This window comes from Spinacia oleracea, chromosome 6 (assembly GCF_020520425.1).
Source record: "Spinacia oleracea cultivar Varoflay chromosome 6, BTI_SOV_V1, whole genome shotgun sequence".
Classification (NCBI taxonomy): Eukaryota; Viridiplantae; Streptophyta; class Magnoliopsida; order Caryophyllales; family Amaranthaceae; genus Spinacia; species Spinacia oleracea.
The window spans coordinates 138,456,235-138,526,858 of NC_079492.1; the positions used below are offsets into that span (position 1 = coordinate 138,456,235).

The 70,624-nt window shown below is 35.3% G+C and overlaps 6 protein-coding genes across 10 annotated transcripts in view; 2 read left to right on the plus strand and 4 right to left on the minus strand.

The window, feature by feature from the left end:
- Window positions 1–1,804: 1,804 nt before the first annotated feature.
- Window positions 1,805–5,870, minus strand: LOC110784955 (serine/arginine-rich splicing factor SR45a). 2 transcript variants are annotated; one of them, XM_021989395.2, is made up of 7 exons: window positions 5,721–5,870; window positions 5,172–5,194; window positions 4,943–5,047; window positions 4,716–4,821; window positions 3,621–3,770; window positions 2,903–2,984; window positions 1,805–2,338 (listed from the first exon to the last, which is right to left on the minus strand). In XM_021989395.2, the coding sequence occupies exons 2-7, from the start codon at window positions 5,192–5,194 to the stop codon at window positions 2,136–2,138; spliced, it is 669 nt and encodes a 222-aa protein (XP_021845087.1). In that variant the 5' UTR covers window positions 5,721–5,870; the 3' UTR covers window positions 1,805–2,135. The 2 variants fall into 2 exon arrangements, with proteins under 2 accessions (XP_021845087.1, XP_021845088.1); XM_021989396.2 differs by having other exon boundaries at window positions 4,943–5,044; window positions 5,721–5,865.
- Window positions 5,871–8,662: 2,792 nt separating this feature from the next.
- On the minus strand, window positions 8,663–14,913 carry LOC110784899 (uncharacterized). Of its 2 annotated transcripts, none has more exons than XM_056831389.1 (13): window positions 14,681–14,913; window positions 12,265–12,323; window positions 12,015–12,123; window positions 11,778–11,884; window positions 11,636–11,704; window positions 10,987–11,553; window positions 10,317–10,813; window positions 10,156–10,211; window positions 9,978–10,057; window positions 9,782–9,886; window positions 9,560–9,699; window positions 9,240–9,482; window positions 8,663–9,150 (listed from the first exon to the last, which is right to left on the minus strand). In XM_056831389.1, exons 1-13 carry the CDS (start codon window positions 14,823–14,825, stop codon window positions 9,006–9,008), a joined length of 2,322 nt encoding a protein of 773 aa, XP_056687367.1. In that variant the 5' UTR covers window positions 14,826–14,913; the 3' UTR covers window positions 8,663–9,005. The 2 variants fall into 2 exon arrangements, with proteins under 2 accessions (XP_056687367.1, XP_021845039.2); XM_021989347.2 differs by having other exon boundaries at window positions 10,156–10,220; window positions 14,681–14,911.
- Window positions 14,914–18,294: 3,381 nt separating this feature from the next.
- LOC110784954 (60S ribosomal protein L30) lies at window positions 18,295–20,209 on the plus strand. The gene is made up of 4 exons (XM_021989394.2): window positions 18,295–18,453; window positions 18,566–18,671; window positions 19,397–19,498; window positions 19,881–20,209. Exons 1-4 carry the CDS (start codon window positions 18,433–18,435, stop codon window positions 19,985–19,987), a joined length of 336 nt encoding a protein of 111 aa, XP_021845086.1. The 5' UTR covers window positions 18,295–18,432; the 3' UTR covers window positions 19,988–20,209.
- A 715-nt stretch (window positions 20,210–20,924) lies between these two features.
- LOC110784953 (beta-adaptin-like protein C) lies at window positions 20,925–31,599 on the minus strand. The gene is made up of 15 exons (XM_021989393.2): window positions 31,361–31,599; window positions 29,425–29,622; window positions 27,807–27,920; window positions 27,444–27,694; window positions 26,290–26,425; window positions 26,019–26,198; window positions 25,805–25,897; window positions 25,512–25,723; window positions 25,364–25,427; window positions 25,112–25,291; window positions 24,241–24,333; window positions 23,401–23,795; window positions 22,592–22,781; window positions 22,299–22,502; window positions 20,925–21,597 (listed from the first exon to the last, which is right to left on the minus strand). The coding sequence occupies exons 1-15, from the start codon at window positions 31,445–31,447 to the stop codon at window positions 21,298–21,300; spliced, it is 2,697 nt and encodes an 898-aa protein (XP_021845085.1). The 5' UTR covers window positions 31,448–31,599; the 3' UTR covers window positions 20,925–21,297.
- Window positions 31,600–41,304: 9,705 nt separating this feature from the next.
- LOC110784952 (uncharacterized) lies at window positions 41,305–52,452 on the plus strand. 2 transcript variants are annotated; one of them, XM_021989392.2, is made up of 13 exons: window positions 41,305–41,580; window positions 43,301–43,477; window positions 43,554–43,677; window positions 43,851–43,926; window positions 46,245–46,341; window positions 47,001–47,103; window positions 47,197–47,330; window positions 48,112–48,289; window positions 48,938–49,092; window positions 50,119–50,328; window positions 51,080–51,427; window positions 51,706–51,832; window positions 51,966–52,452. In XM_021989392.2, exons 2-13 carry the CDS (start codon window positions 43,370–43,372, stop codon window positions 52,115–52,117), a joined length of 1,812 nt encoding a protein of 603 aa, XP_021845084.1. In that variant the 5' UTR covers window positions 41,305–41,580; window positions 43,301–43,369; the 3' UTR covers window positions 52,118–52,452. The 2 variants fall into 2 exon arrangements, with proteins under 2 accessions (XP_021845084.1, XP_021845083.1); XM_021989391.2 differs by having other exon boundaries at window positions 41,306–41,580; window positions 43,845–43,926.
- Window positions 52,453–67,754: 15,302 nt separating this feature from the next.
- The window catches only part of LOC110784951 (uncharacterized), a 4,029-nt gene continuing 1,159 nt past the window's right edge, over window positions 67,755–70,624 (minus strand). For both annotated transcript variants that reach the window (XM_056833323.1, XM_021989390.2), the window contains exons 2-4: window positions 70,490–70,624; window positions 69,891–70,019; window positions 67,755–68,447 (exon numbers count right to left, since the gene is read on the minus strand). The exon at window positions 70,490–70,624 is cut by the window's right edge and continues 30 nt beyond it. In XM_056833323.1, the coding sequence (XP_056689301.1) occupies window positions 68,331–68,447; window positions 69,891–70,019; window positions 70,490–70,624 (381 nt within the window). In that variant the 3' untranslated portion in view covers window positions 67,755–68,330. The remainder of the gene's footprint in view (window positions 68,448–69,890; window positions 70,020–70,489) is intronic.

A 70,624-nucleotide genomic window follows, 5' to 3' on the forward strand; every position in this document is an offset into this window, starting at 1 on the left:
ATGTAGCAACCGGAACATCGCCCAGGCTCAATACACTAGTTTACCTCTATTGTCTGTACGAAGAATTGATGGAGAATTTAATTCAATGCTTTATTTAGAAAGAAATTCTCATGTTATTACAGTAAGCCCGTGATATGTGCACCATCGGCTCACCTACTGAAGATGAGCCAATTATCTTCCATTTTGGTTTTGTGGAAGTATTTGGCCAAGCAATTACTAGCCCCTTAATTAGAGAAATGAACAATGGAACTAATTACTAATTAGGGATTACTCCGTACTATTTAGTGATGATTATGTCGTAAAAGGACATTCTAGTCAATATCAGTCCCAGAAAATCAAATGCTAATATGTAATCAATCACCTCATCTGCAGACAATGTACTACCAAGTCTGCCAGTCTACAATGATCGGTTCTTTTAACATAGATTTTCGAATATATTCTACGGAGTGTCTATTTTCATAAACGGGTTCCACACAAATTGTTTTTTTTGTTTTACTAACAGTTCACCTTTACTCCCTTAGGACTATTCAGATTCGGGACGAGTGTTGAGTGAATAGGTTCATGTCCCCTCTACACAAATTGTTAATATCATTGAAAAATCTGTAGTGCATAATTGTAGAAATTACGATCCCTCTCATTTCTTGAAACAAAAAAAAAAAGTAAAAACAAAATCTATGATTCATCTATTTGAGATTTTTTTTTTTTTTTTTTACTAACTTAAGGACCACCATCTTAAGATAGAAAATTGATACTCCGTATTAAGAGATGCAAATAAGTACGAAATACTCCATAAATGCTTTGAGCTTTTGAGGTATAAACTCCCCAAGAGAAGAGAGATGGAGGAGAAAGGGAGGAAAAGTTTACTTAGGCTGCGTTTTATTCACCTGATTTCCACTTATTTTTCCTGAACTTATCTTATCTGAACTTATCTGAACTTAATTGAACTTATCTGAACTTATTAGAACTTATCAAAATTTATTTTAGTTATAAATTGTACTTGGCCAACCCTTATTTTTCCTGAACTTAACTGAACTTATCTGAACTTATTTTTCCTGAAATAAGTGGAAATAAGGTGAATAGAACAAGGCCTTAAAATAAAAGTGAAATATATTTTTTGGAATGCAATACTTATGAGTTATGATGATAAAATCAATAACCCAGAAAATTAACAAATTCCTTAACCGAAAACATCTACTACTACGTAGTAATTTCTGTTGTGGATGCAAAAAGACTAGACCCTTTTCCTAGCCCTTATGGGTAGATTATGGACTCAAGCAACACGTAACCTAGGGACCTTAGAAATGGAGAGAAATAGTGAAGATTATGAACAATACAAATAATATCAGAAATCAACATTTGAATCTCCACTTTCGCTCGTTACAGTTCCACCTAGTCAGCTCTCACATCGATACGATCCTTGAACACTTTCATGTCCTGTAGCGCAAGCCAAAGGGCAAATGGTTTCAGCTTTCGGGATTAGATAGAGAGACATAACATTCGACGCCATGACCACAATATTACTGTTGATCAACAAAAGTTTCAATTTCTTACGGAGTAGTTGGTAAAGTCTTGAAGGGTTGATATCCAAGACATGAATTCAAATTCCGTCTACATCATTTGTTGGCTGGCCCGTTCTGGCACTACTCTTACACCACCCCAAAAAAAACACCAATTTCAAGTCTCAACAACTACCTGTCTTAAAATGTTTTGTTTGGGGAAGCAAAATGAGGTCGTCAGTTGAGGCCTGATTTTGTGTGTATAAAACTCAAGCCAACATCAAATAGCGTAAAGATCAACTGAAATCTTCAACAGAAATATTTTCGCAGTTATTGATAAAGTCGCTAGCTAATACTGGAGTACTGGAGTTTCAAACCTAATACAAGTCACGGCGAACATACACGAGTTCTGTCAAAAGGTCAATCTTATAAGCTCTAACACAACACAAACACAAACACAAACACAAACACAAACACAAACACAAACACAAACGCAACATTATAAAGTCCCCGGCAACACATTGCGGTGTGGTAGACCTAAGGAGTATGTACCTCAAAGCATCAAGTACAACAACAACAGTGAAAGTAAATCACATGTGAAACTAGGTAATCCCGTTTGATAGTGGGGCTTATTTCTTCTCAAGGGTAGCCACCACGACCAGCTGACACGGACCGCTCCCTACGCCTCCGGTATGAGTCTGGATAATCATCAGGTCTCCTACCATAAGGAGAGCGTGATCTCCCTCGCCTATCACGTGGATAAGGATCTCTCTCATAATGACCTCTATCATACCGTCGTCGCGGTGGTGAAAAGCTGCGAGACCGTCTACGAGGACCTCGACCTGAGGAAGTTTCAGATACCAGCATACATCAGTGACTAAGTGGATGCTTGCTTAGTTGCTTCTCTTTTCTCTACATCACTTGCCAAAACTTAATTTATATACAATGCTAATTGGATTGTCAACGAATTATTTTCCATCATTTTTTACAGACCTTGATGTTTTTAGAAGGTGCTCTGTTTTAAGTAAATTTCTAGAATCATGGATTCATGGAACAAATCAACAAGGGATGGAAACTTCATTGCCATCACTTGCTAGGTTCATGTCATTTGGGTATTTGGTATTGAGCAATATGGAAGGAACCACTTCCGTAAAGAGACCTCATATGTACTAATGGACATTCAGTTTTTTTGATAAATGCACTAATCTTTCAATAGCATTTCACAGTACTGATCACAAAACAAAGACCAAGACTCCTAATCACAGAACTAATCATGCATGTCCGTTGAGGTGTCAAGTGTGTCGGTCTCAAGTATTGTTTGCCAGGTTGATAACAGGTTTACTAAGGCTATGACTTTTTTTCTTTATGAAAGACATAATATAACTTGAATAATCACAGGTCCATACCTCCTCCTCTTGGTCCTCCCCGTTCTTTCCTCAGACCCTGGTATCGACCAGGAGTTGGTGTCCTCCCACGAGACCGTTTTGCCTACAAATTCAGATGAAATTTTGTCACATCAAATAGGATTCAAAAGTTGCATCATGTTGTATTACCTTCCTTTTTCTGCTGTTTCACATTCATGAGAAGGTAAGCTACAGAGCATGCAAGTCCTAGAATATAATTATTCACAGTACTAGACTGAGTAACCAAACCCTGCATCACCCACTCATTCACCTACACCTCCCACAATTCTGGCAATGTATATTTAAACAGGAAAAAAGGAATTCAATTAAGAGGTCTCTGTTTTTAATAGACACAGAACATCTACCTACAGCCAAAAGTAAGATACCATAAAATGAGACTACTGGATTGTTTACCATTTTACGGTTTTTGAAAATAAAAGGTCTAAAACATCGGTGATGTGTCTGCTATCTGATGAAGAAATGGTATTGAGGGCATAGACCCCTTGCAATTAGTCGGTTCAAATCGATTAGCAATGTCGATGAAGAGCTCATGTCGTGAAGGGACAAGTCAACTGTTAAGAGCATAGATTGAATTCGATGGAGCTACAATGACACAGCCTGCTGCCAAAACTAATAGAGAAACAATTTATGCGTGGGGAAAACTGCAAAGCACCAAATTCAAACAGCCTTCATCGACAAAGACACACTAATGAAGACACACCTTTTCTACGGAGACCAATCGGCCCTCAAGCACAGAGCGATGCAAATATTTGATACATCTTTCAGCTTGTTCTCTAGTTTCCATAGTAACAAATGCAAAGCCACGAGATTCTTTGGTACGAGGATCAGTAACCAAACAGCATTCGAGGACCTACAAAAGAGATACATTAAGTTTTTCAAGGATACCAAGGTACTCAAAGATTAAGGCAAAATGTTATACGGAACTTTAAAAGATGATAGTATTTCAATACACACTATTGCCTTGAGCTTAAAAAGAAAACCTGGAACTTAATAGATACTATAAGTACATTTCATGGCTGTTCACTCACCTGCTACAGGTTAGATCTCTAGAGGTTCTAAGCACGTGAAAACATGTGTACACCCTCTCTTGTTTTACAGAGGAAAAAAAACATGGACATCTGCATATCTTCTGGTAGTCAATACTTACTCATAGCTAGTTGACACTTATCAAATGAAATTCTAGCTCACTCGTATTCAAATGTTTAAAGCAATTAGCCAATTATACAGAAAATGTACTGGATAACTCAAGAGGTCGGAAAATAGGGGATCCTGATTTACAACTAATTATAGACTAATAGAGGATATGCACCAAAAAGTTCCAAATAATCAGTATGTTACTAGACTCTTTAGAAGAGTTGGAACTTATTAGAAGTACCTGACACAAACTTAGACCCATATAACCAAGCCCTTATTTTAATCTTTATTTCAATTTGGCAAGAGAAAGCACATTCTCAACAGTTCTGAAGCACCTAATAATTTAATATCACATCCTCTCAGTTGCTCTCAGAGCTCATCTAAACAAAAACTGCAGGGAGAATGGTGGAAAAAGGAGAAGGGAAGGAAGAAAATATGGATCAAATAATGCATAGTTGCCTCCTTCCTTACAAATGACATACAATGACATAAGGTCGCACATTCAACAACATAACACCAGTTGTTATTTGGCAAGCTCAAAAAGACAAAAAGCAAACTTGTTACAAGTAGGATAGCCATCTCATGGACAAGTAAAAGCTATTCAGCAATTATCATAATCTTCTCGAAAACTGCACACTTCAATATCCAAAGAGGTACATACCTTCCCTTCTTTGCTAAAGAACTTCTCCAGATCAGTGTTAGTCACCCTTGTGGATAAGCCAGTCACATACAGATTGTTTCCAGGATTGGATGTATCTACAGGACTCCTAATACAACATAATCCAAAAGACCAGAACATTCAGAAAATACAACAAGCTATAAAACAAAAGTCCTATATTTTAGTTATGTTAGGATGATAAAAAGAATAGGCAAGTAATACGAATATACCCAGATCGACTACGTGCAGGAGGTGGTGACCTTGACCTCGACCTCGATCGTTGATGCCTGGGATTAATCCCAGGCGAGGCAGAACCATCTGGTGAAGGAGACCTACTAACACACATCATCCACCAAAAAATTAACAAAGAAATGAATTCAACATTAAGTATAACATTCAAAAGAATAGCTGCTAAAAGATGTACAACCACCAAATTGTTCATAACAATCAACAACTAACCTTTCTTCCCTCGAAAGTGACATCTATGAGATCACACCAAAAACAAACAAAAAACACAATTATCATTATAATTCCTATGCCATCACTAAATAGAACAAAATAAATGTTGCAAATTGAGCATCAAAATTATGGAAAATTCCCACTTGATATTTTTTCCTTCTTCTTTTATAGCTAAAGATTTGGGTGTTAAGTGAAAATTTGACAACGAAGAAGCAAAAGCTTAACCCCCCTTTCTCATTTCCTTAATTTTCTATCCAAAATAATTTTCTATCCAAAATAATCAAACAAAACATTATAAATCAAGGGTTATGAAAGTGTGAGGGGAAAAAAGCTTAAGAATTTAGAATACCCCAAAAGCAGGCAAGTATTTAATTTTTGTTTTGGGGGGAAAGGGGAGCTCTGGATTTACTAAATTTCTAGGGTTCTTGGTGAATTGTGACATACAATTTCAGATCAGGCCGAATAAATGGGTAAAAGATTAAAAAAATCTGAACTAGTTTACAGCAGAAACTTAACGATAGAGAAAGAGATGGAGAGAGAAGGATTTACCTTGGGTCGAGGAGCAGAAATTGAAATGAATTGATGAAGATTGAAGATAATGAACGTGAACTTCAACTTTGGTTTTTACATAAAGTAAAAGAAAAAGGAAAAAAAAAAAAAGGAAGGACAGCTTCTACAGTTCTACCCCTTTTTCAAAACCACGTTGTTTTGATTTTTCCTTTTGTTGGCGTTGGATAAATGCTAAGGAGTTTGCTATTTTAATTTTTTTTTTTTTTTTTTTTTGTAAAGGAAAGGTACACAAAAGTTAGGATAGTCTTCTCTCAAAACTATATCCTAACTTATCTAAGGTAAGAAAATAAGAAAATATATTGTCTACAAAATGATCAATATCTAATTGACTATTAATGTGATGACCAATGGTTGCTACGTAATCAGCTGTGCGGTTAGCTTCTCGATACACATGTCTCGAATTATGGGTATCGAAATTAAAGAGCAGATGTTTTATGTCATCCATAAGCAGCTGTATTTTCCATGGACACAGAGCTCTTTGTTGCAAAATCTGAATTATAAGTAAATTATCTCCCTCAATGAGAATATGTCGAATATTGTTTTCTATTGCCAGTAGTAATCCATTGCGAAGTGCAATAGCTTCTGCAAGAAAAGGGGGAGTAGCCCCCAGATTGAAAGACCGACTAGCAATATTGTTTCCAAGATGGTCTCTAATTACAACACCTGCTGCACCTGAGTTATGGCGAACAGAGCCGTCAAAGTTAAGTTTGAATGTTCCTGGGGCAGGTGGCGTCCAAGAAACTTGGATACAACGATAAGAACTTTTAGGAGCATTGTTTATTGAGCGTGAATCGAAAGAGTCGAAACAAGTGCGAGTTTTCCATTCGTTAAAAATCTTAAAAGCTCTAGTATAGAGTCCTATAGCTGAGAATGAGGCGTTTTTAAAAATAACTGCATTTCGCATTTTCCAAATGCTCCAGAAAGAAGTAATTATTTTCGTAATTAGGAGACTGACATTATTGCGTATATTTCGGAAAAAAGAAAAAATAGAAGTTTCTTGAATGTGCGTACCTAGCCAACGGATTGTTGTAGCGGAATCCCAAAATTCTTTAGTAGAAAGGCAACGGAGAAAGAGGTGATCTTGAGTTTCATTTTGAGAGCCGCAGAAAGGGCAACTAATAGGAATGTCAATACTTCTATATACTAGGTTATCTCTTGTAGGTAGACCATTGTGCAAAAGTTGCCATAAAAAAGTTTTTAACTTAGGGGAAATATCTAGCTTCCAAATCCAGTGGTATTCCCATTTAACATGAGGAATAACATTATGAGCTAACCAAGTGGCCGATTTAACTGTAAAGTTTCCGTTACTAGAAAGACCCCAACATGGTTGATCTAATAAGTTCGTGACAGGTAATGGAATACCTTTGATGACTTGAACTACTGAAGGAGGAACCACTAAAGCAAGAGCATGTTCATGGAATGCTATTTTAAATTTTTAAGTAGTGGTCTGGGTGTCATGATCAAAATTTTGATTCTACCGTTTGTTGGTGTCGGGTTAACTGTTACAGAGTGTGTTGTTTTTAGTAGTAGTGTAGTTGCGACGAACAAATTTTCATTGCAAAACCACGAATTTTTAAAGGGAAGTAAAACCACGTTGTTCTGATTATACCTTTTGTTGGCGTCGGATTAACTGCTACGGAGTTTGTTGTTTTAAAAAGTGGTGTGGTCTTCATGATCAAATTTTCATTATAAAACCACGTTTTAATCCTACCATTTGTTGCGGGTTCACTGCTACGGAGGGTGTTGTTTTTAGTAGCTAGTGGTGTAGTCGTGACGAACAAATTTTCATTGCAAAACTACGTCGACCATTTGTTGCTATAGGAGTAATTGCTACAGAGTGTGTTGTTTTTAGAAGTGGTGTAGTCGTGATGAGATAATTTTCATTGCAAAACCATGTTGTTTTACTTCTATCATTTATTGGTGTCTTGGCCTAGTGGTTAAGACGGAGGGCCTGTGTACAATAGGTCTCAGGTTCGAATCCCCCTGCCCCCATTTGTAATTTATATTGCCCTTGTGACTCATTCGCACCAAAAATAAATTAAAAAAAATAAAAAAATATCATTTATTGGTGTCGGATTAACTGCGACGGAGTGTGCTATTTTTAGTAGTGGTGTAGTCTTGATAAGCAATGATATAGACGAGATTTGATTTGTTGATGCTTTTCCTATTTCGCACCAAAAAGCGAAAAAAAATCGTATATATGTGAACAAGCTCGATCCAAACTTATTTAAACTTATTTAATAAGTTTGAACAAAAAGATTCAAACTCGTAGAGTAAAGAGTCAAACTCGAACAATTTCATGTTTGACTCGTTAATATTCGTAAGTAACTCGTTTAAGTTACTTCATAAGCGTGTTCATGTTCGAGTATAACTCATTTAAAACACGTACAATCTCAAAATAATATTTGACATTTTAGAAGTATTTCAGTATTATCTTTCTATTGCGTATACTTTTTAAATTAAATCAAAGTTTTCGCCACTTATAAAATTAACCCATAGATTTTTATTATAGAAAGATTGAAAAAGCTGGAATTAAATTAAATATATATAAATTTCTTTTTGTTTTAAAGATTATATAAGTCCATTTATTTATCAAGTCAATTTAAAGTCGTTTAAGCTCGAGCTCAAACACGAAATGCAAATGAGCATGTTCATGAACAAAACTCGAACAAACCAAACTCTTAACAAGCCAAACTTGAACAAGAATTTCCAAAACTCGTTCAAACTCGAACATTAATAATCCTCATCAAACTTAGCTCGAAGATATTGAAACTCAGCTCAAACATACCAAAATTTGATTCAACTCGACTCGTTTCCACCTTGAGTCCCCGGTCTCCCAAGTCCCATCACAGCCTCTCCGATTAATAAAATGTGAACACACATAAAATATAAATAAAAAGCTTTCAACTATAAACCGGCAAAAAGATCAGTTTTTTTCATATAAGGAAAGAAAATCAGGTTGGACAGATGTAAACCAAATCGACATAGAAATACAAGAGTTTCTCCCTCCGCTTGGCCAAGGACGAGTCAAAATGGTTATCCATGGAAAATATTTGGTAGCATTTTCTATACATTTACTTTGCATAAGTTGCAACACTAAATTCATGTGGCCTGGTGGCCGGTCTTTTGGAGTACTAGTCTATCATCTATACAACAAAATATATCGCCTTAATCAAGATTTTGTTGATTTTGTTTAGTACCTATTCTAACTTGTTTTTATTTTGTACAATGACAAGTTGAAACTTGAAAACAACATTATAAACATCAGTTGATTATGCCATCAGCAGCTGATGTTGTTGGTATGACTGCCATATCGTTATTCAAATTAGGCTTCGAACCCTCATTTTGTACGTTAACCTTTGAGCAAAGGAAGAAGAATGCTGCTGTGTACATTGCAATGTGCCAACTACTGTAATCACCAAGCCACAACAAATTAGTACAAAATTAAACCAGCTTATTATCCCAGAAATTTCTGTTTCAGGAGAAAAGTTCTGTTACCTGTGTGAAAACCAGTAATTTTCACTGTTTTCTAAATTCCAGCTTGTTGTTGCCAAGGCTAATGCAACAAAACCAGCAACCAAAAACCCCCACCTATACCGTCTGCATATCTTCTTCAGATTTTCAAGGAACCAGGAAGTGGTTATCAATGAGAATGCCGTGCACTTGGTTGATGATTCTACTAGCCACGCAATGAGCAGACACGCCGCCCCAATGACTATAACAAAATTAATGTTTCTTGAACTGCAAAAAAATATTGATACATTCAAGTTTGCCCCTGAGGAGTAGCTTAGAATCACATATACAGTAGTAAATCTGACCTGGTGGCATCATGTAATGCCATGAGTGCTGTGAGAATCCACACAACTGAAAGAATGGCTCTCTTCATTGCTTCACTTATAGAAGCCATGTATATGAATGTGCTTATCACCGCCACAAAAGAAAGCCAGAAATCCATGAACTGAATAACAGAATGTAAGCTAACACAAGTACAATAACAATAGATAGGAATATGATCAATTGTAAGAAGTAAGAATATTTACCTGTAGTGTATCATATTTGGTAACACATTTCCACTGTACATCACAAGCATGATAGATAGCACTCGCGACTCCACTAGAGAGATAGATCACCCACTCAGCATAAGACTGCATTCGAGTATAAGTCCAAATTGAAAATGAGAAAGAATCTAAACCAGGCAATATATTTAAGTATTGTTTTGAGCTAAGAAAGCCTTACTTTCTTCCAAAGGGCACAAATTGCAGGAAATATAGCTGCTGCATTTGATCCTACTAGAAATGATATCTGGATCTTCTGTTCTGCAGTAAATTCCAGTTCTTTTTTTTATCAGGAAAAGGTGACAAAAGGTAAAACAAAAACAAAATTAAAGGGGAAAATTTATGTATTTGGTCTCTACCGGATTTTGGTACTATTTCTATGCTGCAATCAAATCCACCATGGAACTCATCACATCTGCAGAAGCTGAAAGAACAGTTAAGGAATTCAGGAAAAGAAATGCAGAATAACTTTGTGTAACAAAAATGTATAAAAGATAAACAAATGTATATATAAGCTAACCTGTAAGATGTCAAGGCACTAATATCACTGCATTTCCCATAACCGGAACAGTCATCAGGACAAGACTCGCGAGAGATGGATAAGTTGGTTTGAGACACCGAATTTATCATGGAATTCTGTCTCCTTATTAATCCAAAACTCCAATTCCCTTCTTGAGCGTTAATTATGTCAAATTTCACTCTTTGATTGCTTGATACATACACCTTAAACAAGGATAATCCATTATTGCTGTTGCTTGATTGGTTTGCATAGTAATAATCATACACTTCAACTGATGGTAGACCACCTAATCTAGCATATAGTTCATACTCTATGCTTGTGTTTGACACGATTTCGATTCTAATGTTTCTGCTTGAAACATCTTCTGGAACTTCCGTAAAAAAGTATGTCCATGGATAGCCAAAGTTCTCTTCTTGGAATGTTTTTCTTAGAGGCAAATGAATAGACGAGAATTTGGTTCCGTCCACCTTAGTAATGGAGCTTCCCTGATCATTCTCCTGTCAAACATCAAAAGCATCAGGGTTATGTTTTACATCTGATTTTTACTGATTTCATTAAGCTAAGGTCAGTTTAGGCAGTTCTTTTTGGTTGAATTTCAGGGAAATTCAGTTCAGTTCAGTTCAGTTCAGCTCAAAAGAACAGGGCCTAAAATTGAAAGGTTAAGACTAACCTTTATGGGATTTCCCAGGACTTTCCACCTCAAGGAATAGCAAAGCTGTTTCACCAGTGTTTTTTTACCAGCATTTGCAACATGTATATCAGGCACAATGTAGAAATACCAAGTACCGACCTTTGGTGATTTAACCATGAGTTTATTTCTGCTGATATCAGTAGAGTAATCAAACGAATCATTGGTTGGGATGGCACCATTTCTTGCATATACGATCAAAGATATTAAACCATCATTTTCTGTGTTATTATTACTACTACTAATTGACTGATATTCCAGTTTAATATCATGAACTGATAACATCAGCTCTTCTGACATAGTTTTGACATTCAGAAAGAAGGCCTTTGGACTCATATCAGGTGAGTGACATGAACGGAGGTGGTTTCTGCAAGCAACTTCCCTCCCTCCAATGGTTTGATTTCTTTGTGGTCTATCATTGCGGCTTTTGAGTGGAATACAATGAAGCCGGTGAAGTATCTTGTCACAGAATTGTCCCCAGAAGTTGGTTCTGTTACATGCTTCTACAGATGTAAAGGCGCTGAATTTGTAGTATTTGCCTCTGTTGATCTGATTAGTTCTCATGAGTTAATTATTTAGTAGAAATCAAAATTGTAATTCTGTGATCATTCATTATAGTGGAAAGACATACCATTCTAGACTGTGTTCGAGCTGGTCCAATTCCATAGAAAAAACCTATGAACAGAACACCTTCTGTAATCTGCATAATTCAAGAACAAGCCTTAGCTTACTAATTAAGTTCACCTAAGAAAAAGTTTAAGATTTTGTAATACCTGTTCATTTGACAGTGAAAGCGTGAAATTCCCTTGCATAGCATAGCATTTCCCGATATTTAAAGTCTGAAGCATCTGACTTGGTTGATCATAAACATTATGTAGCACTGCAACAGGAAGCAAGTTATACATAAATGTCGAAAGTTCAGCTAAGGGTATGTAACGTAAATCTCCTAGCTTAGAAATGAATATAGTCATTTGAACCTTTGAATACAGATGAACACAAGTTTTACATACCAAATTCTTCTAGGGATTTCTGTGAGAAATCTGGAAGAGGAGGACCCCCTTGTCGAAAGCACATTGTAGGCAGTCGATATGTTCCCCTCTTGGTTGTGGATTTTGGATCCTGTAAATGATGATCAAACATCTTAATACATGCGTGTAACATAGTCGAGGCAACTAAAAAATTTGAGGTTAATATGTGTATCAGTGTGTATGTAGAGTTGACAGAATATTACATTAAATATATAAGGTAATTCGAGCTTACTACTTCGATATCTGTGGACAAGGAAATGGTCACAGAAGAGAACCTTGGTGGCAGCTCCACTATAAAAAAACAAAACTAACAAGTCAGAATCACTAAATAAAACTGTACTGTGTCCCTCATATAAGCCCTTTTTTTTTGACGGGTCCCTCAGATAAGCCTTATCGTTCTATTCTACCAGGGGCGGATCTTTGTTGTGGCTGGGGTAGGCCTGGCCCCCGGCCGAAAAATTTTGTAGTATATTTTTAGTTACGCCCCCCTAAAATTTGTGTATAATTGTACAATTATATAGTATATTGCTTAATTTGTTCTACCGGCCTCCCTCCTAAAACCATTCAAGGTCCGCCACTGTATTCTAATACGTCGACAATAGTTTTAATCACTAGGCTGAGACCTCATTAATCCTAGTCTGCTACAATGTACTACTATGTAAGTATGTATATGTACAACCAACCATATGAGGGCTGCAAAACTTATAACCGTTATCTTTGGTGCAATGTCAAATATCATATTCGTGAATACTAGGCAAAGACCTCATTAGTGCCTACTCTGACTACTGCTGTAATATGGAGAGACAACCATCCTAGGGCTGCAAAACGTATAAATTATAAGTTAGGATTTTTTGCTAAAAAGGACCTTTTATAAGCATTTCTTTGCGAGAAAGGACCTTTTATGTCAAAATTGGTGAGATGGGACCAAAAACACAACTTTTTTTGTCAAGTGGGACCTTTTGCCGGATTCTTGTAGTCAACTCTCTTTTCTGGCATTGACTTCGACACGTGGCAACCGGTAACCGCCACGTGTCAAACTATTTAAAAAAAAAAAATTAAAATTTAATTTTTTTACCATTTATTTTCCCTCCAAAACAACTGAATTTTTTTGCCTTCCTTCTGCCTTCTTCCTCATCTTCTCGTACTTCACCTTCATCTTCTCATGCTCCTCATTCAACCTCTTCATTTCATGTTCCATGAATTCAGCTCTTCCCTTAATTATTTTCATCTCCATTGCAAGCCTCTGCTTTTCTGAAAGAAGATGATTAGTGACGTCTTTTTGCCACTCAAGAATGTCTTCATCAACCCAATCAAATGCATCACATCCCCTTTGCCCAGTTTCGAAGTTGTAGAATCTGCAACCTTTAAATTTCCTCCCCGGATTCTCATGTGTCCACGATGTTCTTTGAACAACGGGATACCCACAACCACATATTTTCGCTTTTTGATGGGACATTGTCAATCTAAAACACAAATACACAACAAATTACAAAATCCCCAATTTTCGTAAGAACCCTAATTTTTTCGACCTAAAATTACAACAATTGAAGAAGATTTTGAGGGGGGAAAATAGCATACCTGAATCGTGTAGGCCTGAGTAACAATTCGTGGCAATCAATTTGAGATATCAAACACTTTCCTTCAACCTTGAATCTTCACCAACAATGGCGTTTGAAGGAGCAGAGGAGAGAGAAGAGAACGCGATTTTATTTTATTTTGTCAAAAAATTTCAGTTTTTTTGGAGGGAAAATAAATGGTAAAAAAATTAAATTTTAATTTTTTTTTTTTTAAAAATAGTTTGACACGTGGCGGTTACCGGTTGCCACGTGTCGAAGTCAATGCCAGAAAAGAGAGTTGACTCCAAGAATCCGGCAAAAGGTCCCACTTGACAAAAAAAGTTGTGTTTTTGGTCCCATCTCACCAATTTTGACATAAAAGGTCATTTCTCGCAAAGAAATGCTTATAAAAGGTCCTTTTTAGCAAAAAATCCTATAAGTTATAACCGTTATTTTTGGTGTAATGCCAAATATCATAATCGTGACACGCTAAAAATGAATCTCATGGCGGAATAAAACGGTGTAGTTTTGGGTTTATTGGCTCGCAGAATTAGCATTTGGCTATTATAAATTTGGAAATTATCTACCCGTCAATATCATTCATGTTCATTGTTTACGTGGTCTGCAAATCACAAGGATCATATGAGTTGCTACAAATAGAGCATTGGACGTTAACTAAATCATTACATTCACACTACAAATCCATACATTTTTAATTTTCAAAGCGGTGCTTAAAACTTCTCAAGAACAAGAGTCATAATACATTAAATAACGCGTAAAAACATGTGCATAAACAAATCATGACTACTAAAGTTGGTAAAACCCTTTGATTAATCATCAATTTTGTTAAACACTTAAATGCTAATCATATTAGACTCTTAATACTAGTGAGTCTTTTTTTTATACTGGTATTTCTCGTAAAACTGTTCAAGATCCGTCACTAATTAAATATTAACTATATTGGACTCTTAACACTAGTGATTCTTCCTCCTTAATTCCACTAGCATAAGAAAATGAACTATGATAATTAAGAATTTTAAGATTAACAAATTGTAATAACTCAACATAATTAGAAAAAAGCAAGTCCCTAACCTCTTAGGTAAGACCAATCATATGGTTTGAGAATAGTTGAAGGATAACTCTTACTCCAAATCGTGTAAAGATCGCTAGTTCTACCATTAACATTGCAAGCTAATGCTAACAAAGATAAACACAACATCGCGTAAACCCGGGCCATAGTTGATGATCGATGCTCGCTTGCTGCCCAATGTAATGCACAAAACAAGAAGATTTGAAGAAAATATGGTGTGTTTAATTTAAAAGAGGTAGAAGAAAGACTCTAGTGAGGATTGAGGAATCTTATAGGAGAGTACGTAACTCTTGAAACACCAATTATGTGCATGATTTTCTACCTTGAATGGAAAAGGACGCTATTTTGTTGTTGTTTGTCACTTTTCAATGTACCTTTGTGGTTTTTGTAACCCATGATTTAGTTCCTTAAATGGCTTTTGACCCATTCGGATCCTCTATCCCACTTCTTATTCATGTCCATATCCATGTTATGTTGATATTTCCGCATTATCGATATTTCATTTACATAAATTGCTCCACTTATAATTTATTGTGGATTATGCCTAAAAAAGAAAGTAAATAACTTGTTTCTAATTTATTTTAGCATGTTCACTAGGGTTATTATTAAAAAGTAATAAATATCAAATTGGTGTTGTTAATATAAGTTGTGTTTGAATAATAATATTTTAAGTCAAGATTCACTTAAAAAAAGAGAGGTTATTTTGATTCGAAAAATGGTTAATATGTCTAAGAAAATTGGTATTTACTTTATTATATAAGAGAACTCCCAAGGTTATTTTCACAAATGACCTTTTGGTATCCTTCTATACAATAGACTAAAATACACTACATAACTTCACAATTTAAAGCTGATTATTTTAGTAATTATAAAAAATTATTATTTAATACAAATTAGCAAAACCAAATAATTTGCTTCTCCCCTCTCACCCTCTTTTCTCTCTCTTTTTAGGGTTTACAAAAATTAGGATTTTTAGGGCGGAAATAGCCAATTTTCTTCCGAAATTTGGTTATTCCCGTCCCTTCTCTTTCAATTATGTTGTGTTTTTGCGTTAGATCTCAATAAAACTACATAGTTTCAGTGTAGTAAGTACCCCTATGGTGGGTTTGTTTGTTTCAGTTTAGTAAGTACCCCTATGGTGGGTTTGTTTGTTTCAGTTTAGTAAGTACCCCTATGGTGGGTTTGATCCTAGTTAAGTTTTGTGTGTTTAGTTTTGTTCAGGTTGTTTCTTTGGTAAAGATTTATGCGAGATCGAAAAGCATGTCAATCTTTCGACTACAATCAGACGAATCAGACGGAATCATATTTATCACGGCTACAACAGATCTATAGACCCCCTCGATAATGAAGGCTGTAAATCTCAGCGATATAAAAGAGGGTGTACAGAATGTTTGATATACTACGATCGTAGCTATGGTGAAAGGAAGTTTTTATTTGATTCGATTGTTATGTATTTGTTAGATTTAAATATTTATGTAGATGTCGTATGACTTTTTATCAGTGAATTAATTTGTTTATAACAAAAAAAATAGCAAAACCAAATAATTTCATGCATAAAATCTTCCTTATTGGCAATGTGATAACAAAAAGTCAACAAACATAAAAGCAAGTACTGAAGTAAAATTTATGGAAATCAACCATGTAATATCTTATTTTCTTTAATGGAAACAATAAAACTTGTTAATGAAAGTCAAAGAGAACAAAAAAATCACAAAATATTACAAAATTATTATAATTGCCAAAAAATTTATTGTATACTACGTATATGGAAAACTAAAATACTCAAATCACCTTTTTCCATTTGATTTACTGTAAAAGTGATATGAGTCTAAACAATTTTAATAAAAAAAGAATAAATCAAACAAATGAGTTCTCCACAGTGGGTTGAAGTTGTTGGAAAATTGTGAAATTTGTTCTCTTCCAACGAGTCTAACGAATGGATGGAAAGAGAGCTTTCCATTTAAGAGTGATATGGTTTTGTGAAGAAGTGTATTTTGGAAGCCCAAACTTTAGCTTGGTAATTTCATACTTCCAGGCATACGCACTCCTCCACTTCACTCTCCTTTGGTTTGGTTCCATGATGGTCTCCCCCTTCTTTGAATACCTTTAAGCTTAATTGTGATATGTCTTTTTTGGAATGTTTGGGAAGTTGGTAGCATTGCAGGATTCGCAGGTGTGTTTAGGGATTATTTGGGGCAATTGGATTCTTGGTTTTCAGCAACAATGCAGAATACAACCAACATTAATGGGTGAACTTCTAGCCATTTGTATTGGTTTGCACTATTCGAGGTAGGAGCTGGCCAAAGGTGGTCATCAATTCGGACTCCCAACAAGCCTTGGATCGCTTTGGTGATACACAGTTTGTGGATGCTAATTTTCATGTTACTAACCATTGCAAGGACCTCTTGCGTGACCTTCCGGGAGTTGAGTTGGAATTTGCTTCAAGATGCACTAACAAAATGGCGTATAGGATGGCTAAGATGTGTCGAACAAATGAAATAAATAGGCCTAAATTAATGTACTTTGAACTCCATCTGGGATATGTTGTGAATGTAATTTTGGAGGATAAGCGTCCTTGAACTATCTTGTATCCTCTTAACTATTTTTATTTAACGTTCCGCGCTTTAGATAAAAAAAATAACAAAAAAACAAATGAGTTCATCCCAAAACTCCAGCATCGTTTCTCTTAAAGTCGTGTCGGTACATATGAGTATATATTTTCGTCTACCGAATCCATACACAAAATAAAAAAATATATAAATAGAAATTGTGTTATAGAGATACATCATTTTCGACGAAGAAAATCACACATGGATTGCTATAAATCTTTTTACTGACATTTCTTTTCAATCATTCATTTGTTATGAAATTTTTGGTTCGGTATTAAGTTAAGATGCTTCCCCAAAAATAAAAAAGTTAGTTATTCCACGTTAATAAACTTTGATTTCTTAATGTCAACATACGTGCATTCTATACTCCACGAACACATTGCGTGCATAAAATACTAGTAGTTACTATATTTTTTTTGGGTGTTAGCACCCGGTTCACCCTTAGGGCTAATCCAGATTCGGGGCTAGTTTTGGGTGGTTAGGTTCCAGTCCCCTCCCAATTGTTGTTGCGGGGGATCAAACACAGGTTCTCCCTATCAAGTTCAGCTTCAATCACCACCGAACCAATAAGCAATTGGTACTAGTAGTTACTATGTGAACAATAGAGCTGTTTATATATGCAAAAAATGTTGCTAGAGGAAATTGTTGGTTTTGGGTCCAAATTAAATTATTGTGGACCACACAAGAATAAGCCTATCTTTACCCTAATGTATACATCTTTTGCATTTATTTCAACTTAAATTTTCTAAATATCGATTTTTTATAATTTTTACTAACGTAAAAATCATTAATGGTCATACCAGTACATTAAAATTAGACATAATATAAAACTGAGAAACATTATAGAATAGAGAGAATAATGAAGTAAGCCAATATTTATTCAATATGGTTTTGTTTCCGTTAATTCTTTTAATCCCCTATAAAACAATTGCATAATTTCCAACTTTGGTTATTGGGCCAAAAAGGCCCAAAATAGTAAAGGCCCAACATAAACTCATTTCAGGCAGGTTTATTTTACGGGCTTTTACAATTCCATATTTATAAATAACCGTAAGTTCATCTCAAAAACCCTAATTGCTCAAGCCATCTCTAGTGTTGTTCATCTCTTTCTTGAAGCTCTCTCATCAACCTTCGCCGACGCCGCAATGGCCCCTTCCAAGAAGACGGTACTAATTTTTCCTCTCCAATTCATTATCATCAGTTCCTGTTAATTGAAATGTCTAATTGATTGATGATTTAAACAAAAATTAAAAATTGAATGTTTGGTTGAATTTGCAGAAGAAGACTCATGAGAGCATTAACAACAGATTGGCTCTTGTCATGAAGAGTGGAAAGTTCACTCTTGGGTACAAAACCGTCCTTAAGACCCTCAGATCTTCCAAGGGTAAACCCTAATTTTTTATTTAACATTTCTCAGTTTTGATTTTTTATTTTAAAGTTAGTATATTCTGTTCCCTGTTGTTGTAGCTGATTAATTTGCGAAGTTTTAGATCATTTTGAAGTCATTGTAAAAATAATAAAAATTGATTTATGAACTTGTGTTTGTTTATCTAATTTCTTCGGTGAAAATCCTGATGAATATGGTTTGCAAGAATATATTTTAGCTCCATCTGTATCTATTTAATCAGAACAAAGCCAAAAACCTGTTAATCCATTGAAAATCAGAACAAATTATATGCCTAATACAAATTCACTTTCTCTTATTCCTACTGCATTTGCACGTAAATTCAATCATTACTTACTCTTCACTCGACTTTTAATAAATTGCTAACTTTTTTGGCTGAATCAAAACGGCTTTATAATTGTTTACTTGTTTTCTTTTTATATGAAGTTGTATTTCTGTACTAATTAAAGCTTAATTTTGGGATCATAAATGTTTTGTTGATTGTGCTCTGGGTCGTGATGGCCTAATTGTGGTTGTTGAATATGTGGTTTAGTGGACATTCTAGTATTCTAAATTCATTTGCCCGTTTGTCTCTTTTGCCATCAATTAGTCTTTGAATGTACTCAAACTACTTTGGGTTTACTGTTTTTAAAATTGAACTTGCTGCTTTATTATAAACTTGTTCAAGATGTAATGCTTAGATATGTACTTGCTATTTCTTTCAGCCAAGTTGATTATCATTTCTAACAATTGCCCACCCCTGAGGAAGTCTGAGATTGAGTACTACGCTATGTTGGCTAAGGTTGGAGTTCACCATTACAATGGAAGTAAGTGTTTCTTGGAATCCAATCCGCATTGTTTTAGTGTCTATTGTTATTTGTTCTAAGGTATTGATGAAATATTTGCTCTGATAGTACTAGTAGGCAACTTGTTGATTTAGTACACAAGGTCTAAAGTTTGCAAGCATGCTTAAAGCATATAGCCAATTAGCCATATCCTAATACCAATTTTGCAACCCTACCCGTTTCATTTCACTTTGCTTTTAGTATGAGAATACATGCCACTACATGATTGGTGATTCATATGTGGCTGAGAATGTCTTGACTGCATACATTTGTTTCATGTAAATATATTCCAAGCTCTATTTTTCTCGAATAGTCATATTTCTTGATATTTATTTGTCGAGGTCTGTTTTCTGTTGGTTTACAGACAATGTCGATCTTGGAACTGCTTGCGGGAAGTACTACAGGGTGTGCTGCCTCAGCATTATTGATGCAGGTGACTCAGATATCATCAAGAGCATGCCCGACCACTAAATTTGCTGTACCTTTAGGGTGAATTTATTTGGTTTTCTTGCAGAAAGAAGTTTTGAAGAGCCATTATTCATAGGAACGTTTTTTAAATTTATATTCAGTGTTTTGGACATCCTTGCTTGTAGACATATATTTGGTGTTTTAATCAGTTGAATGAGGTGCAACTTCAATGGATTCATGTATCTTGTTTACACTTATATGCGAGTGAACACCAGTTCTCTTGTGCGCTTTTGATGCGAGTCTGTTAATCTACTGTCTTCAACAATTTCTTTGTCCAAACTATAAAGTATTAGGCACAACCGCACAATATTGAAATACACCAAGTGTAGCTTTGGTGATTTTGTCACTGAGTTATTGTTTGCTGATATCAGTAGAATAGTCAGACGAATTAGTGGTTGATATAGTGCTTGATACAGCACCATTTCTTGCATAAACGATCAAAGGTATAACAACCTAAGAAAATGTATGTTTTTGTACTAATGGATGAGATTAAATTATGCACTCTTCCTAGTTTGTATACCAGTTCGACAGTGAGAGCGTAAACTTCCCTTGTATAGCATAGCATTTCTCAATTCCGAAGCAGCTTGCTTGGTTAAAAGTTCAGCTAAAGGGCACAACTTGAAAGATTATATTGTGCATGAAACTTCTCTAAACTCTATTTTTAAGACATTTGAAAGAGGGACATTGTCATTAAGTGGACTTTACAATTTAGGAATATCTGCAACTCGATTGGTAGCTAACTAGCTATACACTATATTGTGTAAATACCTGTGACTCTGTGAGTGACCAGATTATACAGTATTGTGCAAACATTATACCGTTAGTCGCTCCGTATATTTTTTTTCTGGCATGTTAGATGCTCCATATTGGCATAATGATTGCAACTTTGCATCAAAATACCGGGCTACTCTTCAGAAGTATTCTAAAATTAGTATGAAGGTGTAAAAAAGAAGTTACATTAATAAGATGAGTAGTCTTTAGAGTTTAGACACTATACATGTTTTATAAATGGTAACCAATTAACCAATACACCTCGAAGATAAAGTTTGAGGTAAAGAAAATTAAAGATCTTGAACAACCAAACTACACACTTTGTTAAAATGAATAAATTTGACATAAAAGAGAATTATAACTCATCTTACAAACCCCAAAAATTTGCCGGAAAACTAGATTTAACTAATCAGAAACCAGCACAAACACGATGGCATGCAGGAGGAAAAAGAGATGAAAAACCGCCCAAGACCTGGCAATAATGGTTACAAGTATACAGATATTCTTCAATGGGGTTATGAGGATGAAAATGAAAATATTTTTCAGCTCTGGAGAAAATGCTCGAGTGCTTCAAAGAAGAGAGGTGCCATTTCAGGGCTTGGTGTCTTGATTGCACATTTGACTCCGGGAACTCCAACTGCCGCAGTCAGTTCAATCAAAAATGGAATTCCTCTAGGAATCTTGGCTGAGAGATACAACACCTCTTGGTTTGCATTTTTCCTTTTTGCTATGAAGAACATGTTTGAGGCTGCCAATTTGTCAAGAGTTGATTCCATGCTTTTAATTACAAGTCCAGGGAATTCTCTCAATACCTCATTTGAATCAGGAAGAGATTTCCACGTCTGTCGAGTAAACAAAGATAGCAATTAATCCACAATTTCCAACAAAATAATCCTACAATTCAACTCACTTCACAGAAAAGAATAAAGCAGTTGAGAGAACTCCAAATAATAACCCAATCACTTAAAAGTTATAGGGTTGTATGAGCTTTTATTGATGAACGGTGAACAAAGGAAGTTATAGGTGCTAATTTGGACACTTTTTCCTTCATAAAAACAATTGAAAATTACAGATATCAATTACAAAGAAACTATTTTTGCTTTTTATATTATCTCAGTTACTTTCTAATCAATTCTGAAAAGTTTGATTATGAATTTATAAATTGTATTCGTTTTAGTACAGATGGCCAAAGCTACTAACCAAAACTGGTCAAATGAGCCATGGATGCTTGAGACCTAGGAAAATTTCTTTTCCTTTGAGAACAAGCAATTTTTAATTTGAATTTTATTTATATACTTTCGCCATGATATATATTGCATTAATGAGGTCAAGAGTTCAATCACAAAAATCATAGTTCTTTTTCCTGTTTATGTTATCCAGAAGCACACAGAGAGAAACAAGTACTTCGTTGCGCAAACATGCCCGAGTTCCAGTAGCTTAGTCATCATACAAAACAAGGATACAGACATCGATATCAAGCAACATAAGAACAAAAACATTGTTGGGTGTTTTCCTCGACCAATCAGAGATTCAAATACATTACCTCCAAAAAGGTTGCACGTTCCATTCTGCCATCTTCAGTGAAGAGAACATGCAATGAAATCTTATCACTGAAGTACCAAACTGGTTGCTGGTTGTTCTTTACAGCCACCTGGAGGAGAGTGTTTGGAGCACCAGGAGCAACATTTTGAAATAAAACCATGGGGAGAAGAGTCCTTGCTGATGTCCCAGGATGCAATGGTGGAACCTGGCACACCAAAAAAAAGTGTGCAAAAATTGTAAAAGAACATAAAAGATTAATTTCTCCAGGAAAGACTTCCAACAAGCAATGTGTACCTGCAAAGGTCCAGTAGCTGCAAGCCCAAATGTATTTTTATTGAACTGGATCATGAACCCATCAAGGACTGACTGTGTATTGTTCTCAAACAGCATGCTGTAGAATACTTGTCCATCACTCCGTGTAAGTTCTGCACTGATTTGTAAACCTTGACCTTTGGCGGCAGGCAACAACACTGGCAAAGGAGGACTGCACAGGAATAGATGAATAAGAATAATTTTGCAAGCGACAGTTCAGACAAAGCAGGTCAAGAGTAGATCAAGGGATTGAGAAGTCGAAATACATAATTTCATTTAGCGCCATCAGAAAAATCTTTAAAATTCTAACTACTCCAAAAATAACAAGGATGGTGCTTCGATGTCTGGCAATTTCAAGAAGCATGATTTTTAGACAATTCAGTACAAGCCAAGGTGACAGTTAAAGCGTCAATAACGCCATTTTAGCTAAAAAGAGGAAGGCCTCAGTTCTTTTCATTCAATTCTAAATGAAATTTTGTTTGCTAGTTTTTTTGGGTGTGTTTCTAGGTCTTTTGTCTGGAGGGAGGGTAAAAAGGTTGCCCATGAGTCATCCATTCTGTTCCATTCCTAACACTTTCTTCACAACATTGAAGAAGTAGGTAGGCGCAGTTGGTTTGATAGTTTTATTAGTTGTGCCGGCTTCTTTGTACTCTGTTTTGCAAGTCATGAATGAATACATATCCCTTTTAGGGTTCTTTTAAAAAATTAAACTGCAAAAAGTAGGTGGGTATTGACTTTAAAATGAGTAATATTCAAGAAGAAGGTATGACCGTATGAGTCATATCACTCACCCAGCTGGTGCAGGCTGGTCAACTGGGACAAGAGAATTTGAATTGTCCAGGCCTATCAGATCACCAAGTAAATCAGGAACAGGAGCTGGGGCTGCTGCAACTGGTGGTGAAGTTGCTGGATGCCTGGATCCCGAGCTTGATGAAGGTGATGCAGCACCATCAACAGGATGTGCAGGGGATTCAGGATATCCAGATTCACTTCCCTCAGGATAGTCATCTTCCTCGGCTCTCTGGGATACTGTTTTAAGACGAGTTACAAATGATTCTGGTGGTTTGTGATACACAGATGATAGAGTTGCAATGTTTGCAAGAAGTTCATCAAGAAGAGAAGAATCAAGCTGGTTTGAATCATCAGTGATGACAGGTTTTTCTGCTAATACAACATCTTTAGCTGCCTGCAACAAGGAGTAGGTCAATTTAATAGTGTCATCAGAACTCAAAACAACACTCTTAAAGGAAATTTAATAGTGTAAATGACAACATATATTATCCAAGTCAGAGAATCAGAAACACACAGAATTGAAACTAAACAAGAATCTTTAGTGTCATCAGAATTCAGAACTAAAACAACACACTAAGTAAGTTTGTCTATGTTAATAATAACAATTTCAACATAACATATACCACTGGCAGCATGCCAGCTCCAAAAGCCCTTTTGCGAACTCCATAAGCAAAAGATTAGATTATGTCTATCTCAGTTTAGATGATTTTTCTTTTTCTTGCTTTCAACCAAAGCGATTTCCCAGGCATTATCAAAATGGTGATGGATTGTACTGGTGATTCACTACCTCTTGATAACAGAACAAAAAATTATACTCAACATACGTAAATTATACTAACCTCGGGATCGGTTGAAAGAAGACGCCAATATATGTAAGCACGATCACGCAAATCGGGATTGTCGGTCTCAACAGTAGCATTATTCAAAACAGCCTGTGAGAAGTTAAACATCCAGGGGTAAAATAGCAGCAACAGTAAAAGTCACAACAAAATGGACATTATGGTTAGCTTTTTTCTCGCCTCAGTTAAAAAGTCACAATCCTTTCAAATATAATTTGTCATTTTGTCCCACTCAACTTTGATAATGCATGAATTCTTGGAAAACAATACCTTCATTTTCTAACAAAGTAACAATAGCGACCTTTACCACATACTATGTATTTACCAATTTGAACACAGGGCAATAGAGACTAGAGAGTGGATAATTATCGGATTTATACAGTTCTTATTAGGTTCTTATCAAAATTCATTAGATCCTCCTGTAAGATGAAGATGCAACATGGAAACCTATGTAGACCATCAATTTGCAAAGCCAAATCCCTCTATATGCCTGAGCATTTCATCCTCCCTCCAGTCTTTTCGCAACATTGATCACTGTTACATAAATATGTAAATATTTTATACCTGATTTATGCACGTATATAAGCGTTGTAGTCATAGTAATTCTCCTGTAACCCTAATTAGTAATTCTCTAGTAATCACCATTAGTACACACACACACATCACCTTTCAACTTCAATATTATTTTGACTACCACTCTACTAGGATGGACATGTTTTGAATGGGATTGCAATAATCAAAACTAAAAGTTACCCTACGCCTCTGATTACTTATTGAATAGGCCTAATCAGTTGGCAACAAACATCCCAATATTCGCTCAGCAATTTCAGGAAAAGATTGTGTATTCTCAACCTCAACAAAAGGTAGATACCTGAATCATCTGCTGTGGTCCTTCTGTTGGCTTCTTCAGGAAAAGCTTGACAGTTGCTGTTAGTAATTGCAACTGCACTTGTGGAGGCTCTTCAGGGAAACTTTCCAAGAAGCTCTCAAGCAACTCATCTGCATTGTCAATTCTTTCCGCATATTCACCAATGATCCAAATCATTGAAGCCTGGAAGATATAATCGATAAATAAGCCTCAATCACAACAAAGATAAAGAAACTCAGAGTCAGAGATTTATACCTTGGCCTCTGGTTCATCTAAAGTGTCTAAGCTCTCACAGAGGGTTGCAATGATGGACTCGTAACTGGAAGAATCATGACAAACCTTAGGGAAAAAAGTTGAAGAAAGCCATATCATAACATCAAGAACTCAAAGTCCACCAACTTACGTGTTAGGGTATCTTCTAAATATATCTTTAATGACAATAATTGCCTCCTGAACTACATAGTTTACTTTAATCTTGATCAGCTCCAGCAAGACACTGATGCAGCGTTCAGCAGCTCTCTCTAACTTTATGGCACATCGGCCAATTGCACGAACAGCCTTCCTAACGAAATCTACATCTACTTCTGTGGCATACTCTTTAAACTCCAGTAAGACCTGGAAACACCATCATCAAGTTAAGTGCAAAAACAATAAATTCCAGAATTATTAGGTATCAGCAGATAATAAATAAATCACCTGATCAATATTCCTGTCTGAAGCAAGCTTGATCATAATTTCTAACTTCTCCATCTTGACATATATAGGATCATTGTACTTGCAGAAAAACACCTTATAACAAAATATGCATGTAAGACAATGGTAATGGACTGCTATTGAGTGTGCAATGGAGTGTATATTATTTAACAAAAAGAGCAATTACAAAAATGATGGCCTAAAAACTCTCCAATACCTTGATTTCATGCGCCAGAATAGTTGGCCTCTTTTGTACAATCAGATTGATATTTCTTAGGGCAACATACTGTATTTCAGGCTCTGCAGACAAAAGGGTTACAAGTGGAGGGGCCATTTTCTTACAAAGATTCCGAACAATATCAGTACTAGTAATGAGTTCCATCTGCTGAAGAATCATCTGCAGAAATCCACAAAACCAATTGTTAAGGATACAACACATACATCTAGCAATGACTATTAATCTACCAGAAAAAGGTGGGAAGGGTCACCTTCACCGCTGAAAGCACAACAGCGCAATTTGCATGTTGTAGACGTGGAGTAACTCTCTCTACAATGTTTTCAGCTTCTCGAGCATCAGCTGCTTTGTATCTTGACAAGGCATCCAATATAAAAACTTGACCCCACCTGGAAGCCAGTGAAAATTGTATGAATGCATCAGCATTGGTAAAAGACAAGGTCCTAACAGCTGGACAAATGTGTTCGTCTCCCTTACACCTCTCCCTTCGCCCACTCCATAGCTAGATAAACTTTGCATTTGTCCCGAGTGTCATAGTTTTACTTTTTCCCCTGTCTACCATTTACACCAAAATGGATTTTGGGGGTAAATAGAACCATCAATTAACTAGGCAGTTTCAATTTGTCTGGATCTAAAACAAACATGGTTTTGGCCTAACACATCAGATGCAAATAAGTTATGGAACCAAAGTCAAGACGGCAATGACCAGGAAAAAAATCTAGTAGAAGTTCTCCCTCAAAATTCACCCATGTGACCTCTATACACTTGTTTATAAAAATGAACCACAAGCCAACAATCCCCTTACCTTAAAGGAAGGAGAAAAGCCAACAGTTAGTGCATGGCAAGGGCGCTAAGAAACATATAGATCCAAATCAAAAACTCACTCCAAAAGCATCAAAACACCCTCCATCTCAGAAAAGAGACGATGTGGGTAATTTGTGACAGAATATGCAAATGACCAATAGGTCATTAAATTATAACAGGAGTTTTTCTACTGGAGTCTGTAATTGTCTAAATGGTACAGAGTTAATTACTACCAAGTCCAGGGTACTTCCATTGGCCAGTAAACAAAAGAGGCCAAGAGAACAAATGAAATGCCAAAAAGTCATTCCCTGGGACAGAAAGCAATAATCCATTTACAAATTAGACCCCAGTGAAGCAGAAATCATTCCCTCCAAAGTCTGTATGGTTACTCCCAAGTCTTTCAGTCGTATGCTTACCAAGTAACAACGGAAATGCAAAGATCCATGTTGTTCAGAGTTAAGTGATCCTATATCTACCTAGAGGTCCAAATATAAAGATGTCGTCCACATCACAATTAAGTGATATATGATACTTTGACACCAGTTTTACACATCAACTCATCAAGATATCCCATTTAGAAAACAGCAAACGATCACAACTTACTCCGTGCATTCATTGAGGGCAGTAAGGAGCTTTTGAAGTGTGGCACTTGTGATTTCAAAGATTGGTCTTGCGCTGTTCTCCTGAATCTCAGCAAGAGCTGCCACAGCATTGGCTACTACCATCGGGTTATTGTCAGATATCAAATCTTTCAGGGAATCCAAAAATCCCCTATCCTCAACTAGCTCAGCATTTATATCGTAGAGCTTAGCCACACAGATAGCAGCTGTCTTGCGAACATATGGATCATCATCCTGTAAGAAGCAAAAGGAACAGAGTTACACCTGCATCGCTCAAAGACATTTCCTGTCCAAGCACATAGGTCAAACAACAAGATTTTTGAAAGACAATAATCATTATGTCAACCTTAAGGCACCTCTGAAGAGGATCACACAAATACTCGGTAATTTTATCAACACGAATGCAGCCCATAGTTCTCACAGCCAAAGCCCGAATCAAAGGATTTGGGTCCTGTGAATCCTGCAGAAGGACAACAGTAAATCATCAGCTAAAGCTGCTAATAATTATAGTCAATGAAACACAACTTTGTTGAAGGTATTACAATTCATATAAAGTGAGGCGGGGGGAGCCTCAGCCACCCCTACAAACATGAAAAGTTTCTATAGACCCATTAAATATAAAATACTTCATACAAGCAATAGGCTCATAGCTACTGGAAAGTGACAATACCAGATACACATTATTAGAAAAATCTAATAAAAGAAATTCCCTCCCTCTCATTGAAAGCTTTAACACTAGAAACATAGATCAATGCACAGATATCTGGTGGTGTATTCAGTATTGGCTCGTCTACAATTTACATCTGAATTTAACGGCCTAATATTTGAAGAGCATAGAATTTTTTTAATATTTTGCAATGCAGTTTCAAATATGGAGTATTAGATTAGCATTGTCGAATTTAACATTATTAGACTAGTACTACAGGTTAAAAGAAGGTGACTCGATTAACTTTTACCCTAGCTCTGTCATGTGTTATGATAGAAGTAAGCAAAAAAAGACCCGGGTGGGAGGGGAGAAGAACTACGAAAACGCTGCAAGAGGTGAAATGGGAAATGTACTTCAATGCGCTGATACTGGGATGAACTTACTCCCTTCCAACCTCAACCTTATTTCAAATCTTCCTCAACTCTATCAAACATTCAAAACTATATTAATTTCCAAGAAGAGCGAACTATTTCCAACCTCGTCAATCAAAGAACAGTCCTATCATTTGAGTTCAAGCTTGTCATGGTAACAAAGTGGAGCTTCAATCATAAGCCAATAGGTGATATCTTGATAGTGTGTTAATATGTCGTGAAGCCTTAGAACTACTTCCTATCAAAAGGTTCCCGTGATGTGAGTCACAAGTTTCAGTGGATAGTCATTTTTATCTGGTGAAGTACAAACAAGGTTTAAGAAATTGCTTCTTCAAGAAACATGGGGCATTCAGTCCTGAAATTTGAATATTTACAACTTCCATTGATAATTTAGATGTTTCATAGGATGCCCCCAAGGCCCCAACACCTGAGATGCACTGTCACTTAATTTAACTCTTCTAACTTTGACATGCATTTGTTCATCAATTACCATATATTTATCAAAAGACTACTTTGAGACAAGTTACGCCGAAAGCATAATGATGGATAATCAAGGACCATGATCTGACAATGTAACCAGGAAAAACAAAAATACGTCCTCTGTTTCTTTTTATGCAACACTTCCATTTCGATGTTTGCCAATGCATAACCATTAATATTCTAATAATCAATAAGTAAAAATTATTATTTTTTTAGAAATGATACTTTGAAAATATACACTGAGATGAATCTAAAAAGATCCAGATGACTATATTCTTCTTGAAGAATCACCAAAAAAAGAAAGTAAAGTGTGTGAACAGTGTAAAAACCAAAGTGTTGCATCTAAAAAAACCAGAGGAAGTATATACCAAGGGGCAAGGGCACACAATGGTGATCTGCTATCTTACCTTAACAAATGTGTTGACCGCAAGAATTGCTAGGTCGGGTTGACTTTTAGCATAATTAATTAGGTACAAGTAAACTAGTTTCTTCAACTCCAAATTTTCTGTTTGCATGCAGTTCACAACGTCAGTGAACAATGATGAAACGTCCTTGCCTACGGTCATTGCAGCAATAACTTTTTTTACCGCATCCTTCCTCTTATCCTACAAAAAGAAAATATCAGTCAGGTCATTAGCATAAACAAAAGAGACAACCACATGAACACCAGTGAACTTGTCACATAAACTGTGAATTCAAAGGAATACAAAAAACAGGGGAATTGGTCTCCTAAGCGCAAAAGCAGTGAACTCCGGACACCTGATACCAATAAATCTGTGGCAGAGAGGTTGCATATCTATTCAAAAAGACTTCTCATTTCCCTTTGCTGTCCTCTTTCTCATTTAAGTGAAGACAGTCTCCTTATGCTTAGTGATATATCAACCTCTGATCGACAATACTATGTTCTGATTGGATTTCCCTAGAAAGTAGATACTCCCTAAATAAAATGGATGGTGGAAGGGGGATTTAAAGGCACAATTATACGAAAACCTGAATAACTATTTTGATAAAGTTGAGGATGGTTATAAGATGGAGTGGCATAAAGATCAAATCAAGGCATACCCCTAGGAATGAGAGGAAACAGCCCTGCGGTTCCTCACACTTCGCTGATTAGGTGACATCGTGCCAAGTCCCTAATTTAAAGGTATGCGACAATGTCACAATTAATTCTGGGTAGAGGGAGCACTACAATAGCAACCAAATGAAGTAGCATACTCAATTATTTGTTATCTATACCATGGATAAGATTGTACTAATCTAGGAAAAAACATTGTGGTTTAATTAGCACATAATTCATGCCATTGTGACCTAATATCCTTCATAACTTACATGAGCTGAATTATCCTGATTTAGTTCCTAGATAATTCAGTCCTCAACATTCCAGTCAGGAAAGTTCACAAACAGTAAAAGAAAAATCAATAATCTATCATACAAAGAGGATCTCCATACTTGGAGGTCGATGAGAGTTGCATATTTGCGTAACATAATAGTAAAAGTAAAAGAGAGTAGAGGGATCAAAACATCTTTGTATACTGGTTAAAGTCCTCTTATGTAAAACCATAGAAGTAGAACTACTCTGAATTTCAGAATACCATCCATCCGTTTGAAATTTTTGGATGAACCCTATGCTTGTTGTATCAAAAATATCAAAATGTTCCACTCAAAGTCCAAAGAACCGAGTTCAGCAAAAACCATTTTCGGCTAATCTCCAAATTTATTAACAACCTTTTTCATTATCACAAGCATTACCATAGTTTTCATTACAAGAGTTCAGCAAAAAACCGTTTTCCGGCTGTTCTCCAGATTTGTTAAGCCAACCTCTTACATTACCATAGTTCTAATTACACAACGAAAAGTTGAAAACACTAGGTATGAGATAGCTCGGACACAAACATTTCCCCCCTTTCAATTCACAGCCTAACCTTACAAATCCTTGTTGATTTAAGATATAATAACAGCAAAATATTCATCCATCTTCTTCAATTTCAAAAGTGCAACTCATCACAAATCGAATTATAACCAAATTCCGCCCATTTCACAAACTGGGTAAACAAAAAAATTAACCGATGTAATTCGATATAGCAAAAATTGAAGCTGCAGTTGCATTGTTACTAATCTATAACTAATTCTAGGTCTGATCCATATAAAATCAGAAACAAGGCACCCAAAAATACACGAAATCATCAACAATCACACGAAAATCGATAAAGCAAGCACGGATTTTGACGAAAAAACGAACAGATCTGTATACATTTCCGGCGATTGGGGACGAGAACTACAAAATTCGAGAAATAAAGCATAGAAAGTGACATCATGAAAAGAAAAGATAAGGCGAGGGAAAACCTTGTACTGAGAATTGAGCTCTTCTTTGAGTTCAGGGATTTCTCCCTTCTTCGTAGTGGAGAAGTACTTGGAATCGTGACCGCTCATCGTTCTCTCTTTGTGTTTCTCCCACCGAAGCTTTTATCTGTGATTTGAAAATGGCGTCGACGGAGGAGAGAGAATCAACAATGGCGGATGTAGGAGAAGACTAACGAGTTAACTGGCTTTTCTATGGTTGGGCTTGGACGTTTTGAGGAGGTTGCTGAAATGCTGACCGGCAAATATCAACGTTTCTTAAGTTGTAAAGTTTTCTATTTGCCAATTACAATCCAGTAAAGTTTCTATTTGTCAATTACAACCTTAAATTTCTATTTTTGTCAATTGCAACCTTAAATTTATACGTCCGTTTTAAATTACCATCCTGAATTATTTTCCGGCAAAAATCACCGGAAGATGATGTCATAATGTTATTAAAAAAAATAGTTACATACTTTCTATAAAAAAAATAGATAAATAAGAATTAAAAAAAATATATCGATTTTTTTTTTTTTGTATTTCATAATTTTTTTAATAACGTTATGGCATCATTTTCTGGTGATTTTTACCGGAAAATGATTTCGGGTTGTAATTTAAAATAAATGTACAAGTTTAAGGTTGTAATCGGCAAAATTAGAAATTTGAGGTTGTAATTGACAAATAGAGAACTTTATTAGGTTGTATTTGGCAAATTTACCTAATAAAAAATCAAAAGGTTATGTGTAAAATAAATTTTGTTACATAAGGTAATTTTTACCCAATTTTTTATTACATAATTATTATGGGTGATTTGAAAGGATGAATTTGAATAAAGCGATTTTTTTATCACTATTGTACAATATTTATATTGTACACCATCCTTAAATAAAAAATTGTGATAAAAATTGTCATGCAATTTAGTTTTTCAAATAAAATCTCCATTTGTTAAGGAAAATACTAGGAGTAAGCGAGGTTGGCGTAGCGGATATCAGATATCACTCCACAACATCACAAAATAAAACGGTAATTTTTGTGTAAGACCGTCTTACTGAAAAGACCGATTTGATTGTTTAACTAATTATTTTCATTGTTTAACTAATTGGTTTCACTGCTTAACTAATTATTTTCATTGATTAACTAATTAGTTCAAGTGCTTAACTAATTGATTCCTATGCTTAACTTATATGACATCAATGCGGTCTTTTGTATAAGACCGCCTTATATAAAAGTTTGTACAAAACCCACTCACAACATGACAAAATAGGGGGGGAGACTAATAGATAAAGACAAAACACTAAATGACAAAACACACACAATTAGAATAGAAAAAATAAGAGAGAGAAAGAGGGGAAAAAAAAGTAGAGAGTGAAAAAAAATAGAGAAAAAAAAAACAACAATAAAGAGAGAAAATGACGAAGTGGAGAGAGAAAGTATCATTTTCTTTAAAAATATATCCTTAAAAAAAACAAGTATCATTCCTTTTAAAACAAGTATTATGTAGATATTGAGTAACTTTTAATTTAATTCTCCTCTCTCTCCTTTCCCTCTCTCAAACCCTAGCCTCCATTAGTGAATTTTGAAGGGGCTTCCATCGATTTTATCGGTGGAAAGCTCCGATCTTTTTATTTTGTTGTTCTTTTCTAATTTTGTTTGATTTTTAGTGTTTTAATAATACTTCCTCCTTGTGCGAGGAATTGTTCTCCCTCGAAAGACAGGGTTTTTCTTCTCCTTTTAAGGAGAATTTTTCTTAGGTTAGATGATCATAAATTTCTGGTGTACGAGGGAGAATATTATTTAATTTCGCAGGAGAAATTGATTCGGCAATGAAGATTTTTGAGGTGTCGCATCATATGCCAGTTCTACATCTACAATCAATTGAATCTGATTTAATTCAATATCAAAATTACAACATATCAAAAGACCCCCTCGTTGAAGGTTGTATCAAACAACGATGTGTTAGAGGGTGTACAAGATGTTCGATGCGCGATGATCGTAGTTTTGCAGAAAATGAGTTTTATTTGATTCGATTTGTTATGTATTTGATAGATTCATATTTCTTTTGTAGATGTCGTATGACTTTTTATTAAAATGAATTAATTTTAATTCAAAAAAAGAAGTATTATGTCTTTAAAAAAACAGTACCAGTTCGAAATTCGCCCGATCGGGCGATCTGCTGCCCGATCGGGCGATCTGCTGCCCGATCGGGCGATCTGCTGCCCAATCGGGCGATTTGCGAATCAGCGACAAATAAGCCACGGTTTGCTCACTTTCCTGATGATACCCCTTGAGCCAATGAGGACATTGTCTGATTTAGCTTGGGGGGGTGTTTCACTCACTTGTACATATTAGGTATGTTTTTCCTTTTATTTTTGCATTTACTTATTTTTGTGTGTTTATTTTGGTGTGTTTAATGTTTTCTAGAGTAGTTTATTGCTTTGAAAAAAAAATACAAAAATACGTTCCGATGAATACAATATCATGCTTCCCTGTGCCCCTTTGATTGAAAATTGTTTTGATTCTTGGTATTTGATGACGAGCAATGTGGATGTGTTAGCCATGATTTGATATTCGATTGCTTTGATGCCTTAACATGAGTCAACTCTGACTAACTATTTGTGGACTTGGTGCTTGGCTAGTTGACTTGGTTAGGATGTGTGATAGCTTCCTGGTGTGTCATTGATTTTGAGTATTGGTTTGCAACTGTTAGTAGTGTTTTATGACTCATATACATGCACATTGTGGAGGACGAAGGCATTTTTCTGTTTAGGTAGCCTTCAGATGAATCTAGATACATTTGTTCCCTCCTTTTCTACCCATGTTGTTGCTTGTGCCCCTTTATTCGGTGACTAGCCATATTACAAGCCCATGAAAGCCCCATTGGTTACTAGTCCCAAGCCTAGCTTGGGGGAGCTAATAGTAAGTGAGGTGAGGGAGTTGTAGTGTGCTTAGTTTTGAGCACAAAGTGAGTGTTGAAAAGGAAATAAGGGAGTTCTTCTTATCTTGTTTGTTGTTTGAAAAAGAGAAAAAAAAAATAATGAAGAGTGAAAGAGATGAGAAGAATAGAAAATATGAAGGTTTCCAAAGAAAAAAAAAGGAAATTGAAAAAAATAAAAAGAAAAAAATTCATTACTCTCAGAAAAATTCAAAGCATTGTTACACTCAAGTATTGTAATTTCTTATCTTTATGAGTGATTGATTTTAATTGTGAAAGAAAGGCAAGAAAGTATAGTGTGGTTTGTTTGTTGTTTCATCATGTGTTGAGTGAGAGAGTTGTGGTCATTATTTGTGGTTGATCATGGTTTTGCTAGGATTTATGCTCCCCAAAGCCAAGGCTTTAAGCTCACATTTTACCCAAATTTACCGCACCCCTACCTAAGCCTATCATTACAAGCTTTGAAGACCTTCCGACCTTTGTGCATAGAGTCATATTAATGTGAAAGTAGTTGTTTATCAATGCAAGTTATGACATGACATATTCCGAGTCGACTATTAGGTTGAGTGTATGTTTTTCTAGACACACGAGTGTTGTGAGTTTTGGGAGGGCATTGTACACTTATATGTTGGGAGGAGAGCGAACGGGTACATCTTTTATCCGCCACATAAATGAGTGACGAGTGTGTGAGCACTAGTCTTGAATTCCATTGTGCATTTGTGGTTCAATTTGCGTGACGATTGTTAGGGAGGATTTGTGGTTGGTGGATTTGATTGGTTGACATTGATGCATGCTCGTTAGATTTTGCCTTGAATTATGTCTTTCGTTTTGAAATATGTTAGGGGTGAAGTTGATCTTGTATTCATCGATGATTTCCTTGCTTAGGGACAATCAAGGATCTAGCTTGGGGGAGTTTGATATATGCGTTTTATATAGAGTTTTTACCCCCGTCCCTTAGTACTTTTTGATCTCAAATGAGCTCTTCGGAGCGATTTTAGTACTAATGTGCTCCTTGTAGTGTGTTTGTAGTTTCAGGTTCATCATTGTAGGAATTAGCATATTTTTGTGCATTTCCTACTCATTTGAATCAATACAAGAGATTATATACTTTCGAGAGCGCAAACATTGAGTTGGAAGAATTTTCATGCAAAGCGAATAGTGAAAGAAGTAGAAAACTGAATGTCGTCCACTCTTTTGATCATAACTCGAGTTATACAACTCCAAATGCAGCGATTCAAATTGGGTTGGATTTTAGACTTCAAGAGCTTTCCAACGAGTGGTCACTCGCCTGATTCCGAAATATAACGAAGGAGATATGGTGTTTTTAAGATAGAGGATCGTGCAGTTTCAACACGCGCCCGATCGGGCGGGCTTCGCCCGATCCGGATCGGGCGGTCATTCTGGGCGCTGTTCTGGGCATTTTGCAACCGCCCGATCGGGCGGAATTTCGCCCGATCGGGCCGACTATCGAGCACATAGCCCGATCGGGCGAAGCGTCGCCCGATCGGGCCACGCCAACCTCCAGCGTATTTCGCGAGATTTTATTTCCGATTTTGGGCTCTATTTTGGGCAAACTATAAATACTAGCCCCTTATATTTTTAGTGATATCTTTTATTCTAGTTTTCTAATTACTTAGTCTATTTTAGTTCTCTCTATTTTCTCCAAACACTTAGTTTTAATTTTAATCAAAGATTCAAGCTTTATTATTCCATTGTTCTTCAAGTCGGTATTGTTTCTTGCTTTAATTTATCTTATTGCTTGATCATGTTTTCTATTATGTTAATTGTTTTGTTATTTATTATCATGAGTGAGTAGTTTAATTTCTAGGGTTTAGGGGATCCATGAATGCATGATTGGGATTATATGTGGACTTGATTAATTGATTGATTGATTATAATTTCTATAGCTTATTATTATTGCTCGTCAATTCTATTCGGCCGGACTATTTTGATTTGAGTTTGATTAACCTTAGATTATGCGCCGAGAGGTATAAATATGATGTTTTTTGGTCTGTGGCTATTAGATAGGAATTATTTCTAGTACGTAGCGAGAGCCCGCTAGTTGTTCTATCCTAAGGAATTCATAAGATTCGAGAGATGCATGTTTTCCTAATTATGATTGTTCATTGATTGTTATTGTCCGTTGTCCAATCCTGCTCTGCATTTATGGTGAACCGTTGCCCTAGATTCCTTTAATATTGTTATTTTCCGATTTGATTATTTGCTTTAGTTTAATATACAAACCAATCCAACTCTTTGTTACCAGTAGTCTAGATTAGTTAATTAATAGTAGAAAGAACATTGTTTCCCTGTGGATACGATCCCTGCTTCCCTTACTATATTTTTAGTTGGTGAACGTTAGGTTTATCTTTGATAGGAGTGCGATTTAGCCTGTCAGCATGTTACCAAATAAAGCTTCCATTTTCGTAATTAACTTCCATTTTCATCTTTCAAGATAACCCTTTTACAATGTTTCATAATTTTTCTGCCATTTTTGTAGCTAACTAGATAAAGCTTTTTTTAATCTCTGCCATTTTAGAAGCCCATAACTATTACAATGAGTTCGTGAGTTTCACATGACATTTTTGAATCATCTGATGTCTTCCATTAAAAAAACTTTCATGGGATTAATGATGCATGTAACATGTTTGATGAAATTACCAAGAGAGTTTCATTAAGATTTAATTAGTTTCAGTTGCGATGTATTGGGTATAATAAGGTGTAGTAGAGAATCAGACATGGCAATGTGTTATCATTAGACTTTCTCTGAAACTGGAAATGATGAATTGGAAGTGACAACGGCTGCTTTGTTAATGAAGTGACAATTGGATGTTGAAGCTATCGTATAGCATGAAATCATATAAGTTATGTTTATGATTCTAGAAATTGTATAAAAGATACTGATGAGCGGCATTTATGTCGCTCTTAGCCTAGGAATTTATTCCATTTTATTATCATTTTATTCCTATTTTTGCTTAGTTTTATCGTTTTTAGTTCGTTTGTCGCGTTTTTGCATTAATCGTAACATTTTCTCGTCTTGCATATATTTTAGTCGTTTTTTCTCTAGACATGCCTTTTATGCTCATTTTCATTGTGTAGAGTCTTTAGAGTATTAACGTGCTAAATAACGTGTCATTATGCTTAGACGACGAGTAATATGTTTTAGGATTTGTAAAATGCTAAACGAATAATAATATGCTTTCCGATTTAATAAACATGCTTTACGATTTTATTGATTTGCTACACGATGTTGTTTGCGTGCAGCGACGACTTTGTAATGTGCAGCGACGAAGCATGAAGTGCAGCAACGAACATCACAGCAACAACCTGGCACGAACTAGAACTGCAGCCACTGTAGACTAGCAAACATCACTATCACATAAGCTACAACGCACCAAACATAGCCACTACACGAGCCAGCAGCGGATTCGTGTAACATGTCACAGCGATTCCGTATACTTTCATTTCTAAAGCATTTACTGTCATCATTCATGAAGCAAACTGCAGCAACAACGAACAAAAAACAAACTGCAGGTACAGGTCTGTGCGCGCGCACAACTTGCCCGTGGGGGCGCACAAATCTGAACAAATGAGGCAGTAACTTCAGGAAGCTTGTTTCGTGCGCAGAGAGCTCTTGTGTGGGCGCAGAGGTCTGTGCGAGCGCACACACCCTCTTGTGTGTGCGCACAGAAGCACGGAGCTGGGTATAAAAACAGCAGCAACAACAGTTCGTAGGAAGCAAGTTTTTAGTTTAGTTTTTGCTCGAAGCTTAGCGAATAGAATAGAGCAGCAAGAGCTGCAATTAGGATAGGGATTAGAGCTTAGATTAGAGGATAAAACTTAGAATTCTTAGCTTCACAATCAGATTTTCGATTCTTAGTTATTTCAAACACAATCATATTATCTTCTCTTTAGTTTGAGTTTTGTTCATCATTTTCAGAATTTTCGTTCTAAAAATTTGGTCCAATTTTGATAATTCATGGTAAAATTCTAGCTCTTCTCTTTAATTGTTTCCTTAATTCTTTAATTGCTTGATTAGTTTATTTTATACTTTGATTTCGTTGTTTGATTTTAGATTGAATATTTTGATTGAATTTTGTTGGATTTTGGCTTTGAATTTTCATGTTTGATTTAGTTGATTGAATTAGTTCGATTTTTTAATTAGTTTCATGATTAGGATTTCTTATAGTTTAACCTTAGTTCTAATCATGCTTATTGAATAACCATAATGTAGAGAATAGGGGTGAAGCTTGGAAATTAATTAGGGATTTTTTAAGGGAATTCATGATGATGTTGTGATTAAAATTTGATTTGATGATTATGATTTCCATGTTTAGTTAGATTAGTGATTGTAAATGCTAATTCTAGTTAGTTGATTGGAATGTTTCATGTTAGTTTGTCAAGAGATTGAGAATTAGTATGAGCATGTGGATGAACTAGTTCTAATTGTTAGTTATCTAGTCTAGGGGTCATGCAAAGCTCTCCCTTGGATTAGACAACTTAATGTGTTCTATCCGAGAGGTGGCGAATGCTTTACGGTTTTCCCCTAATTGTCATGTCTTTGCAATATCAAAGTTGTTGAACCTTCGTCCTTCCCTAATGAAACCATGACTATCCCCAATTCCCTAGTTTATTCCATTTACATTTTAATTTCAATAGATACATACATACATACTTACATTTCCTTTTGAACTAGCTTGTGAATGCAATTAGTTTGGAAAGTAAAAAATATTCATTCTATTAGGACGATCCCTACACTTGCCACTATAGTTGATATAGTCGGTTAGTTTAGGTGTTTTATAAATTTTGTTTGATTTAGCGGTGTTCGTCAACGACGCGAAAATCGATTATCAGATACTCATAAATGTATTATTGTTTTTCAAAATTGAATAAAATATACGTACTCATACATAAGATCAAAAGGGGAAAAAACCAGAAGGAAAAAAAATCACAGGGGCAACAATTTCTTCTTTTTTCACCACCCCACATGATCGAACACGAGTTTACCATAGTTTAAGGATGATTAAGTAACCAATTTATCATGGGTATCAGACTATCAGCACATCATAGTAAGCTAAAATTTTATATACAGAGGAATAACAAATGAAGTTAATAAGCAGTGTGTGTTTAGATTTCAGTATACATGTAATGATCCCACAAATTAAAACACAATCTCCTTAAAGATAAATTTTATTATTAACAAAATAAAACAATGTGCTCCCAATTACCCTTTGTGCATTAGGAATCGAACTTGGGTTCGTAATTCAACATATCTATAACACGTAGTGAAAACTCATGTGGTGAAGTTAATTCATTTGTCAAGTCTTCGCGACTTATTTTATTATTATACTAGTGTGTAGCTCGGGCGTTGCCACGGGTTTTGACTTTTATTCGGGTTTATAGTTTAAAATATGTGCACGTATAGATTATGTTGTCATTGAATTACGGTGGTGACATAGGTTAGTGGTCGATCAACAACCTCCACGATCTGAAACCCCACATCCGAAAATTAAAATAAAGTAGGATCAATTTCTTCAAAGTAATAATTGTACATTTATAAATTATGTAAACATTCCCTTTTTTTGGCATTCACTTTTATTCAATGAATTGTTTATGGAGAGGTATTACATAAGTTGTAGCTGGTTAAGATGGTAGGAAGTGTAACTTTTAACAAAGTGATCTAGTATTCGATCATTGTTATATGTTTTTTGGTTGTAATGACATGTCATGATGCTAAATAGTGGTGACGTGGCGTAATAAGGAGAGGTTTATGTGACACGTATACGTTCTTAAAAACACCTTTTAATATATTAGTATAGATTATATTATAGGAAAGGGTATGTCATACTAATTATATTGTGTAATCCATTCCATTCAAAACTTTTATGAAAATTTTCTAAACTAATACCATCGTAATGAATAATTTTGCAATGATAAATAAATATGATAACAACTAAAATCATCTACTTTAACATGAATTATGATGTCATGGATCATTACAATCTTGAGTCTGTTGGAGTATAAGGGATTCCTTTTGCTCTACCAAACAGGTAATAAATGTAATAATCTAGTTATAAAGTAGAGTATATTTTTTCCAATTGGATATCATAACGGGTACCCGATATCTGATCCGAAAGTTTGGTTACCCGAACTTAACTGTTCGGTTCATGAATATCAATTTTTGCATTATTGGTTATCGGTCACCTGAACCGATAATATTATTGGTTCGGGTACTCGACCCATGCTCACCCCTAACCGAGAGCTCTAATGGAAGGGGAAGAAACAGAAACATATCAAGTTCACTTAGAATTTTGGGGCAGTGAAGCTTACGGTGTGTTTTGGGGGCATGTAGTAAAACTTTTGTGTTTTGGGGGCATGTATTAAAGCTTTTTTGAACTTGAATGTACGCAATCATGTATTTTGAAAGCTCTTTGGTAATGATGATAGATATATTTTGAAAACATTTAGGGATTCAATCTCAATTGTGTTGATTTTCATCATTGATCATGTGTTTCACATTTGGTTGATGACTTTAACATCCTGCTTCCGAATGGAATGCTTGGTATTCTACTGAGTGTGAAATGATATTCATTCCATTTGAAAACAGAAGTTAAAGTTTTATTTTGAAACAACGATCACAGAATTACAACAACATCATCTTGAAAGAAAACCTTATCCACTAACAAACATTATCTCAGAATGTCCCCAAACATCACAGAAACAAACTTGACCACTAACCACTTAGCACCCGAGAAGCCGGTTGCTAATGGAACGGAATAGTTAGTGGCATTTCGAGTTTGTTTCTCAACATACACTAGTAGAAAAAACCTCAAGTGCTTTTAGCCAAAAAACACCCAAGCACTCAGTGACACCTAATATTCTTTTTAATAAAACACTTCATACGTACTTGGGTTTTCCTATTCACCCAAGCACTTGATTGCAAATTTTACACGTGCTTGAGTTTTACTATTCACCCAAAAACACTTGGAAGTTGGACCTCCTTCACCAGTTAACTTTTCCTTTTCTTTTTTAATAGTTCACTTAGGTTAATTCCTTTGACACCATTTTCAGCTTCTTCCAATCTCCCCGTGCTTCCCCCTGCGGCCCTGCTTCTTCACCACCACCACCCACGCCAAACTCAACACCGTCATCGCTGCGTGCCATCTTCTCTCCTCTCCACCAGCCAAATCTCCGAGGAACTCGCTACCGCAGCCACTTCCTCTTCTTTCCTGGGCAAATAATCGTGCGCGCCGCCACCTTCGCCGGCCTTCCCTCCCGGTGGACACCCTAAGAGGTAAGTTCACACACGTTCTCTTCTCATATTCTAGGTTTTCTACATATAATGTAACTTTTCTGCAATTCAAATTATATTATTCACCATTTCGAAATGGAGAATCTTTTTGTGCTACTCCTTCCGTCCCGGAATACTCGCAACGGTTTGACTTTTTGCACTATTCACATGATTCACTTTGACCGTGTTTTATTTATAGTATATGAAAAATAAGTGTTAGCATATAATATATTGTTGGCTTACTTAATATATATTTTCAAAATATTAAATATTTTACAAGTTTTTATAATATATAATCGAAGATATTGATGGTCAAAGTTGTGCATTGGCAAGCGTGTCAAGTGGACGGAGGGAGTAATTGTTTATGTCTAATTAATTCGAATCAGTGTATTGGTGATCTATTTTATGAAATGTTGTTGGATATAGAGGCAAGCCTGAAAGAGAGAGTATTTAATCTTAAAGATAGGAAGAGTGAATTTAGCAGAGGAATGCAGTGCAAGAGAGTTGAATAGGTAGAATAATACTTAAAAAGAAGATGAACAAACTCAACAACCTTGGCTGTTTGTCTACTCTTGTGCGTTTGATTTTACAGTTATATGTGAAAAAGTATATGAAGTAATAACTGATAAGAATTTGCACAATTGCACCTACAAATTTCTTATATGCTACTTGAGATATATGCCTATATGATATATTAGTCACGACTATTTTTTCTTTTCGATTGTGGACTGGTAATTTAATTGGATTCTACAGGCATTAACACCATTGTTCTTGACTTTTTTTTTTGGGTGTAATATGTTCTTTTTTTAATAATTAGTTTACTAGCAAAGCACTGCATTAAATCAATTGAAATTCCTTTATTTACCAAACAACCTATTAAAATTTGAAATGCTGCATTTGAAATTCTTATGTTTTCCAAACACAAAATTTGGAATTGAATTCCAAGATTTCAATTCCAGAAATTGAATTCCATCATTTGAAATGAATTCCATGTTTTCAAACGCAACCTTATGGGTTTGATTATGTAATGGCTTCAATTATGCATTTGGGCTGTAAATTAGATTTGGATTACGATGATAGACCCTTATGAACTTGTCAGTGTAGTTCACTTAGAAGACTCAATATCAGATTTGGGAAAGCTCTGACTAATTGATAATTACTTTAGCCTTGCATAATTGCATTACTCTGACAACCCGTTTGGTAGGCGGTACTAAGTGGTGGTAATGGGCATGATTTTGTATTATAATTTGCGAGAAAATTCATATACCAAAGCTCAGTGCTAATTCACCTCAAGTGTTTCATTTTCTTCATAAATGATCATTACCATCCGTTACCACTTGGGTAATAGTATTGGGTGGAATGAAAATTTATGAAGGAAAACATAAGTTTGGATGAGATGGGTATTACTGTGGAGTGTGGACATTATGTTGTTACATTCCTTGCCAATTTACACTCAAATTCGTTACCGCCATTTATTACCGGCTACCAAATGGGCTATAAGAGTAGGTGTATCAATATTGTCTTGGATTATGATATTATGTTGTAATGCCTGCTTGGAATAGGTTTTGAGAAGTTTTAACGAACCCAAATTTCTGGGTTGTCCTACTTTCAAAGGAAGTCACTGCTTGATTTTTATAATTAAATAGTATTGGTTTCAATTTCTGATTTTTTTTTTTTTTTTTGCACTTTGTAATGGTGGATTTTTTCTATTTTCTTTTTTCAGTTTAGGGTGCATAAAACAAATAAATTAAAGAATATTCATATACTTTGAACGACTCGAACTGCATTGGAGATGCCTGCATTTTCTGTGGCTAGTGCATGTAAAGCACCCTCAACCTCCATTTTCGACCGTTCAAGACTTCTTCACCATTTTATTTCCCGAAAGTCGCGCATTGAATCGGTAAATCATAGACCTCTTCTACAACATCATTTTTATGTGTCAAATTTATGATATTCTTATTTCAATATCATCTCAGGCTGGAACAGTTTCACCTGATATTGGACTGTTTTCACTGAAATCAAGCTCAAAGAAAAGTAAAGCTGTGTCTGTGTCTGGTTCAATGGCTACATCACAGTTGGAGTCTTCCTCTACAGGTTTAGGTACTTTACGGCACAACTGTTATTGTACTCTTGTATAGTTGTATGTCTTATGTTATTTGCTTCTAAAGGGGTATTTGGTTTTCCTTAAATGTTTGAGTCTAGTAGTGCTTTTATTTTGTTATTGTGAAATTTCTGTAAAGTTGTTGATATGATTACTTGTTTTTTAGTCTCAGGGACGAAGCGGGTGTTGATTTCACTATCTGATAAGAGTGATTTAGCTTTGCTCGGAAGCGGGTTACATAGCTTAGGGTCAGTTTTGCATTGTCTCTACCTCTTTTTCTTTTTCTCCCCTTCCAATGATTAGTTGGTGGTTATTTTCAAATGGTTAGGGAGTTTTAAGTGATGAAATGCTCTGTTCAGTTATACACATGGCATATTTGAAAATCTTTCACACATGTTGCTCCCTAAGTTATGTGGACTCGACAAAACTGTTGCCCCCTCATACAGTGTCCAACATATATAGGTCTAGTTTCATCTAGGTTTTCTTCTTTTCTTCTGGTTTTGAAAGGTCACACTCATGAAGTACGACAAGATAGGTGAAACCTGGATGACCTAGGGTTCTTCTATATGTAGTATGCTTGTCAGTTATTTCTGAAAATGTAATCTAATAGTTACACTTGTTTCCAGCTTGCTTGGACATCTTATCCTCTTTTACATATTTCTGTTGTTCATTCACGGTTAATTATGCAAAGAAAAAACGAGGAAATTTGTTGTGTAAATTTATTTAGTAAAATTTTATTGTCGACCTTCTCCAAGTGGTCTGGTGGAAGTATTTCCAAAGCTAACACCAAAAACCAATAAAGTAAAGGGTCGCTCGGGAATGCTTTGGTTTTCTGTTTTAATTTCGAGATATTGGAAACAAAACCTGTTAGGTAAAATGGATTAGAACATCAAATTGCAAGCGATGTTGAAGAAACTGAAGCGAAAAACACGAAACCACATGTAGCGGTTTTATATTTTTTTGTTTTTTTTCCCTTTACCATAATACCCCACCTATGATCTTCTCGCTCCTCCATACTTATCCCCAAAAATGGTGAGGGCGGTGTAGCCGCGTCAGCACCCTCAACATGGCAAATTGTTTTTTTAATCTCTATCCTATTGAAATGATGGCAACCCAAATCACATTCCATCTGTAATTTAACAATATTTCGTAATTTAATTTTGAGGGAGCCCTTAGTTTAAAAAGGCGCAAGGCGCACTAAGGCGCACAAGGGTCATGGAGCCTAGGCGCAATGCGCAAGGCTCAGGCGCGCGCCTTTTGGATACAAGGCGCACATAATTTTCTAATGAACCTTAAATTCGGTATGGAAAAAAATTATCAGAACTTTTACTCAAAACAACATATTTCTATTGGAGTGTCATATTTTCTTGCCGGTTCATAAGTATTGCGTGATCCCGTCGATGGAGTGCCAAAATTAGAACCTTCCATGGTAATTACAAGCTGGAAATATGAAAATTAACTCATATTATGCTACTTCCACTACCCAAAAGCTAAGGTTGTAGAGATATGACTGTTGATAGGTCACATGGGGTGTGTTTATATCATTAAAAAAGAAAAACAATGTAAATAAAAGATCCACGTCATCTTATTGCGCCTGAAGACTGAAGGCGCACAAGGCGCTGCGCCTTGCGCCTTACCTAAGGCGCACAAAGGCGCACGAAAGCGCGCGCCTGGTTGACATCAGTGAGCCTGGAGAGCTCAAGGCGCCGAAGGCTGAGCCTAGGTGAGCCTTGCGCCCAAGGCGCGCTTTTTTAAACTAAGAGGGAGCCTAAAACCAACAAGATTTTGAGTACTCCGTGTATTTTTGTTTCAGTTTTGAAAAACTAAAAACTATGACAAACTGGCTTTAGGTTTATAAAAACTGAAAATTGAAATCTGACAATGATACCGAACAAGCCCTAAAACTAACTATCTCCAAGCTGTGAAGGTGATTGAATGATTTATGTTGGCTCCTGCTAATTGTTCCTACTTGATGCTTCAAATGAAGTGACTTATAGAAATTGAAATTGAAACGCTCCTCCCCATATTCCAAAGCCTCCAAATTCTGTAACAGTTTCTTTATACAGGTATATCAAATTGGGCAGTTAATAATGTCGACAGAATAATTATTTTAAATAGTTTACCTTTGTTGCCGTACCTATTTATGTAGAAGTGGAATCTGCTTGGATGACTTGGATCTGTTTACTTCATACTGCATGTCTGCAACTATAAAGACCTGCAAAGGCTGCAATATATTATTTTAATTGTAATGCCGTCCATAATATATTGCGAGTTATTTGTTTTCTGATATCATAGCCTCACATTTGACGGAATTTTCTGAAAGCAATTACAATGGAATCGTCATAATGTATCATGAAATATTTCTTTATCTAGTTGTATAGTTGCCATTTACGCCTCATGAAAATCTTAGGAGATTTCCAGTTGAGCACTTGAGCTGTCGTGGAATTTATGTGATTCTTTTGTCTTTGGTAGTGTGTGTTTGCTTTTCACTTGAGTCTCTTTATAGATCACATGATGAAGAAAATTTCTTTTTTCGTTGATTATGGCTTGTTTTTTTTTGCTCTAGATTCATGATAGTTTCAACCGGAGGAACTGCAACTTCTCTGGAAAATGCTGGCGTGTCTGTTACTAAAGTGGAGCAGCTAACTCGCTTTCCTGAAATGGTGAGCCTTTTGTATGTTTTGCTCACATATTTTTTTGTACTCCCACCTGCATGATTTCATTGGTTATTTTGACGTATATGCTTGGATGTTTGAGTAAGGTACATGTGCCTTTAAGTGCATATTTGTTATAATCTCTCTTCCTACTTGTAAAGTTAGACTGGGTGAAAGTATGAACTGACAGAAGCAATTAACACGTGACAAAATAAGCAACATACAACCCCTAACAAAATTTGATACCTTTCAGCTATCTAGCCTTGTACGAGCTGTCTCTCAGACTATCCTAAACTGCAGCCCTAGTGTCGTCCCTTAAGTACCTTTTTATTGTTGCTCTTGTTTCAACATGTCTCTCGAAAGCTGGAGAACTATTTGCATTTTGTACTGACTAGAATCTAACATGACGTGGTCAGCCGAACTCCCTTGGTTTTACTCACCTAAGATTGTATTTTGGTTTTCCTATCCATTCAAAGCTTACCATAGATAGGTGATAATAAGTGGGAGGAGGTAATAAATCTCTCAATTCTTTGTTTGTTTCAAATACATGTCCGGCTTGCTGAACACATAGATGCACACACCAAAGAGGAAAAAAGGTAAAACTTTAATTCATGAAAGTTCCATGAAGAAATTGATCATTAAGAAGAATTTATGCATCTTCTTTACAGCTTGATGGTCGTGTAAAAACTTTGCATCCTTGCATACATGGAGGCATCCTTGCTAGAAGAGACCTTAAGCATCACATGGATGCTTTAGAGGAACATGGAATCGGTCAGTCACTCGCTCACTCTAGGTTGATTACTGACAATTGATTTCCACCCGATGCTTGTATGGTTGATATAGTTTGATACAATATATTTGCAGGAACCTTTGATGTTGTTGTTGTAAATTTATACCCCTTTTATGATAAAGTAACTTCAGCTGGAGGAGTTCATTTTGATGAGGGAATTGAGAATATTGACATCGGTGGACCTGCTATGATCAGAGCTGCGGCAAAGGTAATTGTCCTGCTTGATATGCTAGAAATTTACTCAGACATTTGTTGCTGATTTTTTTTTTGTTGAACTAAACTGGTAAAGGTTACCTAAGTTGTGCGGAGTGTTGTGTGTTTTAAAGGTTGTTTTTGTCTTTCATATGTTTTTCCTTTTTTTGGAGGGAGAGGAGGGGGGGGGGGGGGGGGGGGGGGGTTGAAAAGAGGTAGGTGGGGCGGATGAGACTTGTTCAGATTTTGTGTATCTTCAGTCCTTTAGTCTTCCACTTTATATATCTTGGACACTGATATTACACTCTTGTTGGGATTTTGTAGTTTTTCTTTCCATCCTCTCCATTATTATATCTTCAATATTCTTTCTAGTTTCTACAATTTCTCTAATTTTGGATTAATTACTGGTTTCTGTTATTTTTGACTTAAAAATATGGTAACATTATAAAATAAAAGTTTATACTAAAACATCATGTCTTCTTGTCCCATCCTAATTTTCAATTAGCATGTGGTAATTAAAATATTAACCAAGAATATGTTGTTCATATGCACTTCCTAATACACAAGTCGACTGTTCCTATCTAGTGCTAACAAATAGTAACAACTGTGCCCTGAACACCTAGTTAAGTTCATGTTTATGGTTTCCTGGCCATTATGTGATTTTCTCTACTTTTAATTCTTACGAGTAATTCTTAAATACTTCGTATTATTTTTTGATTCCACAATCCGTTGTTTAAGATCCGGATTTAACTTGTGGTTTGGTTACTTGAGATATTAACTGCTGATGCAAAAAACAGAATCACAAGGATGTCTTGGTGGTGGTTGATCCACAAGATTACGCTTCTCTCTTAGATTATCTTAAGGGAGATCAGGATGATGAGATGTTCCGTAGGAAGCTTGCCTGGAAGGCTTTTCAGCATGTAGCTGCTTATGATTCTGCAGTTTCAGAGTGGCTGTGGAATCAAACTGGAGGAGGTATGTTTATGAAAGTACATATCATGACTTGTGGACAAAACTTTCTGTTAAGGGAACCCTTAAGGGTTAAATTTTGAAATTGGGATAATGGTGAGCTAAATCAAAATTACTTTGTATTGATGTATTAGTTGTAGGGGCAATCAGTTACTTTTCCCATCAAAGTTTTCAGGGGGAAACACGCTCTTTGCAATTGCAGGGCCTGAGCTTTACCACTCTAGGAGCTTCTTTGCATTTATAATGCTGCTTGCATTTGCCCCCTACCCTACCTAGACAAGAGCCTCAGCCTCAGTACAGGCATTGGGTGATGCTGTATTATATAGATTGAGAAATTCGTTTCACCTCGTTTTTTAAATGATCTTCATTATGCATTGTTATTTGTCAGCCTCTTTGATTTACAATTATACTGGACAGTGGTAACACGTATACAGATATTCTGAAAGATCGTTGTCACCATGTTGAGTTGCTAAAGCTTCCTGTTGACTGTCTTCTTCCATCATTCTTGTTAATTTAATTTATCGTGAATCCTTATTCACATGTGATATGCAAAATGAGTGTGTTCTATTATGTAATTTATGTCCGTCATAAACAGTTTTAGCCATTTTTTAAATCATCATTATAGATGAGTCTAATAGTTTTCATTTGTTGAAGAAAAATTCCCACCCAGCTTCACGGTGCCATTGTCCCTTAGAAGCTCTCTTCGGTATGGAGAGAATCCTCACCAGAAAGCTGCATTTTATGCTGACAAGAGTCTTGGAGAAGTTAATTCTGGTGGTATTGCTACAGCTGTTCAACACCATGGAAAGGTGAAACATGTTAAGAATGCCTTCTTCTGATATATTTCCTTAGATGTTTATCTCTTGTACTAGCGTTGGATTATTTATGAAGGATGACTGTCTCCAAGAAATCAAATTCCACTAATCATTAAGTATTCACTTTACCTTTTTCTGATGTTCTTTGTCTTTTTTGTATTGGTTGTCAATTTGTCATGGTATACTCTTTAGTATCTGTCCATTTCATTCATTATCATTATCATTACCCCATTGCCTTGACGAGGCTCCCGCAAGAAGCGGGGTAAGGGGGGTCGGACATACGCAACCTTACCCCTGCTATCGCAGAGAGGTTGTTTCCAATTGTCCCAAAAGCGATAACGGGATGACAACCAAACGACCATCTTCTACTTCATGGAAAGGAAGCGAAGAGGTTTTAAGAGCCATTTTGATTTAGTCCATTACATCCCACAACCAAAACAACAATTGAATCTTTGGCTCCATCGGAAATGAACAAGTATCTGTCCATTTAACTTTGGAATTTGTTCGGAACAGTTTGGTTACTAACTATACCTACTTAAGATTTGAGAACATCTTTGACGAAGAAATGTTGTAATGCTTTTAAGTTATTTTTTGCGACTTAGCAGTTCTATATTCCCTCATTGGTAGTCTTATCATCCTATGAGATTGGGCAAGGTTACTCTGTTTGTGAGCCTTGGTGCACATTAACCTTGAGTGCGTTGTAGATTTGCAGACATAAGGGAGAAGAAAGAAGAGCAGAGTGATTGAGATTCTTTTTAGATATCCGCAAATAGTAACGTGGAAGTTTAGTTTTGGTGGAGGGAGGATTGTCTATCGTCACTGCCTGAATGTATTTGGGTAGTTTATAGCTTTTGTCCAGGATGCTACTTCACCTATCTGTTTGATCACTTGACTTAAGTCCCTTCATACTTCTTTGTGTTTTGGCATCACGTAACATTTCTAATTGTCTATTGGCTTTCTCCATCTAATTGAGATTTTATGCAATCTCTTACAGAATCATCGTATTGTATCTTTCTGTAGGAAATGTCGTATAATAACTACTTGGATGCTGATGCAGCTTGGAATTGTGTCTCTGAATTCAAAGATCCAACATGTGTGGTGGTGAAGCATACAAACCCTTGTGGAGTAGCTTCACGCGATCACATAATTGAAGCATACAGGCTAGCTGTCAAAGCAGATCCAGTTAGTGCATTTGGCGGCATTGTAGCCTTCAATGTTGAAGTTGATGAGGTAACCACCTCTTCTTTTGTTTCTGGTGAATCAGTGATAGTTCATGGAATATAGGCATTGTGGTAGGCATAAGGTTCAATGATCATGGGAGTAGTATCCTATTATTAAGGATTTGGTTGAACTCGAATTTAGGCTACTCATCGAGAAGCAAACATATATTTTACTAGTAGCTTTTCAATTGAGTAAATTATCTTTCTTTTTATCATTATGGTCCTCCGTCCAACGTAATAAGCAACATTCTATATCGAAATAATGGCTAATCTAGACTTGGTCATATGAGATTTATAATTTTATTTTAAATGTCTAAGCTGTCTCCATTAGCAAATTCTTCCTTTTCATCTATTTATTTTCACTTGTCGCGTTACTTCTGTACATGGTGCTAGCAACTTTGAAGCTTTAACTTGTCCACAAAAAAACACCTTGAAGCTATATCTATCTAATTACATCAGGATTCTCCTGGTAATGCTTATGACTTTCTCACTATTCCCTGTACAAAATAGGCTGTTATGCTTTGCAGTTACACTACTAATTTTTTTTAGAAATACTTTGTTCGAGTCTTCTTCTTCTTCTGGAAACAACTGTGCAGTCTGTCTGTACTTGTCTTTAACTTAGCAGGAGTAATTGCCTGTGTTAACATTTGTTAATAATAACACTACATGGTACTTGATGTCTTAAAAATTCGCTGAGTTATTTCTGTTGCAGTAGAGGATTGATTCTAAATATCATTATCTTGATTTTATTCACGTTGAAGGCTCTTGCAAAGGATATTCGAGAGTTTAGAAGCCCTACAGATGGCGAGACTCGGATGTTTTATGAAATTGTTGTTGCGCCCAAGTATTCAGAAAAAGGACTTGAGATTCTCCGTGGAAAGTCAAAGACCTTAAGAATTCTTGAGGCAAAGAAGAATGATAAAGGAAAGCTTTCTTTGCGACAAGTTGGAGGTGGTTGGTTAGCTCAGGAGTCTGACGATTTGATACCCGAGGATATCCAATTTAAAGTCGTCTCTGGTAAAGGTCCAACAGAAAAGGAGCTAGGTGATGCACAATTTGCCTGGCTTTGTGTGAAGCATGTGAAGAGCAATGCTATAGTGATAGCTAAGGTGAAAACCATTGATTTGTTTTCGTTAATTCATGCATCTTTTGAAAAAGGGGAAATTTCAATTGAACTGCCTTTTCTGCTTTTATGATACCAATGGATTATACTAGTAAGTAAAAGGGAGTTCCGTATTCAACGGTTACATCATTTTCTCAATACCTAAATACTGATTTGAAATAGGTTGTAAAGGCTGTATAGGCTCGCCTTCACACGATATGCAGTAGCACTAAGTTCAGAATTGAACCTTAATTTCTTGTTTAAGTATTCCTTATCTTTGTGTAGAACAAATGCATGCTAGGCATGGGGAGCGGGCAGCCAAACCGTCTAGAAAGTTTGAGGATTGCTATGAGAAAAGCAGGAGATGAGGTCAAAGGAGCATCTTTGGCAAGTGATGCTTTCTTCCCATTTGGTAATTGCTCTTTCATATATTTTGCTTCTCTCTTAACTGTTAATAATTTACTATCGCTTTAAGTTTGTTGCTAGTAATTGAAGCTTACTATGCGTTAGAGGTGAAATGATTTTAATTATGTTATGTGAAACAGCTTGGAATGATGCAGTTGAAGAAGCTTGTCAGAGTGGCGTGAGTGTAATAGCAGAGCCTGGTGGCAGCATTAGAGATAAAGATGCGATAGACTGTTGCGATAAATATGGCGTGTCACTAGTTTTAACTGAAGTGAGGCACTTCCGACATTAACCATGATGCTAGAGGTAGTAGACGTTGTTGCCATTCCTTTGGCCCCAATTAGTAGAACCTGTGATATACTACCATTATAGTTAATTAGAGGGCGAGATGCTAAAATGTTGACGGCAAATAACGATCGACCTACTTGAGTCAAAAATAAAATGATGTGCCTTTTCATATCTCTCAGTACTTGTTGATAAGGTGGGAGCTTCAAGCCTGATTTCAGGTAAGGGTATGCAAGGTCATGTCTCATTTGGGTTGTATACCCGAGCATTAACTTATAATTTGCTCATGTAATCTTGATGGATTTGTTTATTAAACATGATTATTTTCATCTGAATCTTAAATTCTTTTGGTGTTGTGTTGTATGGTTGGAAAAGGTTTTCATTGCTAAAAGCAGTCTATTACTGTTAGTTAGGCGAAGACAAGGGATTCGTAGAGATTGCTGATTAGTGATTACCAGATTGAACTGTTCCATTTTGATAGTACGGATTACTAGTAATCTAGTATCTCACTCTTCGCTACTAGGTGAAAGATGCCTCTTCTTTGCATTAATTACGATTTTTTCTTTATGAGTATCGTAATTTGAATAGTCTTATTATTACTCCAAAAAACCTCCCTTTTTCTTTTGTATTGCAATTTCTTGATTATTATATGCCCTTTCGAAGTCCTGGAGAGGAAGATGCATCTTGGGTTGCTCACTTGCAAACATATTTGGGTGGGATCAAATATATGACAGGGTTACCGGATATTGTAATCATCGTTGATCAATAGGAAGAATATACGGCCCTTCGAGAATGTCCAATTATTTTTATAGATAGATTTCCTTTCATTAAATAAAAAAATATCTTCTTGATTCTCATTTTATTTCTGGTTTTAACGATATGCAGACTGGCCAAGTAAAGTGTAATGGGCTTAGAAAGTAGAGAACGAGGTGGCCTGGACCCCTCTAGAATCTAGACACTGTTGGTCGCTATTAGCCCGGTCTAGCCACCGTACAAAAGCAAGTTACGACGCTTCTTGGCCCTCACTTATATGGTCGCACACAAGTCCCTCACTTATATGGTCGCACACTCAAAAGACGCTCTTAAGTATCTTGAGTTTTCACTGCCCATTCAAATACTCCGTAGTACACAATAATACTAACCTACAACAATCTACCCATATTAATATAGACACATAGGCTTATGAAAGTTTGTCTCATATGAAATAAGTTGTTTGGCCATAACATCTGGAAAATGCCAGCACATGACAAGTGGCCAATTAAGAAAACTAGTGCTTTATACAATTTTATGGACCCTAAATAATGAGTGATTTCCGTCAATAATGTTAGAAGATGTAAAATTTCCCAAAATATGTTTCATGTTAATTTAATTCTCATACTACCGTCCACGTCATCAAAAAACCGGATTATATTTATTTTAATCAATTAGCACAAAACCGCCAACTGAAATAGCGGTTTGCCTAGTTCACCTTTAGAGCCCACCATTGGCTTATCACATTGATGACTTCTCCATGTAGAAGTAGAGATAGTCCCATCAATGTGATAAGCCAATGGCTAAACACCCACATGAAGCTCACAAACACACCCTACCAAAGTAGCAACTATGAGTTCTTTTATTGTGGAAGGAGAACCAAACACAATCAACTTTTAGCCCTTTTTTTTAACAGATTCTTCACACGAGTGGATGAATTTGCAATGACTCCTAGCTAGGCTTACTACCATTTGACTGCTTTCCTTTCCTCTTGAGAACATCTTTGTGTTATTTAGGGGTTATTTTTTGTTTTAAAAATTGCACTAAGATTAAATTAGCAAAAATGCTCCATTCAAAGGTAGAAAGGCATTGATTGATCTATCTACTAATAGCCATAAAGAAATTCTCTAAGGCAAAGGCAACTTTGACGGCTATACTTTTTATATTCTCACTGTTACTTTTTGGTAATTATAAGTCTTAATTGATACTGGTTTCATACTTTCACCTATATACCCGATATATATTTTTTGTGTCTGAGACTGAGCTAGATATATTTACGTAGTTACGTAAATGTATTAGTCAACATCCTATGAGATATTTTGACACATGTAAGGCTTTGTATTTATCAATCTCTCATACGATATTGACTACAGTATAGAATTATACGAAGTATTCCCTTTACAAGACATGTAGGTGAAAGATGATGAAGAGGCCAATATCTGATATGTATTTCAAGATACATTATCACCCCACTAAACGATAAAATAGAGATAAGACAAAAATTAAAGCAGGTGACATTTTTCAAAGAACATATGCCATTTTAGAAAAATGGATGTCATTTTTCAAAAATCGATGTCATTTTCCTTTAGCGTTTGTCTTATCTCTATTTTGCCGTTTAATGAGTGGTATGTATTTGTGAAATCATATCAGATATTAATTTATACTTCCTCAGATGAACAACGGTTCTCTTTAACGATTGTCGAAATTGAACACCCTTAAACATTAAAGTAACAAAACACATTTTTTTTTGACGGCGAGTAACAAAACAAATTAAACAAGTATATTAAGCCGTTTTAGCAGTAAAGCATGACTTAATTAAGGCAAGTCATAATAACAGACACAATGAGGGTGATGCATTATATATTTATATCGAGTATATTCCAAATGTTGACCTTTTTATGCTCCAGTCAACCAAGGAGCCCATCATGAATTCATGACCATGTTAACAAAGCCCAAAAAGGTTGGGAGTGGAATTAGTTACAAGGCCCACCATTGTTTTTCGTCTCTAAAAATATGGTATAAAGGTGTGCTAGATTCACTGCAATGAATCAATGGTACATTATTTCCACCAAGAGATGTTTTGTTTAGCAATGGAACTTTTGACCATCATATATCAGCAATGATATTGCCTGGTTTACACTAATGGAGGTTTCTAGTGTCAACCAATGCATTAAGTGAGAAAAACATTGATTAATTAATTAACTAATTTACACGTACATGTGGTCGTTTAATAGACATTGTACGTAAAAACAATGACTAGTAATTAAACGAAATACTTATCTCAACCGAGTCGTGACGTGAATAAACAATACCTACCCAGCTACCCTAATGTTGAATCTTCGCTGATATATACACACGGCCTCACAACAATCAACCTTGCTGGTGTAGCAAAGAGATAAATTACAATTGAAAAATTTCCAATAATTATGAAGTTCAATGTAAAAAGATGTTTGTCTATCTTGTTCTTTTGAAGCAGAACGTACCACTTGGAGTGAAACAAACTCCAACAAATATTACGTTACGTTGATATGTGTTTATCGTTATCCATGGAGCTAGTACAATATAAAAACACCGGAATTTTATTACTATGTATACCAATATAACCTGTATGAGCGCTTTCGTGAGTTGTATACTTGTGTTAGTGTATAGGTCTCATCTATCTTATGTCGATTTAATTTATACTCCGTAACAAAAGTAGGCAAAAACAATTCACCGATTTTTTCCTAATGCCAAAGTTAAGTGGTTGCATAATTAAATGGTTTTTCTTCAACATTATTCCTTCTAGCTACTGCCTAGGCGTCCGACTTGTAAAAAGTTCCCATCATCAATTTTGAACTCAGGATTCTTTTGTCTTTTTTTCTTTTTCTATCATGATCAACCAATAAGGATTCGTTGATGTCGGGAAAATAATTAAACTTGGAAAAAAAAATGTGTAATGATGGTCCACTAATACAAACTTCGTGCACATTTTAAATACTAGTCTTATATGCACGCGATACGTGCGAAATTATTTGAAAAACTTAAAATTGTATTATTACAACTAATCACAACAAATATTAGGCACAAAAATATTCACAAGTTCATATTTAAAAACATGAAGGTCATGCTATAGGTCAATTTTGCAATCTAAGTTCATATTTAACTAATCACAACTATTGCATCAATCAAAAAAAAATCTATGTATGTAAATAATAATCAAAGTAATAAACATTTAATTAATCAGTTTTTTAAAATAATAAGTAATCAGATTTACATTAATACGTAATTGTGAAGAGCTGAGGGTATTTTCGTCTTTTAGTTGGTGGACACCAAAAGTGTGATTACGAAAATAACCCTCCCCTCTTGGCTTATATAATAGAGATTAATCCTAGCAAAATGATTGGAAGGAGAGTCCCTTGTGAAATCTTCAAGGACAAATATTCATTTTTGTATCTAGAGTATATATTAAAAAAAATATCTATATGTCTTGCTTTTGTTTTATGTAAATTTGTAAAGTACACGTACTCATTTAAAAGCTCGGCAAATGTCGTGTCAACAAAATTTAAACCGCGACCTCATGTTTTGACATTAAAATTTTCACCAATAAATTACGTTATATTATATGTTTTTCTTTCAGAAAATAAATGAAAATGATTTGACCATGATTTTTGTGTTTAAATTATAAATATTTTCGGGGAATCGTCGGATCAAAAAAGAGTTTAATTGTCATGCTATGAAAATGGTATTAAATTTTGTGCCTTTGAGAAAAAAAAACTTACGGATATCGCCTTTAGATCTCTAGCTGTGTTTTGATAGGATGGTGAAGCCACGTCAATACTAATTCCACCATTAAGAATGTGGTCAAAGTAAAGCGCCCTTGAAATCATTTTCTTAGTTGAGGTACTTTTTACTTAATTTAATTTGAGTTTGGTAAGGAAAAATTCGAATGTAGGTTAGAATTAGGTTTCCCACATTAAAGAAGAGGTGGAAGGAGAATAATTAACATATAAGTCTAATGAGTTAACTTTGTTGAGCTTCAAAGCTTGTATTTTCGACGTGGACGTACTTGTGTTTAACCGTTGAATTTTAGAAAGAGGTACTTCCAACATATGTGAACTTTTAGTGTTCAATTTTTTTTTCGATCTAAAACCAGATAAATAAAACGAGAGCTAATTAAATTTGAATTATTAAGAGTATAATCCATATGTGAGTATTAGTTATCCCATATTGAAGAAATAAAGAGAGATTGACTACAATATAAGATTGGTGGGTTACTCCGATCCCATATCACCAATTGACTTTAGGGTGAAACTCTATCAGACTTATGTTTGGGCAAACTCTCCATCGACATGAGCTTAACTTGGCCCGGTGGGTTTTATCATGAACGTTCCATATTTCTGATATTTCAGTGCATGAATCTTCTCATTAATTAAACTCTTTAGTCTTTACGATAATCAAGTTAATAAACCTAGCTAATGTGTTCATGACTTCACAATACAAAATGGAAAGAAGCTAAGTGGAGAAGATTCGGTCTTGAAAATTCATCAGCTTTGCTTTTAAAGAAGATGCTTTGGTCAAAACTAAGCTTTTTACGTCATTCTGACATCTGTGCTACTGCTAATCTGCTACGTACAGTTTATCTTCTCTTCTCTACAATAATATTAGGGCATAAATATATCTGAAATTAATTTGATGCAACAAAAAGGGCTTTTCTTGTACGCGGAGAAATGTTGATTACTTTACATAAACAAGTTAGTCAATTTTATTTATTTATTTATTTAATAACAAAGATGCAAAGTTTCATCAATCATAATCACAATGATTATGATCATCTGTCTTGTTTTGTGCTAAATTGCTAATATAAGTCTTTTTGAGTTTTGACATGCATGCTAGTTAAGATGGATGTACAAGAGGAATATATACCATAAGTACTATCTCTATTTTAGAGCAATTTTTTTTAATAAAAAAGGTGCTTTGGTGTGTTGCTTTGTTGTTACTTTAGTGGTAAGCTAGCTAGGCAAGGTCTATTACGGTTTACTCCCTCCGCCTATTAATACTCGCATCGATTTAATACTTAAATTGACTTATTAATTTAATGGGTGTTAGCTGATAGTGGAGTATTTTTTAACATAGATAGTGAGAAATGTGTAAGGGATGGGGAGTGATGAATGGGGAGTGTGAATTTTTAAATGAATTTTTTTAAGAAGTAAGGGGTGTAAGTGGGTTAGTAGGTAAGTGTGATAAATAATATAATATTGGTAAAATTCCATTTATAGAAACAGTTCAAGTATTAAGGGACGACCCAAAAAGGAAAGCGGTGCGAGTATTAAGGAACAGAGGGAGTACTTTGTTTGATTTTAAAATGTACGGAGTACTCCGGTATGTAAAGAAACAACAAATTTACGATTAATAAAGAATTGAGCTATACGTTTATAACCTTTAGTCCTATCTCAGATCGATGATACTCAACCCCACCATCTAATTAAATAATACATCTAATTTACCCACCCCACCTCTCACACCCCTAAAATGACATGGTCCCCACTTGTTTACTTATTAAAATATCTACTCAACCACACTTGCTTTATTATTTTAATTAATTCAATTCTTTTTCTTAATACACGTGCTCGTCCAAGTGTATCTCTTAAATAAATACGGAGGGAGTAGCATATACGAAGTAGTAAAACACAAGTGTTCATAGCCTCCGTCTAATTCTCTCCATTGTTCGATCATGATCTTCATAATAAAGATCGAACTAGTAGTTTTTGACAAGTCCGAGTAGGCACCAAATGATCAGATGATTAAATTAATATGCTTAGTTAAAGTCGATGAATAATTATAAATTAAGTAGTCGACTTAAAAACGCGTTCTAAAGTATTTTCATAGTCATAGACAAGAAATACTTCGTAGTACACACTTCAAATTTTACAGTTTGCAATTAAGTTTCTCAGTATATATTTTAAAAGTTTACTTTGTCAAAAGAAAACAACTCAACAAGGCAACAAACCTTTCCCTAAAAAAAAAAACAAGGCAACAAACCTTATAATTTAGGATAATTTCACTTAAATTTTGATGGAACATTTCAATTTGCAATTAAACTAATTCCTTATTTCCATGAATACTCGATCCCTACACTACTAGAAAAACACCTTTATAGGTCGCCATTTTAAAGTCGCCTCAAATTAATGTGCGACACCAAAATATTTAGAGTACCTTTCGTGTCGCCTCTTAGTATAACAGGCGATTCGAAATGATCAATTAATTAAACTTTTTGAAAAATATATCTTTAGTGTCGCCTCTTTTATAATAGGCGACTTGTATAATAGTATTCGTGTCGCCTCAAAGGGGCGACTTCAAAACACTAAATACTTTTAAAGTCCCTAGCTTCAGAGTCGCCCCATGGACGACACTAAAGGCAATTTAGCGACTCGCAAAGGTATTTTTGTAGTAGTGCTATATATATGTAGAGGCTAGAGCCTACATATACTTGGACATTTTCGTATCCCACCACCACTAGGCACTAGCTATTAATAAGTAGCTATATATGCCTTTTCATGTGTCTTAATGGCAAAAATGAAGTTTAATTCATTAAAGCAAGGTTCTTGGAAAACCACCATAACTTACGTTTTGTTCTGTCACTTGAAGGCATCGTAGCAGCAATAATATAGATAAGGATAGGTCAAGCATAGTCTACTTGCTAGGCTACTATATTTGCTTGGGGAAGATCAATTCCATGCCATATTTATGAATACTTTCTCTAATACGGAGTACTATATTCTTGTAATTGGCATACTTGATAATTGTAAAAAGGAGAAATGTATTGTAAGATCAAGGTGACTTTTTTTGTTGTTGATCAATTGTAAAGGAAAAATCTTGTAAGGCATGGCACGTTTGATTGTAAATTGTAATACTCCGTGTCCCGTAACATATAGCAAGACCAAAGCATCGCACAACCTAATAAGAACAAAACAGGGCCCTACACAAGTACGAAGTCGTGAGTCGTAGGCTGGGTTTGGGCTGCAATTTTAGGCTTAGACGTGAAGGCTCGACCCAACTCGACACGAGGGCATATGGGCTTGTATCTTGTCGGGACCTTATTGTAAACTTTGGCATAGTCTGGCTCGACAAGAAACAAGTGGGTTTGGCTTGGCGTGGGCCGACCCTTTTCAGAATCAAGGCACATGGGCTCAGCATGAAGCATGACTCGATCCGACCCACAACCATCTTTACCAAGGCTCTGTTCTCTTCAATCTTTTGGTCCGTCTTTTTAGTGATTTATACTTATATTTTTTAAAATTAGACCAAACCAGACAAGATCATAAAAAATTAGACCAGACTAGTAAATTCAAAAATCACTCACAGCGAACAATCAGGCCATACCAGAAAAAACACTCACATAAAACAATCAGACCAGACAAAATCAGAAAATATTCAGACCATACCAAACCCGGTAAAGAAGAATCAGACATTCAGACCAGACCATATCAAAAACTATAAAATTAGACCAGACCAGGTAAAGAGAATAAAGCTAAAATCATTTAAACAGTACTACCTAGGTTGGTATACTAGTATAAAAAAAAGAGTTGACTCCTGTGTCCTAATTAACTAGCCCATTCTGATGAATAACTTTATTTTTTTCCATAATAAATTACTAAAAATCCTACTTATTTGGATTTTTTCTTTTGAATGAGTTACAAGGAAAATATTACGTACATACTATAAATGAGGGTATCAGTATCATTAGGCCAATACCTTATTTATAAATTTTATACAACTCGGACTTATACGTAGCTCAATATTAAATATTCTTTGATAAAGTGTAGTGTATGTGTAATTAAATTTAGGCTTTGTTTGATAACTCATTTCAAGTCGGTCTTTGACTCAATAGTGTTCTACGATAATTTAAAATCTATGATTTGTAGTACGTACTCCCTAATTTCTTAATTAATTGAGTAGGGGTATCTTAAAAAGTGAGCTGCAAAAGGGTAAGATGAAAGACAAGAGAGGCTTTTAGTCGAAAAGAAAACAATACAAGTGCTTTCGGGCGTTATTCTAAACGATTTGCAAGCTCAATTTGGAGGTCGAATATCCATTTTGGGAAAGCTCTAAATTCCTCTCTTATTTCAAACTAAATCAAAATATCATTGTCGGTCCCACATGGGAAAAAGGAAGAAAGAATAAGGAATAAAACATCATTTTCGCTGACTAATCTCATATCAACCTAATTAATCTTCATTAGAGCCTCATTAGTCATTACTTTGACAGTTTGACCATCATCATAATTCTAACTGTAGTTGTACACCAGCATGTACCTCAAATCTAGGGAAACAAAAGATTTTTTTTTTTGAGTGCTTAGAGAGCCGCCTATAAAAGGTAAGCCGATAAATGATGTAGACGAGATTCGATCTCTGATCTTGAGTATCATTCATCTAAGACTTTACCAATTAATCTAGTTGACATTCACAAAAGTAATACTCCGTAAAATTAAATATGCATGAAATGATATTCAATACAATATTTTTCTCTACAATGAACGCACAATATCAAATAATACTACTTAATCATCACGTACGTTTTCAAAACAAGATGTCATGATGAGTTGCAAAAACTTTAGCCAACTACGTACACTAGTTAACATCCACACATATTAAATTGTTACGGAGTATATTGCTTCGTACTACTATGAGCTAAAGTTTTTCATACATATCTATCGGCATATATACATACACAGTATTTTGGAGTATTTCATTGGAAATTTAGTGAAACACTACCTTTAAATTTAGTAGTTTTGTGAATTGCTACCTTATAAAAACTTTTTTTAATTTAACTACCTTATAAGTTTGGTTTGTTTGACTAACACTACTATTTGACATTTTCCGTTCATATTTTTCGTCGTGTATTTCTTCCATTCTTTTAAATATCTTTGTTCACTTGTTGTTTTGTTCGTTTGCCATATTAAATAACCGTTGTAGTGGAGTTCAAAGACGGAAAACAATAACAAAAAACGTCAAATGGTAGTGTTAGTCAAACAAATCAAACTTATAAGGTAGTAAAATATAATTTTCTTTTTAAAAGGTAGCAATTCACAAAACCACCAAACTTAAAGGTAGTGTTTCACCAAATTTCCTATTTCATTATAAGTAAGGATTCTAATGAGATAGAAGCAGTGGAGTACGAACTGCGAGTTATGAGGCATAATATATAGTCATGTTTTGATTGTAACAATTATATATCTTTTCTATATCTAATTAAATTTGTGATTTGCAAATATATTTTATCATTGCAGGTGTCTTATGACTAATTTTAATAAAATTGTTCTTCCCTAAAAATAAAATAAACTTTTAAGGAGCACGAACAAATCTGGTTAATTTGCTTACATGGTTCGATGTTGGGAAAAAATGCTCAAACAAGGAAATGTACTCCGTATTATTTTCTGTCATCTAAAGAGTCTTGCATAAGGGAGCATCTATAAAAGTTTTTAGACAAATTATATCCAAAATTATTATGGTTGCATTATGTAGATTAAATAATGGAGAATGTCATGGGATTTTCTTCTTCTTTGCTTTATGGCAAGAATTATGGTTGTTTGAAGGGCCCACTAATCGATCTGAATCTTGTTGGTCACTATAATGCATATATTCTGATTCTAAATTTCTAATGCTTCACTTTTATGGATGAGGTGACATCTTGAACTCCAATAGCTTGAAGTTCAACCTCCATTTGATATCAACCACCGTCGTAGTATTAAAAAAAATAAAAATAAAAATAATATATGGTAGTTCCTACTCCCTCCGTTCCTTAATGTTCTTCCCACTTAGAATCTTGAGACTGTACTTTAACAATGTGAAAATTTTATAATTTTAAATAACACGTAATTAGTTATATTAACGATGTAAAAATATGCACTGGTAAATGTTCCAAAGTAAAATGGAAAGAACGTTTAGGGAGTAATATATTTGTGCACAGTTTGAACAATGTTATAGAAAACCTACGTGTGAGTAGTACTAGTTGTCTCATATTAAAAAAGAAGAAAGAATGATGTACATATAAAATTAACGGGTTGTTTCGATTATTACCGATATATTATGTTGGTTTTAAGATAAAACTTTATAGGTCTTGTGTGACAAGGCGGCTGGTACATTTATTTGGTGCATGTACATAATTATAAAAGTGATTGAGTATATATATATAAAATCCAAATTTACATGTGGAAAGTCTTGGATAATGATTAGCATAAGTGCATAAGTAGTAAGATAGATACGCACGAAAGTGACGATGTGTTTGTTAGAAGATGAAGAAATGGGTAATGCATCACCATCGCAGCCAATTATGTTTGAGATTATTGTTTAATTACTCTCTGAAATACGTATGTCGGACCACTTTTTCCCTCTTTACGAATTCTATAGCTAATATCGTATGTCAATCACAATTCACATACACTCGAAATAATACATTTTTAAAAAGAAGAAAAAAAAACACAAGAGCATTCATATATGGTGGTATGGTGCTTGTGTATATTGCAACTAAAATACGGAGTACGAGATTGTACAATAAAAAAAACATTGATTTTAATTTAAGGAAATTTTGTGAAACACTACCTTAATGTTTGGACGTTTTATGAATTACTACCTTATAAAAACTTTTTTATATTTTGCTACCTTATAAATTTGATATGTTTTAGTAACACTACCTTGTAACAGAAAACGTTAAATCTCTCCGTTTGTGGGGCCCTTCCCAACGACTTTATTCCATTTCTCTTTCTGCTTTCTCAATCTCTGTTCTTTGCTCTTTCTGAATCTCAATCTCTATTCCCTACTTCTCTTTCTCGGTCTTTCTCCTCTCATTTACCAATCGCTGAAGCAACGCAATTATGTCATCACCAACTTGTTTCTCTTATGGATCAAGGGATAAAATAAATACTGAGACTAAACTGCTGTCTCTCATAAATCTGTACATTGCTTTCCCAGTCATCAAATTGGTACTTGCTCTGGATTTGGAAGCATGTACGAGCAGCTGAATTTAGGCTGTGCTCATTGGCTAGCCTTAATGTACGAGCAGCTGAATCAGAATGTTCGATAAAGATTAACTCGAAAACTTTGTATAACACTTCTGGCACTTGCAGTAAGATGATCGATAAAGATTAACTCGAAAACTTAGGATGAACTTGCACTTAATGATAAATTCTTCAAATAAAAGTTGAGTATATTACACTTGAAGGAGACGTTCTTCCTAGCATCTTTGGTGCTAGTCTTTTTCTCAAGCAACCTAAATCATCAAAGCATGTTTCGCTCAAATTGAAGAGTAAACGAAATATTCATCAACTAATATATATTTTGTTTGTTTTAGTTTGAGTTTTTTGTACTTGATACTGCAAAATCATACAAGACTTTCTACTAAGGAGTAAGGAATCAAAATCCGGTATATACATGTCTCAACAATGATCAACTAGGAAATCGATGTGGAGCATATGGTTAATTCAAAACAAATAAGCAGAGTAATTAATCTCACTAAAACATGATTTTTAGAAGGAAGAAAGCATATATAGAATACCTATAGAGGAACATTTTCTTTGGCCATCAATTGACAATTGTATCCACTGTAGTCATGACAAACACAAAACGCAACAAAAATACGAAAAACAAAAGGGAGTACATGTCCATTGAGGAAGTATTACCAGCTGGGAAGGAATTGATGGCAAATTTGAAAGTGTCAAGGTCTGAGAATGATTTACCCAGAATCTGCTTCATTATAATACTAGCTCAAACTCATCGGCAGTGAGAAGGGATGCTTTAAAGGGGTCTAATTCAAACAAGTTGCAGGAGTCGAACGTCCCTGACCCATTCGCTCAGGCTGCAATGTCACTGCAGGAGTCATTGGAAGCAGGGGAATAGTTGATGGATAATTTAAACCATTCGTGTTAATCTCCCTCTCAAGTCTTTCTTTGATGGGATGATTGCTGATTAATGCCTTGCGTTAATAACAGAGATTGAGAATGGGAAAGAGTAGAAAACAGAGATTAAAGAGGAAAGAGAAATGGAATAAAGTCGTTGGGAAGGGCCCCACAAACGGAGAGATTTAACGTTTTCCGTTACAAGGTAGTGTTACTAAAACATATCAAACTTATAAGGTAGCAAAATATAAAAAAGCTTTTATAAGGTAGTAATTCACAAAACGTCCAAACATTAAGGTAGTATTTCACAAAATTTCCTTAATTTAATTAAAATATCAAATATGGGATTCGTATTACTTTCTATTAGGCCTGATTATTGGACAGGTAGTCTAATGAGCATAACGGTCGGGCCAATTTTAAAAGTGTCTTGACCCTTTTCTTATTGGACAGGGCCTTTATAGGGTATTTGCTTATAGGGCTCTTATAGGGTATTACTTAAAAGCCCAATAATTATAAAACAAAAATAAAGGGTCAAGATCTGGTCAAATAAAATACACTGCTAATTGGCTTTCTCTCTCCTCTCCCATACGTAATTATGATTTTCTCAACAAATTATGTTTTTTTCTGGTTAATCTCGCCGGATTGTTATCCCATAGTTCTTCTTCTACTCTCGACTTTTCGGTAAGTTTTCTCTCTCTTCTTAGATTGTTTAATTCTAATTATCTTGACTTTCGTTGATTTTCAGGGCTCTTGATTATTTGAAGGTTGCTAAAACTACTAGGATTATTTTGTTGGGTCGTGGGATTGTATTTGGTTTTGGATTTTCAAGCAAATAATTACTGATTTTATTTGTATTAAGGAAATATAATTGGGCGTGTAGATTGAAGGAGTTTTTGCCTGCCTCCATAATTGCAATTGCTCTTCTTCATTCTTTTGATCTGTATTTTCCTGGCTTCCCTTTGTTGCAAGTTTATGTTGCCGATTGAAATTACTTACAACCTGTTTCTCTTTTGGTCAATTAATTGAGTACTTGAAATTGAGTATTTGAATGCTTTTATGCAAGAGTCAATGAAATGCAAAAAAATAAATACTCGGTAAGAATAAATGGCGTAAATGCGTAATGCTGGTACACACTGTTTGGATACTTCGTATTAATGAATTATAATAATGTAAGGTTGGTCGACCCGTTATTGAGCCTATTAGCTTGCTTTTGGCTATGACCCTGATCCGACTCTGACCCTTATGACCCTGACCCGCTTGTATTTTCATATGACCCGCTAATGACCCGACCCGCTAATAACCCGCCCCGATCCGTCCAATAACCAGACCTACTTTCTATGCATGTTTGATTAAAAAAAAATTAAGTACAATGGAATGTACTAATATCAATATATCATTATTCTTAATTAGCTCCTTTATAAGTGAGGTTAAATAAGGAGTAACTAGTTATTCTTCGCTATGAGATAAAAGTTTAGAGTAGTTGGAATGTTGGATGGATAGCTCTCTGACTTCCAAACGCGGTGTTAGGGATCAAATCTCGTCATAGCCTTTCTAATGGACATTTTTCTTAATCTCCGGTCTATACCAAGCCCACCTACAACGCACAACACGTGAAACCCCTCCCCCGACCACCACAACCTTCCTATGTCACCGCAGCCCATCCCTCCGCCACCTTGCAACCTCACCGTACCTTAGACTCTTTCACATTGTACCTTGTCCTTCCTCTAAGTAGCCCACCTCGGCACCTCCCCCTCCTTAACAGTTCATGGTCATTGTCGTGTTGTTGATGGTAAAAATGACGATCTTAAACAATCCCCTTCCTCTTTTGCAGAAATTGATTTTGACACAACTTTATCGTGTTGTCATTGTCGTGTTGTTTGAGCATGATTATAACCTTATTAGAGGTACCGTTCGTGTGAGGGGGATCTTAGATTTTAGTTTTAGTTTTTAATGCTCTATAATTAAGTCTCAAAACTTAATTGTACACATCTTTTGTAGAAACTGATTTTGACACAACTTTATGTGAGTAGAGCACAATTTCATGTATTCTCACAATGGATGCCCAAATCACTTTCCCTCCTATTGCTCAACTTTCCACCCGTTAAAGTTTACTCAAGCAATACTTCCTTGAGTACGTTCCTTCCCAAAACCAATGGATAACAATAATAAAAGATCAACTCTATGCACTTGTGAGTTGTGAGGCCCTGTTTTTTTGAGCTGAACTGAATTGATATAAATAATAAATAATAAATAATTATAATAATAATAAATTAATAAATAAATGAATAATAATAATAATAATAATAATAATAATATAAGCTGAATTGAATTAAATTTAGATTTACCGAACTAAACTCTCCTTAAAGTATGTCGGATAGTGGCGGATCGTGAACCGGTTTTACTAGGGGTGCCATTAGAAGAATTAAACAATATAGTATGTACTTTATACAATTATATTAAAATTTTATGTGGGCCAGAACTAAAATGCAATACGAGTTTTTTCGGGGGGGGAGTCACCTAGGCCGTCAAGAAGATTCACCTCCTGGTGTGAGAATGAGAGTTTAGGGAATAGAATGTAAGATATGGATCGAGAATTGATAATTGGAATTCATGAAAATATACATTTCCCTTGTTTGTTTAGTGGTGGGAATAGAATGAGAATAATAGATAAAATCACTAAAACACCCTTCACAATATTCTTTGCTTTTAGTTTCATTAATGGCAAATTGGTCATTTTAGTTTTAAACTTTATTCTCATCTCAATTCTCTACCCTTCTCGTGGGACGGTGGGAATTAAATAATAGAACCCTCAATTTCTCATTCCCAATCCCACCTCATTTCCCATTCCCTCAAAACAAACATGGAAATTTGATTCCCATCTTCTCATTTCCAATTCTCAATTCTCATGCTTCAATTCTTACAAAACAAACACTCTCAAGAAGGACATGGCCAAATGTAATGTTCTCCCCTCTTCTCGATCGGTTGTGACGCTGTACAATTTAAACATACGTGCATACACAAAATATAGAGTCCCAACTCCCAACAAAAAAAGCATATTCAGAATTAAAATTTTGAGTAACAATTGTATTTATTAATGAAAACTAACTATTCATGTACAAATTGGTGAGATTGAAATTACAAGAAAAGGGTAACAAATGTTGGTAAAAACTCTAAAACGGATGAAATGCTTCTGCAGGTAGTTGTGACTGAGTGACCTAAGCTTAGTGGGGGAACCCTACACAGGTACAGTAGAGTACCCTAGTTAAAACTTAAAAGGAGCAAATAAAATCAGCAGTCAAACCAATTTAAGTATTCTCAGAGAAATTACTGCTGTATTTTTTTTATAATAATATGATCCCCAACAAACTTGCATCAGAAAAATTAAGCTAGTCTACCCACTTTTCTGTCTCATTATTTAAAGCCTCCTTTTTTTTTTTTTTGTTACACCTTTCAGTTTTAGGGACTTTAATATTTAGGGTCAAGTCAATTTGTGCAGTTGTCCCAACCTAAATTAAACTACCCTCAATATTTTACCTTTTTTAAAAAATTAAAAAAAAGGTTTTTGGTCATCAAATTTTCTGTGCTGCAGGCTGCAGCAATATCAATAACCACAGTACTGAAAGTGATGAGTAGCTCCAAAACAGTTCAGGAACCGTTCTCCTCCTCCTCCTCCTCTGCCTAATATTCCTTCGTCTTCTTCTTCTTGCAAATTTTCAGCCTGTCAATATTACAAACATACAAGTACAATTTGATCAAACTAGTTTAATTAACACATTGCAAAGTGTATCTTTGTCATGCTAAATATGACTTTTTTTTTTTGAGAAACACATTGTATATAAGGATTAGACAATTAGCTGAACTCGTGATATATGTAAGGATTACGCATATCTTCACATTATTCTTATTGCTTATTAGATCAGACCAAACCAGAAAAGTTAAAAGACACTCACAAAAAAAATTTAGACCAAACCACACCAGACGTGAAATTAGAAAAATCAGACCAGATCAGACGAAGAGAACAAGGTTGTACTCCGTAACATATAGCTAGTTGACCTCAATTGGTCAATTCGTAGATCGTTAGTTGTCTAATTGTAGCCTTTGTAGGGCATATAACTTTTGTGATTCTCCAAGTAAGTTGAGGAATTTCCCCTAATAAAATACTATGCTTAACAAGTACTCCCCCGTCCCTAAATGTTTGTCATATTGTGTTTTTTTTTTGACCATGAATTATCACCAACGTGGAATCTTGTTAGACTCGGCATTAGAGATGTGAAATCTTGTAAGACTCGTCTAAATGTATAATTTTACAATATAAACTTTTTATAACGTTTACACGTATAGAATTAGAGATATTTACGTTTTAAGTCACGTCTTAAGGACTGTAAAAAAATCAAGAGGAGCAAACAATTAGGGACCGAAGGGTTTTTTTGTTCACCAGCTATATCCTTCTGAAAAATATTAGGTATACCTGGGTGTAAAGTGCACCAAATGAATTTTTATGCTTATTGCCTTATTGGTGATCTCTACCTCATTTCTGCTCACATGTAAGGATAAAATATGAGAGGGCGTACGGTACACCCACGTGAATATAATATTGTTCTAATATCCTTCCATATGGATCGAAAAAGTGGTTTGACTGAAAGGGACAAGCCTAAAGCAACTAGTGAGTATAACACTTTGAATTAACAGGTAAAAATGTCGTAGCTAGTACAATCCATCACACCCATGAAAAGCTAGCATATAGATGCCATGGTCCATGGAGTTTGTTATCAAAGGTTAATTAGTTCAAAACAAAATATCTACGTACATCATTGTCCTTTGTACCTCTTTACACACGAACAACGAATAAATATATATACATATATAGATGAATAGGTGCATGTATTTGCTTGATACCTAATTATTCAAAATTCTGAATTTATCAAATTGGCATCAATAAAGAACACCCTCAACTAGTTCTTATCAATAAAGTATAATAACATGCAAAAGGAAATTTATCAATAATATAGTCCCTATTTCCATTTCATATATTCTCTGTACAATTATTTTGATTAATATTCTTATTATTCTTATTATTAACATTTTTCATATTATCCAAACCCAAAGAAATTAAGGAATTGAAGAAATATAATAAAAGCAAAAGATGAGAAAAAAGGAATACCCAAAGATCATCATCATCTTCATAACGATTGAAACAGGTGGGTTTTGGAATCTCTCCAGTCTCATCGTTGCGAGCGAATCTGCCACGTACTCTTGGTCTGTTGTCGGCTAGCGTTTTTCGGCATGCATACTGCCACCCCAACAAATAACCACATCAATAAATTACTAATTTTACACTAATTTACTATATCAAATCATGCAAAAATCTTAATGATCTTCTCCTAAGAATTAATTAATAATCACGTTAGCTAATAATGCAACTTTAATTAATAATTAGTAATGTGACAACTGAATCCGAACAGGTACAACGTTGTAGTAAAGTAGTACTTCCTCCGTCTTTTAATACTCGCAATGTTTGGACTTTTATCACTATTCATATAATCACTTTGACTATTCGTAGTGCTTTTTATATAAGATAAAATATAGTCATGTGGGATCTTGTTAGATTCGTCTCAATGTGTATTTTCAAAATATCAACTTTTTATAATTTTTGCATAAAGAAAATTTAAGATATAAATGATCAAAGTTGTGCATTGACATGCGTGAAAATAACAAACGTTGCGAGTATTAAAAGACGGAGGACGTATACAGTATACCTACCTTGATGGTCTTATTGAAGTTTCGTTGAGTACGCTTAGCTCTGTACCTATCAATCCTTTCTTTTCTTTCTTCTGCACTATACTTTCCTACTTTGAAATTTGATTCTTCCATCATGTTTCCTTCTCCTGATAATGG

Bases quoted from the DNA above. Each gene is read 5' to 3' on its own strand.
- LOC110784955 (XM_021989395.2), bottom strand. From the start codon at position 5,194: ATGTCACTTTCGAGGGAAGAAAG. The intron at 5,048-5,171 runs GTTAGTTGTTGA...GATGTGTGTTAG, and splicing joins TCACTTTCGAGGGAAGAAAG to TAGGTCTCCTTCACCAGATG. The intron at 2,985-3,620 runs GTGTGTCTTCAT...CTGAATTTGTAG, and splicing joins GATTGGTCTCCGTAGAAAAG to GCAAAACGGTCTCGTGGGAG.
- LOC110784899 (XM_021989347.2), bottom strand. From the start codon at position 14,825: ATGGCCCGGGTTTACGCGATGTTGTGTTTATCTTTGTTAGCATTAGCT. The intron at 12,124-12,264 runs GTAAGCTCGAAT...CATCATTTACAG, and splicing joins TGTCCACAGATATCGAAGTA to GATCCAAAATCCACAACCAA. The intron at 9,887-9,977 runs GTAAGGCTTTCT...ACTCGAATGCAG, and splicing joins TTTGTGCCCTTTGGAAGAAA to TCTTATGCTGAGTGGGTGAT.
- LOC110784954 (XM_021989394.2), top strand. From the start codon at position 18,433: ATGGCCCCTTCCAAGAAGACG. The intron at 18,672-19,396 runs GTAAACCCTAAT...TATTTCTTTCAG, and splicing joins GACCCTCAGATCTTCCAAGG to CCAAGTTGATTATCATTTCT. The intron at 19,499-19,880 runs GTAAGTGTTTCT...GTTGGTTTACAG, and splicing joins AGTTCACCATTACAATGGAA to ACAATGTCGATCTTGGAACT.
- LOC110784953 (XM_021989393.2), bottom strand. From the start codon at position 31,447: ATGAGCGGTCACGATTCCAAGTACTTCTCCACTACGAAGAAGGGAGAA. The intron at 24,334-25,111 runs GTATCTACCTTT...AACTTCTCACAG, and splicing joins GACCACAGCAGATGATTCAG to GCTGTTTTGAATAATGCTAC. The intron at 21,598-22,298 runs GTAATGTATTTG...TTTACTCGACAG, and splicing joins AACGTGCAACCTTTTTGGAG to ACGTGGAAATCTCTTCCTGA.
- LOC110784952 (XM_021989391.2), top strand. From the start codon at position 43,370: ATGCCTGCATTTTCTGTGGCTAGTGCATGTAAAGCACCCTCAACCTCC. The intron at 51,428-51,705 runs GTGAAAACCATT...ATCTTTGTGTAG, and splicing joins ATGCTATAGTGATAGCTAAG to AACAAATGCATGCTAGGCAT. The intron at 51,833-51,965 runs GTAATTGCTCTT...TATGTGAAACAG, and splicing joins TGATGCTTTCTTCCCATTTG to CTTGGAATGATGCAGTTGAA.